Source organism: Culex quinquefasciatus, chromosome 3 (assembly GCF_015732765.1).
Source record: "Culex quinquefasciatus strain JHB chromosome 3, VPISU_Cqui_1.0_pri_paternal, whole genome shotgun sequence".
In the NCBI taxonomy this organism is placed as follows: Eukaryota; Metazoa; Arthropoda; class Insecta; order Diptera; family Culicidae; genus Culex; species Culex quinquefasciatus.
In genome coordinates this window covers 24,851,576-24,919,961 of record NC_051863.1, presented here as the reverse complement: position 1 = coordinate 24,919,961, position 68,386 = coordinate 24,851,576, and the positions used below count along the sequence as shown (strand labels likewise).

The window sequence follows — 68,386 nt, the reverse complement described above, 5'->3', positions numbered from 1 at the left end:
TTCTTTAATTCTTTAATTCTTTAATTCTTTAATTCTTTAATTCTTTAATTATTTTATTCTTTAATTCTTTAATTCTTTAATTCTTTAATTCTTTAATTCTTTGATTCTTTAATTCTTTAATTCTTTAATTCTTTAATTCTTTAATTCTTTAATTCTTTAATTCTTTAATTCTTTAATTCTTTAATTCTTTAATTCTTTAATTCTTTAATTCTTTAATTTTTTAATTCTTTAATTCTTTAATTCTTTAATTCTTTAATTCTTTAAATTCTTTTAATTCTTTAATTCTTTAATTCTTTAATTCTTTTAATTCTTTAATTCTTAAATTCTTTAATTCTTTAATTCTTTAATTCTTTAATTCTTTAAATTCTTAAATTCTTAGTTCTTAAATTCTTAAATTCTTAATTCTTAAGTTATTCAGAATTCTTAAATTCTTAAATTCTTAAGTTCTTAGTTCTTCAGATTCTTAGTTCTTTAATTCTTTAATTCTTTAATTCTTTAATTCTTTAATTCTTTAATTCTTTAATGCTTTAATTCTTTTAATTCTTTAATTCTTTAATTCTTTAATTCTTTAATTCTTTAATTCTTTAATTCTTTAATTCTTTAATTCTTTAATTCTTTAATTCTTTAATTCTAATTCTTTTAATTCTTTAATTCTTTAATTCTTTAATTCTTTAATTCTTTAATTCTTTAATTCTTTAATTTAATTCTTTAATTCTTTAATTCTTTAATTCTTTAATTCTTTAATTCTTTAATTCTTTTAATTCTTTAATTCTTTAATTCTTTAATTCTTTAATTCTTTAATTCTTTAATTCTTTAATTCTTTAATTCTTTAATTCTTTTAATTCTTTAATTCTTTTATTCTTTAATTCTTTAGTTCTTTTATTCTTAGATTCTTAAATTCTTGATTCTTCTGATTCTTAAAGTTCTTAGTTCTTAGGTTCTTGGAAATTCTTAAATTCTTAAGATTCTTTAGTTCTTCAAATTCTTAGATTCTTTAATTCTTAGATTCTTCTTGATTCTTAATTCTTAAAATTCTTAGATTCTTAAATTCTTTAAATTCTTTGATTCTTTAATTCTTTAATTCTTTCTTTCTCATTCTTTAATTCTTTAATTCTTTTAATTCTTTAAATTCTTTAATTCTTTAATTCTTTAATTCTTTAATTCTTTAATTCTTCTAATTCTTTAATTCTTTAATTCTTTAATTCTTTAATTCTTAAATTCTTAAATTCTTAAATTCTTAAATTCTTAATTCTTAAATTCTTAAATTCTTTAATTCTTTAATTCTTTAATTCTTTTCATTCTTTTGATTCTTTGATTCTTTAAATTCTTAATTATTAATTCAAGATTCTTTGATTCTTGATTCTTAAGTTGTTTCAATTCTTCAATTCTTAGATTCTTTTGGGTCATTGAAGTTCTTTGGTTCTTTGATTCTTGGATTCTTGATTCTTGATTCTTGAGTTCTTAGAGTTCTTAGGTTAAGTTCTTTGATTCTTAAATTCTTAAATTCTTAAGTTCTTAAATTCTTGGGAAGTTGCTAAATTCTTAAATTCTTAAATTCTTAGATTCTTAAATTCTTAGGTTAAATTCTTTGATTCTTTAATTAATTCTTTAATTCTTTATTCTTTTAATTCTTAGGATTCTTTATTCTTTAATTCTTTAATTCTTTAATTTCTTAATTCTTAAATTCTTTAATTCTTTAATTCTTTGAACTCTTTCAATTCTTTACATTCTTTAATTCTTTAATTCTTTAATTCTTAAATTCTTAAATTCTTAAATTCTTCAGTTCTTATTCAATTGATTCTAATTCTTAAATTCTTAGATTCTTAAATTCTTAAATTCTTAAATTCTTTAATTCTTTAATTCTTTAATTCTTTAATTCTTTAATTCTTTAATTTTTTAATTCTTTAATTCTTTAATTCTTTAATTCTTTAATTCTTTAATTCTTTAATTCTTTAATTCTTTAATTCTTTAATTCATTAATTCTTTAATTCTTTAATTCTTTAATTCTTTAATTCTTTAATTCTTTAATTCTTTAATTCTTTAATTCTTTAATTCTTTAATTCTTTAATTCTTTAATTCTTTAATTCTTAAATTCTTAAATTCTTTAATTCTTTAATTCTTTAATTCTTTAATTCTTTAATTCTTTAATTCTTTAATTCTTTAATTCTTTAATTCTTAAATTCTTAAATTCTTAAATTCTTAAATTCTTTAATTCTTAAATTCTTAAATTCTTAAATTCTTAAATTCTTTAATTCTTTAATTCTTTAATTCTTTAATTCTTTAATTCTTTAATTCTTTAATTCTTTAATTCTTTAATTCTTTAATTCTTTAATTCTTTAATTCTAATTTTTTAATTCTTTAATTCTTTAATTCTTTAATTCTTTAATTCTTTAATTCTTTAATTCTTTAATTCTTTAATTCTTTAATTCTTTAATTCTTTAATTCTTTAATTCTTTAATTCTTTAATTCTTTAATTCTTTAAATTCTTTAATTCTTTAATTCTTTAATTCTTTAATTCTTTAATTCTTTACAATTCTTTAATTCTTTAATTCTTTAATTCTTTAATTCTTTAATTCTTTAATTCTTTAATTCTTTAATTCTTTAATTCTTTAATTCTTTAATTCTTTAATTCAATTTTTAATTCTTTAATTCTTTAATTCTTTAATTCTTTAATTCTTTAATTCTTTAATTCTTTAATTCTTTAATTTTTAATTCTTTAATTCTTTAATTCTTTAATTCTTTAATTCTTTAGTTCTTTAATTCTTTAATTCTTTAATTCTTTAGTCTTTTTTTCAATTCTTTAATTCTTTAATTCTTTAATTCTTTAATTCTTAATTCTTTAATTCTTTAATTCTTTAATTCTTTAATTCTTTAATTCTTTAATTCTTTAATTCTTTAATTCTTTAATTCTTTAATTCTTTAATTCTTTAATTCTTTAATTCTTTAATTCTTTAATTCTTTAATTCTTTAATTCTTTAATTCTTTAATTCTTTAATTCTTTAATTCTTTAATTCTTTAATTCTTTTTATTCTTTAATTTTTTAATTCTTTAGTTCTTTAATTCTTTAATTCTTTAATTCTTTAATTCTTTAATTCTTTAATTCTTTAATTCTTTATTCATTAATTCTTTTAATTCTTTAATTCTTTAATTCTTTAATTCTTAAATTCTTAAATTCTTAAATTATTAAATTCTTTAATTCTTAAATTCTTAAATTCTTAAGTTCTTAAATTCTTAAATTCTTAAATTCTTTAATTCTTTAGTTCTTTAATTCTTTAATTCTTTAATTCTTTAATTCTTTAATTTTTAATTCTTTAATTCTTTAATTCTTTAATTCTTTAATTCTTTAATTCTTTAATTCTTTAATTTTAATTCTTTTTCTTTATTTTTTAATTCTTTAATTCATTAATTCTTTAATTCTTTAATTCTTTAATTCTTTGAATTCTTTAATTCTTTAATTCTTTAATTCTTTAATTCTTTAATTCTTTAATTCTTTAATTCTTTAATTCTTAAATTCTTTAATTCTTAAATTCTTAATTCTTAAATTCTTAAATTCTTTAATTCTTAAATTCTTAAGTTCTTAAGTTATTAGGTTCTTGAGTTCTTAGATTCTTGGAGTTCTTTGGTTGTGAGTTCTTGGGATTCTTAAGTTCTTAGGTTCTTTGGGTTCTTTGAGTTCTTAAATTGTTGAGTTGTTAGTTCTTGAGTTCTTAGGTTCTTGGATTCTTAGGATTCTAGGTTGTTGATTCTTAAGATTCTTGATTCTTAAATTCTTAAGTTCTTTGGAAATTCTTAAATTCTTAAATTCTTAATTCTTGTTTCTTAAATTCTTAAATTCTTAAGATTCTTAAATTCTTAGATTCTTAAATTCTTAAATTCTTAAATTCTTAAATTCTGGGTTCTTAAAATTCTTAAAGTTCTTGAATTCTTAGGTTCTTGAATTCTTAAATTCTTAATTCTAAATTCTTAAATTCTTAAATTCTTTAATTCTTTAATTCTTTGATTCTTTAATTCTTTAATTCTTTAATTCTTTAATTCTTTAAATTCTTTAATTCTTTAATTCTTTAATTCTTTAATTCTTTAATTCTTTAATTCTTTAATTCTTTAATTCTTTAATTCTTTAATTCTTTAATTCTTTAATTCTTTAATTCTTTAATTCTTTAATTCTTTAATTCTTTAATTCTTTAATTCTTTAATTCTTTAATTCTTTAATTCTTTAATTCTTTAATTCTTTAATTCTTTAATTCTTTAATTCTTTAATTCTTTAATTATTTAATTCTTTAATTCTTTAATTCTTTAATTCTTTAATTCTTTAATTCTTTAATTCTTTAATTCTTTAATTCTTTAATTCTTTAATTCTTTAATTCTTTAATTCTTTAATTCTTTAATTCTTTAATTCTTTAATTCTTTAATTCTTTAATTCTTTAATTCTTTAATTCTTTAATTCTTTAATTCTTTAATTCTTTAATTCTTTAATTCTTTAATTCTTTAATTCTTTAATTCTTTAATTCTTTAATTCTTTAATTCTTTAATTCTTTAATTCTTTAGTTCTTTAATTCTTTAATTCTTTATATTCTTTAATTCTTTAATTTTAATTCTTAAATTCTTAAATTCTTAAATTCTTGATTCTTAAATTCTTAAATTCTTAAATTGTTAAGTTATTTAATTCTTTAATTCGATTCTTAAATTCTTAAATTCTTAAATTCTTAAATTCTTAAATTCTTAAAGTTCTTTAATTCTTTAATTCTTAATTCTTAAAATTCTTTAATTCTTTAATTCTTTATTTGATTCTTTTTAAATTCTTAAATTCTTTAATTCTTTAATTCTTTAATTCTTTAATTCTTTAATTCTTTAATTCTTTAATTCTTTAATTCTTTAATTCTTTTAATTCTTTAATTCTTAAATTCTTAAATTCTTAAATTCTTAAATTCTTATTTCTTAAATTCTTAAATTCTTAAATTCTTTAATTCTTTAATTCTTTAATTCTTTAATTCTTTTGATTCTTTAATTCTTTTAATTCTTTAATTCTTCAAATTCTTAAATTCTTAAAGGTTCTTGAGTTCTTATAGATTCTTAAAGTTCTTGGGATTCTTAGGTTCTTGCTTTAGGTTTCTTCAGATTCTTTGGTTCTTAATTATTAAGTTCTTGTTTTGATTCTTGGAATTCGGTTCTTGGTTCTTGGGATTCTTAGGTTATTGAGTTCTTAATTCTTGATTCTTAGATTCTTTAATTCTTCCAATCTTGATTCTTAAATTCTTAAATTCTTTAATTCTTTAATGTTTAACTTTTATTCTTTAATTCTTTAATTCTTTAATTCAATTCTTTAATTCTTTAATTCTTTAATTCTTTAATTCTTTATTTTTTAATTCTTTAATTCTTTAATTCTTTAAATTCTTTAATTCTTTAATTCTTTAATTCTTTAATTCTTTAATTCTTTAATTCTTTAATTCTTTAATTCTTTAATTCTTTAATTCTTTAATTCTTTAATTCTTTAATTCTTTAATAAATTCTTTAATTCTTTAATTCTTTAATTCTTTAATTCTTTAATTCTTTAATTCTTTAATTCTTTAATTCTTTAATTCTTTAATTCTTTAATTCTTTTTAATTCTTTAATTCTTTAATTCTTTAATTCTTTAATTCTTTAATTCTTTAAATTCTTTAATTCTTTAATTCTTTAATTCTTTAATTCTTTAATTCTTTAATTCTTTAATTCTTTAATTCTTTAATTCTTTAATTCTTTAATTCTTTAATTCTTTAATTCTTTAATTCTTTAATTCTTTAATTCTTTAATTCTTTAATTCTTTAATTCTTTAGTTCTAATTCTTTAATTCTTTAATTCTTTAATTCTTTAATTCTTAATTCTTTAATTCTTTAATTCTTTTTAATTCTTTAATTCTTTTAATTCTTAAATTCTTAAATTCTTAAGTTATATTCTTAAGTTCTTGGTTCTTAGTTCTTAAATTCTTAAATTCTTAAATTCTTAAGTTCTTAAATTCTTAGAATTCTTGAATTCTTTAAATTAATTCTTTAATTCTTTAATTCTTTAATGCTTTAATTCTTTAATTCTTTAATTCTTTAATTCTTTAATTCTTTAATTCTTTAATTCTTTAATTCTTTAATTCTTAATTCTTTAATTCTTTAATTCTTTAATTCTTTAATTCTTTAATTCTTTAATTCTTTAATTCTTAAATTCTTTAATTCTTTAATTCTTTAATTCTTTAATTCTTTAATTTCTTTAATTCTTTAATTCTTTAATTCTTTAATTCTTTAATTCTTTAATTCTTTAATTCTTTAATTCTTTAATTCTTTAATTCTTTAATTCTTTTAATTCTTTAATTCTTTAATTCTTTAATTCTTTAATTCTTTAATTCTTTAATTCTTTAAATTCTTTAATTCTTAAATTCTTAATTCTTAAATTCTTAAATTCTTAAATTCTTAAATTCTTAAATTCTTAAATTCTTAAATTCTTAAATTCCTTAATTCTTTAATTCTTAATTTCTTAAATTCTTAAATTCTTAAAATTCTTAAATTAAATTCTTTAATTCTTTAATTCTTTAATTCTTTAATTCTTTAATTCTTTAATTCTTTAATTCTTTAATTCTTTAATTCTTAAATTCTTTAATTCTTTAATTCTTTAATTCTTTAATTCTTTAATTCTTTAATTCTTTAATTCTTTAATTCTTTAATTCTTTAATTCTTTAATTCTTAATTCTTATTCTTAAATTCTTAAAGTTCTTAAATTCTTAAATTCTTAATTCTTAGATTCTTAAATTCTTTAATTCTTTAATTCTTTAGTTATTCTTTTAATTCATTTAATTCTTTATTCTTAAATTCTTAAATTCTTGAATCAAATTCTTAAATTCTTAAATTCTTAAGATTATTAGGATTCTTCTTGATTCTTAAATTCTTAAGAACCTTGATTCTTAAATTCTTGATTATTTTGCAAATTCTTGAATTCTTCATAAATTCTTAAATTCTTAAATTCTTGAAATTCTTAAATTCTTAAATTCTTAAGTTTGTTAAATTATTAATTCTTAAATTCTTAAATTCTTAAATTCTTAAATTCTTAAATTCTTAAATTCTTAAGTTAATTATGATTCTTAAATTCTTAAGATTCTTAATTCTTTGATTCTTTGAATTTCACAGTTCTTGATTCTTGATTAGATTCTTAATTCTTATTATTCTTTAATTCTTTAATTCTTTAAATTCTTTAATTCTTTAATTCTTTTTTTAATTCTTAAATTCTAAATTCTTGAGATTCTTAATTCTTTAATTCTTTAATTCTTTAATTCTTTAATTCTTTAATTCTTTAATTCTTTAATTCTTAATTCTTAAATTCTTAATTAAATTCTTAAATTCTATTAAAATTCTTGATTCTTAAATTTTATTCTTAAATTCTTAAATTCTTAAATTCTTAAATTCTTAAATTCTAAATTCTTTTCTACTTTCTTTAATTTTTTTAAATTCTTTAATTCTTTAATTTTTAATTCTTTAATTCTTTAAATTCTTTAATTCTTTAATTCTTTAATTCTTTAATTCTTTAATCTCTTTAATTTTATTCTTTAATTCTTTAAATTCTTTAATTCTTTAATTCTTTATTCTTTAATTCTTTATTCTTTAATTTCTTTAATTCTTTAATTCTTTAATTCTTCTAATTCTTTAATTCTTTAATTCTTTAATTCTTTAATTCTTTTAATTCTTTAATTCTTTAATTCTTAAATTCTTAAATTCTAAATTCTTTAGTTATTCTTTAATTCTTTAATTCTTTAATTCTTTAATTCTTTAATTCTTTAATTCTTTGTTCTTTTTGATTCCAAATTCTTAGATTATGATTCTTAGGTTCTTTAATTCTTAAATTCTTAAATTCTTGAATTCTTAAATTCTTAAATTCTTTAATTCTTTAATTCTTTGAATTCTTTAATTCTTTAATTCTTAATTCTTTAATTCTTTAATTCTTTAATTCTTTCTTTCTTTAATTCTTTAAATTCTTTAATTCTGATTCTTTAATTCTTTAATTCTTTAATTCTTTAATTCTTTTAATTCTTTAATTCTTTAATTCTTTAATTCTTTAAATTCTTTTAATTCTTTAATTCTTTAATTCTTTAATTCTTTAATTCTTTAATTCTTTTTTTAATTAAAATTCTTTAATTCTTTAATTCTAATTCTTTAATTCTTTAATTCTTTAATTCTTAATTCTTTAATTCTTTATTCTTTAATTCTTTAATTCTTTAATTCTTTAATTTTTTAATTCTTTAATTCTTTAATTCTTTAATTCTTTAATTCTTTAATTCTTTAATTCTTTAATTCTTTAATTCTTTAATTCTTTAATTCTTTAATTCTTTTTTTATTGTTCTTTAATTCTTTAATTCTTTAATTCTTTTAATTCTTTAAATTCTTTAATTCTTTAATTCTTTAATTCTTTAATTCTTTTAATTCTTTAATTCTTTAATTCTTTAATTCTTTAATTCTTTAATTCTTTAATTCTTTAATTCTTTAATTTTATTTCTTTAATTCTTTTTTTTTTTTTTAATTCTTTAATTCTTTAATTCTTTAATTCTTTAATTCTTTAATTCTTTAATTCTTTAATTCTTTAATTATTTAATTTAATTCTTTAATTCTTTAATTCTTTAATTCTTATTCTTTAATTCTTTAATTCTTTATTTTTTAAATTCTTTAATTCTTTAATTCTTTAATTCTTTAATTCTTTAATTCTTTAATTCTTTTTAATTCATTAATTCTTTTAATTCTTTAATTCTTTAATTAATTCTTTAATTCTTTAATTCTTTAATTCTTTAATTCTTTAATTCTTTAATTCTTTAATTCTTTAATTCTTTAATTCTTTAATTCTTTTTTTTAATTCTTCTTAATTTCTAATTCTTAAATTCTTAAATTCTTTAAATTCTTAAATTCTTAAATTCTTTAAATTCTTTAATTCTTTAATTCTTTTTAAATTCTTTAATTCTTTAATTCTTTAATTCTAAAATTCTTTAATTTTTTAATTCTTTAATTTAACTTTAATTCTTCTTTAATTCTTTAATTCTTTAATTCTTAATCTTTAATTCTTTAATTCTTTAATTCATTAATTCTTATGATTCTTTAATTCTTTAATTCTTTAATTAATTCTAAATTCTTTAATTCTTTAATTCTTTTCTTTAATTTAAATTCTTTGATTATTTAATTCTTTTAATTCTTTAATTCTTTAATTCTTTAATTCTTTAATTCTTAATTCTTAATTCTTCAAATTCTTAAATTCTTAAATTCTAATTCTTAAATTCTTAGATTCTTAATTTTATTTTTAAATTCTTAAATTCTTGAAGTTCTTAATTCTTGAATTTTAAATTCTTAATTCTTAATTCTTATTCTTAATTATTGAATTCAATTCTTCAATTTTCTAGTTCTTAATTCTTAAATTTAATGAGTTCTTAAATTCTTGGTTCTTAAATTCTTAAATTTATTTATTCTTAATTCAAATTCTTGGATTCTTAATTCTTAAATTAAATTCTTTAATTCTTAAATTCTTATTTGATTCTATTCTTAATTCTTAAATTTTCTTTTAAGATTCTTGGTTTATTCTTAATTCTTAAATTTAAATTCTTAAATTCTTAAATTCTTAAGTTAATATTAAATTCTTGAATTCTTAAGTTCTTGGTTCTTAAATTAAATTCTTAAATTCTTAGATTTATTCTTAAATTCTTAAATTTTCTTAGTTCTTAAATTCTAAATTCTTGGGTTCTTAATTCTTCTTGGATTCTTAATTCTTCTTTTGAATTCTTAATTCTTAAATTCTTATTCTTAAATTCTTAAATTCTTAAATTCTTAAATTCTTAAATTCTTAAATTCTTAAATTCTTAAATTCTTAAATTCTCAAATTCTCAAATTCTTAAATTTTTAAATTCTTAAATTCTTAAATTCTTAAATTCTTAAATTCTTAAATTCTAAGTGCGACAAAGGGCAAAGGGATTTCAGATCAGAACGCGTTTTATGCACGCACACAGGGGGTAGCGAAGAAGCCGCCATCTTGGAAGTTCAGATAACAAACACTCAGAATCAGTATTATTTATATTACTTTGGTAACACGAAGTGTGTTATCCTGGTTAAACTCAAAAATCCCATGCAAATGTGTGAAACCAAACTGAAAAAATTGTATTGCCGATTCACAGTGTACAGGCGCACTGTTTGATCGACCAAAAGAAAAAAAGGAAAAAAAAGATAAACAGAAAAATCACTTTTTTCGATATAAATTTTTAGCCAATATTGGGATGGAATCCCCAAGGATATGATAGAATTTGGCATCAGCAACACAATTCACGTGTTTTTTTCAGGTATTTATCGTTTGAATTGCGGGAAATTTGAAAATCAAAATCCCAATGACAATGATTTGTTATGGGCTACCATTTGACAGCTAGTGCTTTTGTTGTGGGCTCTCATTTGACAACCGTGCTAATGTCGATTGTTGTCAGTTTGCTTTGGTCGGAATAGGGTTTCCATCCCCCCGCACGTACAAGTTAGACTACCATAAGCATTTGTAATTATAAATCGGGACTCCTGCAACCAAATTCAAACGAACTTCGGGACAATGTACAGAATGTTCAGTCAAACAAAACGTGTTTGTTATTGTTTACATTGCGTGCTTTCGTTTTTGTTTATTCAAGGTCAAACATTAAAACGCGTTTTTCTCGGAACGTCGAAATGGCGGGTGCGACAAGATAGCACGTACGACGACGTCGAGCTGTGCTCAATTGCTGAAAAATGATAAGAACTGCTTGATATCATTTCAGAGTGTTGTTATTTTACGCATTATGTTGGTCCATATATGAGAAACCCAAAACAGACTTCAAAACGACGCATCAAATGGGTACAATTTTGCATACATTCTGTCTTCTGTCATCCCCTTTTCTCTCTCTTCTCCCTTCATTCGCCGAACCAGAGCTGTCAAACACTCTATTTTCCTCCCTCGCGCAAAAATAAGAAAAACAGCTTCAAAGTTCTTGCGCTCGACTTGCTGGTGGCCGTCGGTTCTGCGTGTTTTTCAGTCACATATTTTTTCCCCGGGACAGGGCTTCTTCCTAGATCGTTTTCCGCACACAGTGGTTGAAAACAGCAGACAGCTCAGATGGCTCTCCGATTGTTCCGTGCCGTCGGCCAGGACGTGGTCGCCCCGATGATCTTCAAGCGGGTAAGAAGTTTTCCTCGGTCGGTGGGGGGGAAATTATGTAACTTTTCTCCCGTTAACTGTGGTTTGTTTCGCAGGGTTGCGCCGTGTCCGCGTACGAGCTGCAGCACAAGGTTCCGGTCCAGCGCAAGGTGGAGCAGATTCCAAAGGCGCAGTATGGAGGTAGACATACGGTGACGATGCTGCCGGGCGGTGGAATCGGTCCGGAGCTGATGAGCTACGTGAAGGAGGTGTTCCGGTTTGCGGGGGTTCCGGTAGACTTTGAGATTGTGGACATTGACCCGGCTAGCGAGGGCAACGATGACTTGGAGTACGCGTTGACTACGATCAAGCGGAATGGAGTGGCGTTGAAGGGTAACATCGAGACCAAGTCGGAGGCGACGGGAGTGTTGTCCCGTAACGTGGCCATCCGTAACGAGCTGGATCTGTATGTGAACGTGCTGCACTGCAAGTCGTACAACGCAATTCCGGCGCACCACCAGAACGTGGACGTGGTCATTGTGCGGCAGAACACCGAGGGAGAGTACGCGATGTTGGAGCACGAGAGTGTCCGCGGGGTGGTCGAGAGCATGAAGGTCATTACGGTGGAGCACGCGGCTCGTGTTGCCCGGTATGCGTTCGAGTTTGCGCGCAACAACAACCGCAAGAAGGTGACCACCATCCACAAGGCCAACATCATGAAGCTGGCCGACGGGCTGTTCCTGAAGGTGGCCAGGGATGTCGCCAAGGAGTACCCGGACATCCAGCACAACGACATGATCATCGACAACTGCTGCATGCAGCTGGTCTCGAACCCGCACCAGTTTGACGTGATGAACACCACGAACCTGTACGGCAGTATTACTTCCAACGTGCTGTGCGGCCTCATCGGGGGCGCCGGTCTGTTTTCGGGCCGAAACTACGGCGATCACGTGAGTGCAAACCAAACCCATTTGGCGATCACCTTCTAATTCAACAACATCTTGCTTCCAGTACGCCGTGTTCGAGCCCGGTACCCGCAACACCGGCACGGCCATCGCCGGCAAGAACGTGGCGAACCCGGTGGCGATGCTGCAGGCCGCCGTCGATATGCTGTACCATCTGGGGCATCGCTACCACGCCGATTGCATCTCGGACGCGATCCACAAGACGATCGAGTTTGACGGCATTCATACGCCAGGTGGGTTGAACTTTGCGTAACCAATGTATTGCCTTAAGAAGATCCCCGTAAAAATCGTCAATACAATGTGCCGCTATAAAAAAACGGAACTGCAATAAAAAAAATCCAAATAGGGGAACAGCATCTAATTCCAGCGTGCCTCTAATGTTGGCAGGTCAGAACTTTGACATTCAATTAAAGCTAATTCAACTGAAATCGAGTGATAAATAGCTCAATAAGAAGTAAGCAAGCAAGTTTCTAGCAAAAATTTTGCTAAATTAGTTGTTTAAATAGTGAAAATCAGACAATTGGATGGAGTTAGGAGCGAGTGCTTAACCTGCCAGACATACGAGAATTTCCCCTATTTTTGAAAAGTTCTAAGCCTTTATAAGCCAATCTTTCTCGAAAATAACATTTGAGAAGGGCGTAAGTTATTTAAATATTTTTGCATTTTGCAATTTAAAAATTACTGTATCTCGAAGCCGTTGCATCGTTTAAAAAGTGGTCAAAGACAAACTTGTAGGAAATTGGACGGGCTTTCTGAAAAAAAAAAATACACTGAAATAAAAATACACGCCATTTCTATGAGATTTTTTGATTTTTAAGTTTAAAATCAAATTTTGAGGTGAAGTAACGATTTTTTTTCGTTCATAATTTTTGAGGAAATAGGCTAAAATACAAAAAAAAAAAAGACTGACAAAAAATGCAGGATGGTATGTTTCTTCAAAAAAAAAAGTACAAAAATCATTTACTGAAACTGTTTTTTTTTTCAAAAGTGCTCTAAACATCAAAATTTTCAAAACCCAAACACCAGAGTCGATTCTCCAGACAATTTTACATAAAAGTCTCCATATTGACCATTGTCCTAAGTCCAATCCTTGTGAAGTTACAGCGGTTTAAAAAATAAAAAGGTCGGAAAAATAGGTTTTTTGGTGGTTTTTGGTAATTTCTATATGACAGACTTGCTCGTCCAATTTCCCATAAGTTTGCCTTTGACAGCTTTTTAATTTGACTCGTTTTAATATTTGCATAAGCTTATTTACTTTTCAGGTTTCTACCACAACCACAAATATTCTATTTTCAGTTATGAGCAATACATTTAAGCTTATTTCTGTTTGCCCATACATCCAATTTGCTTTAAAAATACTTTGCATTTGAATTTCAAAAATAATTTTTTTTGGTTTTGTAAAAATATCCACTCCGCACTCCTCTTTTTATACGAGACTCTCAAAAATTGCACATTGAGACCAATCAAGTCCAATCATCACATTTCAAAATTGGACAAAGTTTTGTTCGCGCGACAAGTGTGCCAACTGCGGTGGCAACTGCACAGCCAACTTGAACAGGTGTAACTTTTCTGCGCTTGTTTTCCCACTTGCGAAACAATAACTTGTTCTAAAAACTGTGGCAATTTTGACGTACTTACAATGGTTCACTTTCATCATTCTTTCTTGCAGATTTGGGCGGCCAAAACACCAGCACAGAAGTGATTCAGAACATTCTGCAGCACCTGGCGGAGAAGAGAACCTACTGGTAAGTGAGGGCGCTTCGAGTGCGCAACCATGTAGTACTAACAGTTGCGGTGCAAATTTCATCTAGAATAGTCGAAATTTGTACTAACCTCTTATTTGAATTGTTTGATTGGCAATGTTGGTTTTCTGTAGGTGTTGTAGAATTATTTGGAGAATGTTTGATTGACGCGCGTTTGGAGTGAATGAAAGTTTTGAGTGTGTCTTTGGTGATTGACATTTTAGATTTAGAAAAAAAAAACAACTAATAATCAAATAGCGATAAACATTTCACTAGACTAAAACCGTAGCAATAGTGTGTTAAACCAACGTTTCGCATTTCTTTTCTCGTTTTTTTCTTGTGTCATTTTCTCCATCTTTTTTAACATGCTAACCCAACCATACGTTTACACCGATCTTCAGGCATCACGGAGGGATGCCAAACGACCTTTAATTCCTTAATAACTGATATTAACAGAGCCCGAGATTGATAACTTCTTCGGTGTGAATAATTTCCCTTATTTTTCCTCTCTCGCTGTTTGAGAGACTGATTGTGATTCTTGTTTTCTTTATGCCATCGATTATGAAATGAAACATTGCTGTTTTAATAAATATTACAACATCGCTGAAAGGATAATATCACTACTGTTTACAACTTTCAACTCTTTTTTTCCTGTGTAAAGTTTCAAATTTCAATTGTAACTAAATTGTAATGAAAATCGGAATATCACCAGTCATTTATCGAACATTTATTTATGAACGACGTAACTCTTCTCAATAGGGTCCAAAAGGCCATTTTTCAAATAAATTGACAAGACAACAATTTACGATGGATCAACTATGGTTCCCTTGGAACGAGCTGTCAAGTAGGATGCTTTCCGCCTAGAAGGGCCGTGAAGTTAAAATTGATCAACAAAATTCAATTTCATATCATTTGCGGTCGTACAAAAGGCCTTTATACTCAGAAAAATAAGCTTTATCGTTGCAAGCAATAACATCGCGAATTTAAGCTGCTCGAGGTTCGCCCTGCCAAACTCACAGTCACAGCAAAATATTAGGTAATTCGCTGGGGGGTCGAATTGTCTTTTGCAAGCAGAACATAACCAAACTTTACGGCACCCTGCGCAAACGTCAAATCAACACAAATTGCTGCCGGATATTTTTCCGGATCTCTCTCGGAAAAGATCCGGCAGCAAATTTGAATGGTTTGACGTTTTACGGAGGGTACCAAAAAAGGGTAAACAAAACACTTCGTGCATCAGCCAATAGAGGGGCTCAAAAGCGGAATCGTTTTGACCTGTCAAAGCGGAACTATTATACTGAATTTTTTTAATTATTTTCTGAAAACTGCAAGATGAAGATGAATTTTGAGTTTTTGCTTTTTGGGTGTTTTTCAATACCCCTGACTCAAGACGGTTTTAAAAACACCCAAAAAGCAAAAACTGGAAAATTGGTTTATTGGACCTTTAAAAAAAAACTCCAGAAATGTATTCCCCTGCGTTTAGCATTATTTTAAGCACGTTTGGGTTGATTTAAAAATCTTTTGAATTTTTGAAAATTTTCGATGTTTAGTATCACAAAAAGGTTTTTTTTCGCTTAAATTTTTGTTTTCGTCAAATCTTCCATTTTTCGAAAACTAATGATTGCTAAACAACTGAACTAGTGTAAAATGCATTTGGAAACACTTTTTCATGTTATTTCAATATTTATATTTTTTTGCTTACATCGCTCGACAGGAGGTTTAGGGGAAGGAGGGACGCCTTGAGTGAAAACAAAAATGAAATAAATTAAAATAAATTTTGTTGTTAAATTATCATAAAACGAAACACACCAAAATTCAGCAGAAAAAAGCACCCAAAAGTGACAGAAAAGGTATAAAAAAGTTGTGAGTGGCTATGTTACAGACATGACCAGAATTACAAAGAACCGCTGACCTGAGCTGAACCAGCCTTCGGCTGTTAGCTCATTAATAAGATAAATAATAATAATAAGTACCGGTGTTTTTTTTTTTATTCAAAACTTTGCCAAAATCAAATCCGATTTTTTTTGTTGTTGTGAATTTTGTTAAAAGAAAATCTTTTGTTATTTTTTTTCTCAATATATTTATAGATTAAAACCACCGTTGCGTGGCTGCTCCGTACCAGTCGTCGTCGTCTTTAGCCGTTTGAGAAGCTTCCTGGTTGGCGGAAGTGTTGAAGTGCCTGTTGTTCGGTGAACTTTGTTCCGTTTTTTGGTTGTTGTTGTTGGATTGGTAAAGATCTCTTGTAATTCCACATTATGACCAATTGTTTGCCTTAAGTGCGTTGTGTCATTATTTGCCGTCTCATTCCATGAAGTATCGGCTAAATTTTCAGAATTTAATTTGTATGTCCCCTGCAGAAAGTGAAATGTTTATTTTCAAAAATGTATTTTTATTATTTTGTTTTTTTAATTAAATTTTAACTTACATATCGTAAATTTTGTGGTAGTTTTGGGCTCGAGGTTGTTTTAAGCTAGAAATCAATCAAATCAAATCAATTCAAACAGTTACAAATCCGAATTTTATTCAAACCGTGATTGAAGATTTACTGATGAATCCACATCTTATCTTTATTTTGGAATTTTCATCAAGCTTAGACATCGCAATAAATTCACCATTATCTCGGTTGTAGCACCCATAAAGTTGACCCTGGGAGAACATTTAGACTAGAAATTTATATTTAAAGACTTCAACATCGTACCATAACAGTTTGAAAAACTTGCTCAGCTTTTGCCGCCTCTACTGGTTTTTGGATGGTTAATATCATCTCATCAGCGAAGCCACAATATTTGATAAAGCTTTTCGGATCTAGTTGTGGGATAGCTCTGTAGAGTCAGTAAAAACTAGAAGGTATAAGAAGCTTACCATTTACGCGGCCAGTATTCGCATCGTAGCACAGTGCTTGTCGCGTCTGGAAGTTTATTGAATTATTTATTGATTTCTTTTTTTTTCTTTAGGAGTTCTGGGCAAACCTGAGTGGTGGATTGATTTTTTTTTGTAGTATGCAAATTTGCCTGCAAGGTGAATCCATTGTGGTGCAACTGAGATGAGGCGCAATGAGACATTATGTTTTACAAGAAAAAAAAAGTATTTTGCTTACCAACGCAAAAAATGTCACAACCGTCAAACTGTTGATCATATTTTAGACTGTTTTGAAACAACTTAATGAGATTTTACAGAATCCAGTGTGCCCCATTATTTGCACATTAAGAAATCATTAGGTACATTACTAAATAATGTTAAGCACGAATTTCCGTATATTGATTTCAAAAAAAAAAAAAAAAAAGATTAAAGGTTTCAATTTTCATGAAAAGAAGGTTGATTAATTCTGTAGCATTTCGCAATGTTTTTTCGAGATTTTTATTTAGTATTTTTTTTAAATTGGGATGAAAATTTGTCAAAAGAAACCATAAAAAAACTTGAGAAGGGATTTTCTGATCGATTTGGTGTTTTCGGTAAAGTTGTAGGTAATGTTTAGGGCTTTTCAGAAAAAAATAGGTACATGGGTTTTCCCCTCTATTTTGTATTTGTTTTTTTTTATCACTAAAAGTAGAATTAACAAAATATTTTTTTTGAATTTTTCGATATATTTTAGGACGCATCAAAAAGGCATCTTTTCCGCTAGAGTTTAGGGTGGTGCAAAATCTAGTACAGGCGTACAGGAGACATGCATTTCTACAAACATGATTTTTGGGATAAAAATTAATATATTGTCGAATAAAGTTTCAAAAATGATGTTTTGATTATTTGCACTCGACAAAGATTTAGCAATTTCGTTTTGATAAATAAAATAGGTTACACTAAAGTTTACATTTTGTTAAAAATGATCTGTTCATGTAACCGATGCATTCGCGGGTTGAAAAATGAGGGCTAATTTGGTGACACTGTAAGACCCCCCTTTTCACAAAATGCATGATTTGAGATATCTCAGCAACTAGCAGTCCGATCAACAATGTAGGGGAGTTTGGGGTAATATGGACAGGGGGGGTAATTTGGACACCCCTTTAAAAATCACGTTTTCTTCGGATATAAAGTGAAAACGGCAATTTAAGTGATAAGGCTAGTACTAGTTATGGCCTAGGAGTATGGACAAACCAAAAAAGTTGGAATAGGTTAAGTAGTTTTGGTGTAATAAGTAAAAGTTTCCAAAGGCCGGTTGGCACTGCCTTAAATTCTAATATTTGAAGGTTAGGAAATAAGGTTTTGCAGGTGTTATATGGCAAAAAAGTGGACATTTTATGTTTAAGGGGGTTGCTTGGACGATGCCTGCGATATGTACGTATAAAAATTGTGCATTTTATCCATTTTTATCATCAAAAATTGAAATTTATGATAGAATATGCTATGGGGGTAATTTGGACATGGCTTGTGGGGTAATTTGGACATACCTGAAAGTCTACCTGTCAGGCAACAAAAAAGTAACTTTCATGGTTGGATGAGTTTTTAAAGCGATTTAGATAAATTTAGAGGGATTTAATATGTCAAAACAATCAAAAAGGAATGTGAGCAATGAGAACTTTCACAAAACCCCTATTTTTTTAATTTAGATAAATTTATTCCAATATTCGAATTGATGAAAATCTGATTACTGTACATTTGGCGTTCAACAAGACTCTAAAGTTGATTGCTTTTAATTAATTTCTTTGACATTTCTAATTTCTATGCTGGTTTACAATAATATTTAAATTTAAAGGGCTGCATTATGTAAAATTAAAAAAATATATATTTTCAGGCTAATAAATTCTATATAAAGATTGATTTATATAAACATAAACGATACCTTAATCACTAAAAACTATACTTGTGCCCAATCCAGAATCAATGTTTAAATCATTTCAGTATTAATGATTAAATTATGTATACTACACTGAACTACTTATTATCTTCCTATTGAATTATAGTTCTATCACAAAATCATTATTTAAACCTTTGATGAAATATTGTGAGCAAAACAACACTTCAAAATATAAAGCAATTACAAAACCAGGTTGAAGGATAAAAAATATGCTCAAAAAATCAAATGTTAAACTTATTCTTCAACATGTGTCCAAATTACCCCTCAAAAGGTGTTCATATTACCCCACAAGGTATGTCCATATTACCCCACAAGGCATGTCCAAATTACCCCATAGGGGTGTTCATATTACCCCAACACAAAAATGTGGGGGTAATTTGGACACCTTTTAATTTTTGCGATAAAAATGGGTTTTTCATCAAAATTTATCGAAATAAATGACATTTTTCCATCAAATATGGGCTCTATTATCCTCTGGTGTCATCCACATTCCTTTAAAATATCCATACAGCCCGTGACAGAGCAATTTCCTTAGGGTGCCAGAATCGACCCAAATTGAAAAAAAAAAAATTTTTGGTCATATTTTGGGTTTAAATGATAATTTAACATGGAAAAAAAATCGGACCCAGCCACCACCTAGTTTTATGAGGGTTTTATGGTAGCACCTTGATTGCCTAATAGATTTATTTGGGGATTCTCCGCAACCAATAAGCATGAGCTAAATGATAGGTTTTAACAAGGTTTTATGCCTCGGACATAAAACCTTGTGACAATAAAAGCTAAATGGCTTTCAATAAGGTTTTATGAAAGTTTTAAGAGAGTCTTGAAAACCCAACGGCAATGTCATGCCAAATGGTTTTATCGCAAGCTTCTTTAAAACCCAGGGTGGTTTAGCTGTCAAGTGCCATTAGGCATGCGAAAAGCTTACTTGAATCCACAAGCTCCTGAAAAAGCTTTTAACGCGGCCAATTAGCAGTGCATAAATATGGCGCTAAACGCGTGTTCTAATTGAATGTGATTGACCGCCATCTTTTTTGAAAAAATAGAGAACTGAGAGATTTGGTTAAATTTGACGAAAACCCTCATTTATATGAATTTCTGATATAATTAATATTGCGATATATGATTAAAAATATTTTGAAGATTTTTTTCAATGAATTGCAACAAAATATTTTTTAACATTAAAAACTATGTTTGAGCAATTCCAGCTCAAATCAGGAATTTTTCTGATACTTTTGTGCCCGACCCTCTCCGATTTCAATAAAACTTTGTAGACATGTTATCCTAGGCCTATAAAAGCCATTTTTGTGCATATGGAGCAAATAGTACTCGAGAATAACATTTGAGAAGGGCGTAAGGTATTTAAATATTTTTGTATTCTGTAATTTAAAAATTACTGTATCTCGAAGCCGTTGCGTCGTATCAAAAAGTGGTCAAAGACAAACTTGTAGGAAATTGGACGGGCTTGTTGAAAAAAATACACTAAAACAAAAATACACGCCACATCTATGAGATTTTTTGATTTTTAAGTCTAAAACTTAAATTTGAAGGTGATGTTACGATTTTTTTTCGTTCAAAATTTTTGAGGAAATAGCCTAAAATGTTACTAAAAGACTGACGATAAATGCAGGATGGTATGTCTCTCCTGAAAAAAAAAAAAACAAAAATCATTTACTAAAAATGTTTTTTTGAAAAGTGGTCTAAACGTCAAAATTTTTAAAAACCGGTAGTGGGAATCGATTCTCCAGACAATTTTACATAAAGTCTCCGTATTGACCATTGTTCTATGTCCAATCCTTGGGAAGATACAGCGGTTTTAAAAATAAAAATGTTGAAAAAACGGGATTTTTTTGGTTTTTGACAATTTCTATATGACAGACTTGGGTTTTCAGTCTCATAAATATTTTTAACGGAAAGCTCGTCCAATTCCCCATAAGTTTGCCTTTGACAGCATTTCAATTGGATGTAAGGGCTTACAGATATAAGCTTAATTACATTGCACTGCTACACTGCTACACTGCTAACTGAAAATAGAATATTTTTTTCAGTGTGGTAGAAACCAGGATAGTAAATTTGATTACGTAAATATAAAAACGATATAAATCAAAAAGCTGTCAAAGGCAAACTTATGGGAAATTGGACGAGCTTTCCGGTAAAAATATTTACGAGACTGAAAAACCAAGTCTGTCATATAGAAAATGCCAAAAACCACCAAAAATCCCGTGTTTTCAACCTTTTTATTTTTAAAACCGCTGTATCTTCCCAAGGATTGGACATAGGGCAATGGTCAATATGGAGACTTTTATGTAAAATTATCTGGGGAATCGATTCCCACTACCAGTTTTTAAAAATTTTGACGTTTAGACCACTTAAAAAAAAACAGTTTTAGTAATCGTGACATCACCTTCAAATTTAACTTTTAAACTTAAAAATTGAAAAATGACATAAAAGTGGCGTGTATTTTTGTTTCAGTGTATTTTTATCAGAAAGCCCGTCCAATTTCCTTTCAAGTTTGTCTTTGACCACTTATTGATACGATGCAACGGCTTCGAGATACAGTAATTTTTAAATTGCAAAATACTAAAATATTTAAATACCTTACGCCCTTCTCAAATGTTATTCTCGAGTACTATTGGCTCCATTTACACAAAAATGACTTATACAGGCCTAGGATAACATGTCTACAAAGTGTCATTGAAATCGGAGAGGGTCGGGTACAAAAGTACCAGAAAAAATCCTGATTTGAGCTGGAATTGCTCGTTTACAAAATAATGATTTTTGGCTCCATCTCGCCTACATTTATCAATAAAATTTCAACCGCAGCTGGAAACTCTTGACTAGGTTTTAACAAAGGTTTTATCAAGGCTTTGAGGACGTTGTTAGGATTCAGTTGTAAAGCCTTGAACTCCTATGTAGGTTTTATAAATAGGTCGTGACAACCTTTTGCGGAGGTCCTTCTGGGTTTTAACAGAGGTTTATCGGGGTTCTGGGGAGGCTGTTACAACTTAGTGGTTTTAATGTTGTTTTTGGCTGATAGGTTTTATAGCGTTTGTGACAGCTTTGATAAAGCCTAAAATGTCACTTGGGTTACCTGCCTTAAAAAAAGTCTAATTCCAAGTAAATCTTGATTTGAGCAAACTGTGGAGATTTTCCCTTATCCTGTTGAACAAGTCGAGCATCAACAATCTGGAATCTGATTGGTTCTACTTCCAATTATTCCTATGCAACCAACGAAATCCAACGAAGCGAAGTTGGAAAGATTTTTTTTCTTAAAAAGTCTAATTTAAAGAAATTAACATGTTTATTGAAAACTGATTCATTCCACTCATCAGTTAGACATTTTCCGGCCCAACGGTGGTCGTTTTCCTGCGCTTCAGCCGACGTCTGGTGGTGAGGGCCGGATCGATGGTGGTCGTCTTGCGACGTTTCAACCGCTTCCGAGTTACTTCCTCGACGGTGGTCGCGTCCGGAACCATGGTCGGCAACGATACCGTCCAGGCCGTGTTGTTGCTCGCGCTCAGGTCGTCGTACAGTTCCGGCTCCTCTGTGGTAGTTAAATTGCCGTAATCTTCGTAGTCCTCAGTGGTAGTGCTGGTTGTTGGCGCAAATGTAATCCCGTATCCAACAATCATCGTGGAGTCGAACGAGCTGAAATTTGTCGAGGACGGCGATTTTGGTATTCCGATTAGGGTAGGCTCGGAAACCCTTTTTGTCAAATCTGCAAACTAAAGTGGGAAACTATCATAACTTTTTTTTATGAGAAACTAGAACTCAACTTACAGGACTGTTGAAAAAAAGCGCATGCAATGGCTGTTTAACAAGGTTTGGTGGAGGTTAAATGATTTGAAAAACAAATAAAAATAAACAATTTTACCTTTGGGGGTTTATCCGCTCGTGGAGTAGTATTCTTCATTTGAGCAAGCTGAAATTGTGAATTATTTGGGTTTTGTTTTTACACCCACAGTAGACGGTCATGAGTTAAAAGATCACGGCTACATTTGAGTCCGTTCATTGGTTCATTCAAAGTGGCCTGTACTGGTAAATGCCCACCACATATTCATCGAACCGATTTGGCCGATACAGCAAAGGCACAAATTCGATAAGTCAAAGGTCTCGGGATTGAATCGCGTAACCGGCACTTTTTGAACGGGGGATTTTTTGAAGAGTACCTTTTTACTCTTAGTCCGTGTTCTTTTTCCTCACGAATGGGTAAACATTTGGTTACCCTGGGTAGGTTTGATGCTCACCTTCTGCGTAGTGGTGACTGTTTTGCCCTTTGCTTTAGTAGTTTGAGTACGCTTTAAATTGCAATATGTTAAAATAACACCCTACAAATGTTTTTTTTTTCTTCAGGAAGATACTAACCTTTGGGGTTGTTTTTTGCAACTGCTGATTCTGTGGAAAAAAAAGTATACATTTTTTAAAAGGGAAGCTTAATTCAAACGGTGTTAATTGCGTTACCCTGATAGGTTTGGTGGTTTGTCCATTTCGCTTGAAAAAATGAAACATTTTTGCACAATTTTAAATTCGTTGAGGGTGACCAAACCTTACCTTGGTGGTTGTTGTAATTCTGCTACTTGCCTTTGTAGGCCACTGAATGATTGGTTGATTCTTCGAGTTTGCCTTGCAAAAAAAAAAAAAATCATGCGATTTTCTATTTCAAGTGCTTAATTTCTGGATAATTGTTACCTTCGTTGTCAATGGTTTGAGCTTCGTTCGAACTGTAGTTTTTGGCTGAAATTATGACGGTAAATTTATACAAAATGTCTTTGTTTTGTTTTATAAGAGCAAATCTCAACACACCGCTACTTGGCCAGGTAGAAAAAATCTAAAAGAGGGGGAAATTTCCGAGGAGGTGATGTTTTCCACTTGCGAAGATTCCTGGAATAAACAATAAAATTAAACAATTAAATCTCACCGATCGATGAACAGAGCATTACTAAACACACTGACATTTTCCACCAGGAAAAGTGAAATCAGCAGCGTTACCAGTGGTGCAATCCTCATGACTGTCAACAGAAAAACTGACTTACGAAAGGTGTGGATGAATGGTTTTGATACAACTAGATACAGCAATTTAAAATTCATTTGGAAAATTGCTTCCTGTTTGTCGAAGTTGGCAACTGACCTTTCAAAACAAAACAGGCTTTTTATTGTGTTTTAAAAACTCATAATTTTGATGCAAATTATGACTCAGGCCATTGCCGTTCGGCTGGAATATGGCAACCTAGGCTGGTCATTACTGAAAAATTACCATATTTTTTTTCAAGAACAATTTTGCTGGTTTTTTCCGTACAATTTTGTGGACTAGTCATACAAAATACCAATGTGAATTCTAATCTAATCTAATCTAACCCTAGCGCAGCCAGTCTTTCGAGGAATGCCTTAGGTTGATTGACGCCTAGCATCTTCTTGTCATTATCAACATTTGCAGTGCGCCATTGCATAAACATGCATTGAAACATCACAAACGTCGAAACGGCCAGGCCAACTGCGTAAAGTTTACCGCAAAGATGATTCGTTGAATTGGATTGAGTTTGAACACGAATGTTCAAATAGCAATACATTTCTGAATCTACAGGGGAGGAAGAAACGTGGGGATCCCCCGCTCACGTTCCTGTTTATTTAGGAAATTGTTCGTTGGGAGCCACCATGCTAAGAAGTTTTGGTGCTCCGGGACCCTCGAGGATGGGACATCGTATTTCCACAAATGCCCTGGACACTATTTGCCATGGTTATAGCGCCACAACTCGCTCTATACAAAATACCAATGTGAATTTTCGAAAATCTGTATCTTTAGAACGAATTTTTTAATCGTTTTTTTTGTCTTGGGCAATTTTGAAAAATCTAAATTTTGGATGATTTTTGTACACGGAACACACATTTTTTCCGATAATTAAATTACTTTTTTTCTAAACTATTCAATGCAACCCAGTTTTAAAATTTTAGATCAGTAATTATTTTTTATTATTGAAATTGGCCCATTAATTGCTGAGATATTGGCGTTGTGGAACGCTGTTTGGGTGAGACTTAGAAGATATATATTTTCCTCTTTCTTTTTCTTTTACCCACTGTATCTCAGCAACCAGAGTTTCAATATCAAATGGTTCTTAGACAAATTAATTGGAATTTTTCTGAACCTTTCTAAAACTGACAAATAAAATTTCCAGTGACTATCTCCAAAACGGTGCATTTTATCAAAATTTCTGCTAAGTACTGCTCGATTGCAAGTTTGATTTTACATTAGAGCTTTTCTTTTTTCTTATTTTTAATTTTTGTATTTTTTAATTCGACTGAAACTTTTTCGGTGCCTTCGGTGCCACCATTTTCTTATGTCGATATCTCAGCAACTAATTTTCCGATTTTCAATGTTAAAATATGAAACATTCGTAAAATTTTCTAATCTTTTCGATTTTTTTTTTAATCAAGGCTAACATTTCAAATGGGCATACTATTGAATGTTTGGCTCTTTTGGAATGTTAGTCTTGATACGAAAAATATTTTAACATTGGACATCGGACTGTTATTTGCTGAGATATCGACATAAGAAAATTGTGTTTTTTTGGGGTGAGACTGTGACTATTTTTTTTACCTAAAAATGGCAATAATTTGAAAACGGTGCACTTTATCATAATTTCACTAAAGTACTTTTTGATTGCAAATTCAATTAAAATTTTTGCGATCAGTATTTCGATTTTTTAGAAAAAAAAAAACTAAAAAAGTTTCAGCTGGATTAAAAAATACAAAAAAAAAAACCAGTGACCGAAATCTCAGAGTATTTATCACCAGGAACTAAAGCCAAAAAAAAAAAAAAAAATGAAAAATAAATGGAAATAAACAGTGAAAATATAATGATAAAAAATGGATATACAACTCGGTCGCAACGACTTTGTTCGTACTCCTCTGTGGTTCAACAGTTGCAGATTTTTGTTTCTCAATAAAATTAAAAATATTTTTTTGTAAAATAAATGTAAAAATTTACATTTTTTCCGTGTACATTTATTTTTCTAAATAGTTCCCATCAATATTAAAATTTTGCCGAATAAAAAATACAAATGTTGAAATTTCACGAAATCGGCTGAATTCGTAGAGAATTGCTCACCTGCAAGAATGTTTGAAAAATTGTTGACTTGGTTGATTGGACTGCTGGTTGTTGAGATACAGCGTCTTAAAGTTCGAATTATGTGAAACATAAGATATTTTCAGTGTCACCTAAGTAGTCTTTTTTTCAAATCGTGATATCTTGGAAACTTTTATTTCCATTTTAGTTTTAATTTTAACTTTTATTTTTTTTATTAAACTTTTAGTATATTTCTGTTATTTTTGATTGAGCAACTCTCCTCCAAAATCGGAAATGGATTTTATTTATATTTTTTGATTTTGCTCATACCTTGTGGGGTCCTTCCCTATGACCAAAGAAGCCATTTTGTGTCATTGGTTCACCTATACAAGGCTACATAAATATTCGTAACAAATGTAACTTTTGAGGGAATTTTCTGATCGATTTGGTGTCTTCGGCAAAGTTGTAAGATTGATGAGGACTATTCAAAAATAGAATTAGGTACAGTAGTTGTTCGGTAACTGGGCTGAGAACGCAGCCCAGTCACCAAATGTTGCTCGTTAACTGGGCTAAACAAAAAAATAACGAAGGGACCACCGATGCATAACATTTTCCAGATGAAATATAAAAATACAAGTTACTCAAATTTATTTACAATGCTTATTTTTCATATTTCTTTAATTGTAACTTGAAATTGAACAAAAGTTTGAAAAAAGTTTTTTTATTTATTGAATATGATTTTTGCATCCATTAACCCCTTGGTCATTTTGGTCTGTTTTGGTTTTTTGACGTTTGTTTGCTTTTTAAATGGGCTACGGCCCAGTTATCGAGCGCCCAGTTAGAAAGCAGCCCAGTTAAACAACGCCCAGTTACCGAACAACTACTGTACACGAAAAAAATGTTGCCGGTTTATTAAGGCCGATGATGCAAATATTTTTAAAAGTTTTTGTCCCACGGCTCTGGCCGGAGTCAAGGGGGGGGGGGGGGGTGGCAAAAAAATAAAAAATATAAATATTAAAATAACATGCCATAGTTTAAACATTTGCATGGAAAAAGTGTTTTAAAATTTATTTTACACTAGTTCAGTTGTTTTGCAAAAAAAAGTTTTCAAAAAATTTGACGAAAACAAAAATTTTAGCGAAAAAAAAAAATTAGCGATAGTCGAAAATTTTCAAAAATTCAAAAGAAAAACATGCTTAAAATGATTCTAAACGCAGGGGAATTCATTTAAAATTTATTTTAACTAATTGCAGTTAAATTTTTATAAAAATATTGAGGTTTTTTTGAAAAAATATTTTTTTGCCCCCTGATTTTTCGGGCCGACATTGAAGGGGGGACAAAACTTTAAATAAAATTTGTACCAGCCTAAGTTTTTTTCAAAAAAAAAAAAAAAAAAAAACAGTTTCCCAAAAATCGAGGCTTTTATTTTTGATTTTTTTTAATGTTTTTATAAGTTTCAGACAATTTTTTTTTACTTCAGTTTTTAATTATCAATCAAATTTGCAATCGAAAAGTACTTGACAAAGTTTAATTTAATTGACAAATTCACGATTTTCGATTAATTTAAACAGTGTTCATCATTATTCATTATCAATTCCTAAAAATATTTTTTCTCCAAAAAGTTATGAAAATTTTCAATAAAATTGCCTGAGACACATTGAAAATTGAACCTCTGGTTGCTGAAATATAGCGAAGAAAGGAAATAAGAAAATTTAAGTTTTTTAAGTCTAATCCAAAAATTTCCACATTTTCTAATGACAATATCTCAGCAAATAAAATAAAACATTTCGACGCTGTCGTGCCAACTTGTCGCACGTCGCATTTTGACGTTCCGAAAAAAACGCGTATTGATGTTCGACCTTGAAAAAACAAACAAACGAGAGCTCGCATTGTAAAAAATAACAAACACGTTTTGTTTGGTTGAATTTGGCTGCAGGGGTCCCGAGTTATGATAACAAATGTTCACGGTAGTCGGGGCTTGTACGTGTGTCAAATGCGTTCTTGCTTGAAATCCCTTTGGCCAATTGTCGCACTTGAGCAGTTCTCTACGGAATCGGTCTTTTTCTTAAATTTTAATTTTTGTAATTTTTAATTCGGCTGAAACTTTTTTGGTGCCTTCGGTATGCCCAAAGAAGCCATTTTGCATCATTAGTTTGTCCATATAATTTTCCATACAAATTTGGCAGCTGTCCATACAAAAATGATATGTGAAAATTCAAAAATCTGTATCTTTTGAAGGAATTTTTTGATCGATTTGGTGTCTTCGGCAAAGTTGTAGGTATGGATATGGACTACACTGAAAAAAAATTATACACGGTAAAAAAATTTTGGTGATTGGTGATGGTAACATTTCTAATGGGCGTAATATTGAATGTTTGGCCCGTTTGAAATGTTAGTCTTGATTTAAATTTTTTGAAAATATTTTTTTCGAAAAGATCGGAAAATTTCACGAATGTTTCATGTTTTGACATTGTAAATCGGACCATTAGTTGCTGAGATATCGACATTAGAAAATGGTGGGTTGTTTGGGTGAGACTTAGAAAACATCAATTTTCCTGTTTTGATCTTTTCGAAAAAAAAAAACATTTTGAAGATTTCTTAATCAAGACTAACATTTCAAAAAGGTCAAACATAACTTGACGGCAAAACTTTTGACCATACATCTCTATGGCTCAAAAGTTGCGGGTTTTGGTCCCCAGAACCTATAAAAAATCAAAAAATAAAAAAAATGGGAAATTAAGTTTTCATGAACAAAACTTTATTTAAAATGTCGGCGAAATTCCTACAACTTTGCTAAAGACAAAAATCGATAAGATTCCTTCAAAAGATGCAGATTTTCGAATATTTACGTACTTATTTTGTATGAACAGCTTCAAAAATTGTATGGAAACCTGTATGGGTGAACCAATGCCACAAAATTGCTTTTTTGGTCATAGGAAACGTCCCCAAAAATTTTTAAGTCAAATTAAAAAAAAATACAAAAAATAAAAATGGTCGAAATCGGAATCAATACTGAAATCAAGAGTAATTTTTTAAAAGGGACAAAAATACATATTTGGGACACTTTATTTTTTCAAATAGTCGGAATCTTTTTTTTGTGATATTTTTCAAGAAAACAGAATGCAAGTATTCAGTGATGTTAATTTCGTTGAAACAATTTAAAAAAAAAACTATTCAGTGTTACAAAACCAATCATCAGCCGCAAACCCTTTTCAGGGTTTCAAACATTTTCCGGCCCAACGGTGGTCGTTCTCGTTCGCTTTAGTCGACGTCTGGTCGACGTGGTCGTGGTCGCCTTGCGACGCTTCAACCTTTTCCGAGTTACGTCCTCGACGGTGGACGCGTCCGGAACTTCGGTCGTATTCAGTGTTGTTGTACTCAGCACTACACCGTCCGCGAGGTCATCGTTGGGGGTTGGTGACACTGTCTCGTTTAAATTGTCATAATCTTCGTTCACTTCGTTCACAAGCGAAAAGACTTTTTCAGGAAGAGGGTCTTCTGGGGGAGTACCCTATGGTATGATGTGTTAATATTTTTCAAGATTGCTTTCTAGTAGATTTCGTTTGTTTCACTTACAAGACTGTACACAATATCCGGCTCCTGAAGTTTAAAATAGGAATCAACATATATTTTTTTGTAAGTAATACACAAATCTTACCGGGATACCTAGAAATTGGGGCACCGTAGTTTTCCTCAGTTGAGCCAACTAAAATTGTCGTTAAAATACTTGATTTCTAAAATCTTCGTTTTGCTCATTTGTTAAGTATTCCTACCTTCTTCGTTGTTGTGAATGTTTTGGCCTTTGATTGAATATGTTCAACAAAGATTTTCTGAAAATAGTAAATAAAATATTAAACCCATTCTAACAAGTCTCAAACGCGATACTAACTTTTGGTGTTGTTTTTTGCAATTGTTGATTCTGCAAACAAATATTTTTTTTAATACGAGGTTATTATATCGAAGTGAATTTCTTTACCTTGATTGGTTTTGTTGTTTGTCCAATTCGCTTAAAAAATGTTGAAAAAAAACAATTTTAGTTATTATTTATGGTGACAACAGTGATCGATTTACCTTGGTAGTTGTGATAGGTCTGTTGCTTGCCTTCGTAGTCAGTTTCGGTTTTGCTGGGATGGTCGTCTTTGGCTGAGTTTGTGATAAAAATGTTGTTTTGTTTTGATTTTGTTCAGTTTGTACTGTTCATAAAATCATACTTTACTTAGTTGAGATGCTCTGAACGATGGAGTAATTTCGGTGGAGTCGATGTTTTCCTCTTTCGTAGGATGAACTTGGCCCAATTGTCCCTAGAATGAGATAATTAAAGCTTGAAACCTTGGTTGATTGCCACATCAACCAACAAGTTCAAACAGGAGCGTTAGTGCAATCAAAAGCGTTGCGATTCCCATGATTGTTGCTTAACAACTAATTCCGGGGTCCGTGTTGTGTTGATGAAAACAAGGAAGTGAACCGTTTTGGTAAGCTACAGTAATTTATTTTAATTTTTAGTCAACCACTTCCTGCTCCTTTGTCAGTTCGGATGCATGATTACGTTGTGACAAACAAATTTTACTCACGAAGAACGTTTGAAAAGAGCTTTTTGGCTAAATCTTTTTTTTTTCAAGCAAAAATGCAAAATCTGGAATTGTTAAGATTTCTTTTGAGAATTGATAAAAACTTTTTTGAACACCCTTTTTATTTTCTAGTTTATCTGAGGGACAGAAAACACAAGCCCAATTTTGAAATTAGCCTTGATTTTTTTTTTTGTATTATATGAGCAATTCTTTACGAAGTCGGTATGTTTCTTAATTTTAATTTTTGTATTTTTTAACATGGCTAAAACTTTTTTGGTGCCTTCGGTATGCCCAACAAAGCCATTTTGCCTCATTAGTTTGTCCATACATATAATTTTCCATAGAAATTTGGCAGCTGCCCATACAAAAATGATGTATGAAAATTCAAAAAACGGTATCTTTTGAAGGAATTATTTGATCCATTTGGTGTCTTCGGCAAAGTTGTAGGTGGATAAGGACTACACTGAAAAAATGGTACACGGTATTTTTTTGTGATTTTTATTTTTACTATTTGTCACTAAAACTTGATTGCCAACTTTTCAGAAATTTCCAGGTTGTGCAAAAAAAACATCGAAATATCGGTCGAATAAATTTAACTTAATATTTCGATGTAAAACCGAATTTGCAATCAAAAAGTACTTTTAGTGAAATTTTGATAAAGTTCACCGTTTTCAAGTAATAGCCATTTTTATGTAACTGTTTTGAAAATAGTAACAGTTTTTCATTTTTTTAAATTAGTGCACATGTTTGCTCACTTTTGAAAAAAATATGTTTGAAAAGCTGAATTTTTTTTCTACATTTTGCTTTTTTGAACTTTGTTGATACGACCCTTAGTTGCTGATATATTGCCATGCAAAGGCTTAAAAAGCAGGAAAATTTATGTTTTCTAAGTCTCACCCTAAAAACCCACCATTTGCTATGTATCAACAAAGTTCAAAAAAGCAAAATATAGAAAATTTTCTCAGCCCTTCAAAAATATTTTTTCAAATTGGGCAAACATGTGCACTAATTTTAAAAAAAAAAAATTAACAACTGCGACTATTTTAAAATTGCTACTTAAAAATGGCTATAACTGGAAAACGGTGAACTTTATTAAAATTTCACTAAAATACTTTTTGATTGCAAATTTGATTTTGCATCGAAAACTGAAGATGAAAATCTTTTTCGACCGATACTTCGATTTTTTGAAAAAAAGGAAAGGCTATAAAATTACTCGAAAAATGAACTTCTTTATTAGACCTCGTAGACCCACATTCACGTATATCTATCGACTCAGAATCAAATTCTGTACAAATGTCTGTGCGTGTGTCTGGATGTGAGTCCGTGCACCGAAAAATATGCACACGAATATCTCTGGATTGGCTGTACCGAGAATCGATCCGTCTTGGGGTCCCACAAGACCCTAGTTAATATTATGAAATTTAGTAAAGTACTTCAAAAGTTATGCTAAAAAAAACGATTTCGAATAAAGTCCGGAAGATTGTAAAAAGGGTGTTTTTTTTTGTAAGAAAAGACCTTTCCAATGAGCCTAAAACGTTGAAGATCCGACAACCCTATCAAAAGTTATAACCACTTAAGTGTTATTTATACAATTTTTTAGGCCGAATCTCAGATATTTGATAAAAATATGTCTTATTTATACTCTTTTTTGAGGCTCTTTAGTGTAGTGTATTAACATTATGAATGTAAGGAAGGCACCAGCCACCTGAAGGTGGATTAAGCAACGTTTTTTCAGTGTAGTTCTTATCCATACCTACAACTTTGACGAAGACACCAAATGGATCAAAAAATTCCTTTAAAAGATACAGATTTGAATTTGCATGCATCATTTTTGTATGGACAGCCGCCAAATTTGTATGGAAAAGTATATGGACAAACTATTGATGCAAAATGGCTTCTTTGGGCATACCGAAGGCACCAAAACAGTTTCAGTCAGATAAAAAAAAAATACAAAAAAATCGAATGACCAAAATCTGAGAGATTTACTCATATAGCTTTTAAATATAGTTTAGAGGCTAAATGTTCAAGATTCTTTTGAATCCAAATTATGAGTGTTTCAATTTTCAAAGGATATTTCAACGAAATTTTTGTTTAAATTTCTTGTTTTTCTGAAACCGTCAACAGCTTGATTTTTTTTTATAATAAGAAAGCTTTTCAAGACGAATATAAGAAAATTAATAACTATAATTAACTCTGGCCGGCCAACATCACTTCCACAGTGACTCCTAATCTCATACCCATCCTACTAACCACTCAAGTCCCACGTGATTTTTTTTTGTCGAAGGCGCACCCGATTTAGCGGTCTCAAGTAACTCAAGACTTACCCGTGATCTTACCACTGGTCGTAGCCGGCGCTGGTATTGATCAGCATGATACCGTTGAGAGTTGCAAAGTGGGATGATTGGTTCCTACTCTTCATCTGTGGTCCACGGAGCAATTGGTCCACTAGATGGTCCTGTTTAATAACGGAGTAGCAACTACGGTTAGACACCAATGCTATGCTATGCTATGCTTGTTATTGTTTTTTTTTATCGGTACACGGAGAAAAAAGAGTTCCCAAAATCGTGAACAAGCGTTCATGGAAATGGGAGCCTCGAACAAAGTGTTCAAATCCCATGGTTCGATTTTGAAAAACGTACCATGAAATTTGAACAATTTGTTCGTGGTTCCCATTTTCATGAACGCTTGTTCACGATTTTGGGAACTCTTTTTTCTCCGTGTATTCGAAAAGACATTTCAATAAATAACAAATTGTTATTATTTTTTCTATTTATTTTTATGTTTTATTGTTCATTTTATTTATTAATTATTATTTATTACTATTGTATTTATAATACTATTATATTTTTTAAAAGTAAATTCAATGATTTTTTTTCGAATTTATCATGCGACAAATGATTGCTAAGGTGTGAGCAAGGCATCATCCACGTAGGCGAATCATATTAATTTTGGCCTTAGATACAATTCGAAAATATTCTAACGCTATTTTTTTTGTTCATTAGATAAAAATTAATTGGTGGTTCGAAATGTTGCAAGCGCTCTGTTGAGCTTCTGTGGCAGTAGCCGTTAAGCATTCTCTGGCTCAACTGTGGTCGTTCTCGTTCGCTTTAGTCGACGTCTGGTCGACGTGGTCGGATCGTTTGTGGTCGTCTTGCGACGCTTCAACCTCTTCCGCGTTACGGCCTCGACGGTGGAAGCGTTCGGAACTTCGGTCGTTGTGAGGTCATCGTAGAGTTCTGGCAAGGCCTTCGTAGTCAAATTGCCGTAATCTTCGTAGTCTTCTGTTGGCTTTGTGACATTAGCTGGGGAGGTGTCTTCTGGAGGGGAAATTTCTCTTAAGATATTCGGTGGCATAGCATATGCCCTATTCAGCTGTAAAGATTTACTTTCAGTGGTTGTTGTTTTTGATATTTAGTTGTTGTTAGTTTGCACTTACCGGACTGTACAACACAATGCGTGGGATTGTCTGGTTAAGAAAAGTTTTGGAATCAACTTTTTTATACTTAAAAGAACCAATCACAAATCTTACCGTTTGAGGTTGAATAATGATGGACTGAGTTTTGGCCTTCGAACCAATGTTTACAGAAACAACTTTCTAAAAGTGAAAATCAATAACAACTACATCAAGCTGAATCAGCCTTACTTGAGATACTAACCTTTGGTGTTGTTTTCTTCAATTGTTGATTCTACAAACAAAATGAAATTTTTATACGAAAATAAAGGTTAATTATTCGTAGTGAGTTTCTTTACCTTGATTGGTTTGGTGGTTGGTCCGATTCGCTTAAAACACACAAATTCTCAGATTCAGTTGCTCGCAGATCGATGGTGATCAAACTTACCTTGGTGGTTGTGATGGGTCTGCTGCTTGCCTTCGTAGTCAGTCTCGATTTGGCTGCGATGGTCGTCTTTGGCTGATTTCGTGGCACGTATAGAATGATCAAAAATGTTTTTTTTTTTCAATATTCGTCAGTTTGTTCAATTCAATTCACTGTTTGAACTTACTTTGTTGAGTTGATATGCTCTGAACGAAGGAGTAATTAAGGTGAAGGTATTGTTTTCTCCTTCAGAAGGATGCATTTGACCCGATATTCCCTGGAATGAGATAATCAATGTTAAACACCTCACTTGTTGAACAAAAATACAATTTCAACCAACATGTTCAAATATAACCATTAATGCAATTAAGAGCGTTGCCACAAATGGTGTGACTTCCATAATTGTAACCGACTAACTGACTCCGAGATGATGTGTTGGTGAAAATGTAAAAGTGAACGATTTTGAATAGGTAAAGTAATTTGTGAGTATTTTGAGGTCGCTACTTCCTGTTTTTCCGTTGTAATATGACAAACAAATTTCATTCCTAGAGCAGTGTTTAAAATTGCCTTAGACTAAATAATAGTTTGGAATGTTTTTTTCAAGATCCTTTGTATAACATAACCTTGAATAACCATTTCAATGACGGCTTTATGATGTATTCGGACATAAATTTAACTGATGTCCGATATGACTAGGGGAAAGTGGGGCAAGTGTAGCTAAGGAAATGCTTGTTATAACCCATTAAAAACGTTAAAAAATCTGTCGGATTTTTTAGAATCATCTTATTCCAGGTCTTGACCGAGACTTTGATAAAACAAATTTTTAAAAAAATTCTGTTTTTTCATGTAAAAAAATGATTTTAAAATTTTTGATTTTTCGTACGTTCTACTCAACTAGTGGGGCAAGACGAACAACCCGTTGGGGCAAGAGGAACAATGCATGAAAAATCATGCTAATTTACTAACAATTGAACTATTATCATTTAGATACATCAGATTAGGATATATTTAAAACGTTTCTTTCATTTTTAGATTAAAAAATAATATTTTACTATAAATTTGACCGTTTGTACGAAAAAAAAACTACTTAGATGATAAATAGTAAATTTTCATGATATAATTATATCGTGTATGGACAAGTTTTTAAACAATTGTTTATCAGTTTTAAGAACTTTAATGTATGTTTTCACAATTAAATATGTTGCTGCAGCAATTCGTATTTTTTCCATACTAAAAATTTATATGGTACACTTGCCCCACCTAAACAAAATTTCCTAAAAGCTCTCTACATAAATAACCAAAACATAAATCATACTTTATAATACGTGCAAGTCATTGGTAGGGACACTACTGATCTAGAAAAAAAGCATTTTGATAAAATGAGCCTTAAAACAAACCCTAAGCCTTATTTTGTACTTTCGAAATATTATAAGAAAACGAAGGTTTTGAAAAAAAACTTAATTGAATCCTATTCCTCGTGGCGTTTACGTCGTTTTGGCGGTTTTGTGGTGGACGAATCAGCTAATAGCATTGCTAGCAACAATTCCTGTTCCTGGAAATAATCAAAATTGTAAAAATTACGGCCTTACGAGCGATCGTTTCTCTTGCCCCATATGGTCGTCTTGCCCCACCTTCCCCTATATTGCTTTAAATAAAAAAAGTGGCTTGAGACCTTGAGAGAGGAATATTTTTCATGACCTTACTTTTATTGAACCCCTTTCGGGTGCTGGGAGCAGATAGGGCAACCAGATTTTAACATTGAATGACCAGATCTGCTATCTTTGCGTTTCATTGGAAAACAAAATTCCAAAACAAAAAAAAAAAAAACAAAATTCCGTAAATTCCAAATTTCTGAGAAGTTATTGCCAGAAATCCCATTTTAGACTTTTCCACAACCTCAAATTATTAGCATTTCTTATCCAAACAAATATTTTATATCACAACAATTTTATGAATTAGTAACCAGTATCAATCATTAAACAAAATTTCTGAATAAACCTTGAAAAAAAAATGAACTTTTTTCAAAATACAGGGTTGTTACGGACGGCGCGGATGGCGCGGATGGCGCGAGTCGCGCGGATCTGGCGTGGATTTGCTGGCTAATTTTGCTCAGGCGCGGATTTCGCGCGGATAGCAGTTTTGATAAACAAAATAATTGCGAACGATAGAATTTCTTTCAATTCACAAAGGAAAATATAATAAGGAATTAAATAATTTCAATCTTTTTCATTGTGTGCAAAAACATCAATTTCTAAAAAGTTTTTAATAAAGAAAATTTTCTTCTGAAAATTATTGATTTTATTTGTTAATACGAAACATCGAAATAATCTTCAAGGAGCGATTTTTTAAAATGTATTGAGATTTGTTTTATAAATTTAACATAACATTACATCTCATTATTTTTAAAACATCTGCTGAATAATTCAGATTAATAACAATTTTATTAAAATCAAAATAACAAAATTCGAAAAATACAGAATTTCAAAAATTTGAAGCTATGAAACTTTTAGATTTTCTAAGTTTTATAAAAAAATTCTGTTGCCACCCTGATTCAGGTAGAATTTATTCTACTCCCAATTATCACAACATGACGAAATTCACTTAGCAATCTGATAAAATCTCCGTCAAAAAGCGAAATGTAACGTCAACATAAAAAAATAAGAAATCTGGAATTCAACAATTTGAAATTTCAGAATTTACATATTCAAATAATAAAAAAATAGAATTCATAATTTGAAAAAACGTAAAAAATACGAATTATTTAATTGAAAAATTACGAAAATTAAGGGCCTCGTGGCGCGGTGGTTAGCGGCTTCGGCTGCCGATCCCTAAGTTGCTATGGGGCTGCGGGTTCGATTCCCGCCTTATCCTTCTGTAGCTTTTCGTTCAATGTTTGTCTCATTTAATATTAGTGTTCAGTCTGCAAAGACGGTGTGATTGTCTTTAAATTATTAAATAATTAAATAATTAAATAATTAAATAATTAAATAATTAAATAATTAAATAATTAAATAATTAAATAATTAAATAATCAAATAATTAAATAATTAAATAATTAAATAATTAAATAATTAAATAATTAAAAATAATAATTAAATAATTAAATAATTAAATAATTAAATAATTAAATAATTAAATAATTAAATAATTAAATAATTAAATAATTAAATAATTAAATAATTAAATAATTAAATAATTAAATAATTAAATAATTAAATAATTAAATAATTAAATAATTAAATAATTAAATAATTAAATAATTAAATAATTAAATAATTAAATAATTAAATAATTAAATAATTAAATAATTAAATAATTAAATAATTAAATAATTAAATAATTAAATAATTAAATAATTAAATAATTAAATAATTAAATAATTAAATAATTAAATAATTAAATAATTAAATAATTAAATAATTAAATAATTAAATAATTAAATAATTAAATAATTAAATAATTAAATAATTAAATAATTAAATAATTAAATAATTAAATAATTAAATAATTAAATAATTAAATAATTAAATAATTAAATAATTAAATAATTAAATAATTAAATAATTAAATAATTAAATAATTAAATAATTAAATAATTAAATAATTAAATAATTAAATAATTAAATAATTAAATAATTAAATAATTAAATAATTAAATAATTAAATAATTAAATAATTAAATAATTAAATAATTAAATATTTAATTAAATAATTAAATAATTAAATAATTAAATAATTAAATAATTAAATAATTAAATAATTAAATAATTAAATAATTAAATAATTAAATAATTAAATAATTAAATAATTAAATAATTAAATAATTAAATAATTAAATAATTAAATAATTAAATAATTAAATAATTAAATAATTAAATAATTAAATAATTAAATAATTAAATAATTAAATAATTAAATAATTAAATAATTAAATAATTAAATAATTAAATAATTAAATAATTTAATAATTTAATAATTAATAATTAAATAATTAAATAATTAAATAATTAAATAATTAAATAATTAAATAATTAAAAAATTAAATAATTAAATAATTAAATAATTAAATGATTAAATAATTAAATAATTAAATAATTAAATAATTAAATAATTAAATAATTAAATAATTTAATAATTAAATTATTAAATTATTAAATTATTAAATTATTAAATTATTAAATTATTAAATTATTAAATTATTAAATTATTAAATTATTAAATTATTAAATTATTAAATTATTAAATTATTAAATTATTAAATTATTAAATTATTAAATTATTAAATTATTAAATTATTAAATTATTAAATTATTAAATTATTAAATTATTAAATTATTAAATTATTAAATTATTAAATTATTAAATTATTAAATTATTAAATTATCAAATTATTAAATTATTAAATTATTAAATTATTAAATTATTAAATTATTAAATTATTAAATTATTAAATTATTAAATTATTAAATTATTAAATTATTAAATTATTAAATTATTAAATTATTAAATTATTAAATTATTAAATTATTAAATTATTAAATTATTAAATTATTAAATTATTAAATTATTAAATTATTAAATTATTAAATTATTAAATTATTAAATTATTAAATTATTAAATTATTAAATTATTAAATTATTAAATTATTAAATTATTAAATTATTAAATTATTAAATTATTAAATTATTAAATTATTAAATTATTAAATTATTAAATAATTAAATTATTAAATTATTAAATTATTAAATTATTAAATTATTAAATTATTAAATTATTAAATTATTAAATTATTAAATTATTAAATTATTAAATTATCAATTATTAAATTATTAAATTATTAAATTATGAAATTATTAAATTATTAAGTTATTAAATTATTAAATTATTAAATTATTAAATTATTAAATAATTAAATTATTAAATTATTAAATTATTAAATTATTAAATTATTAAATTATTAAATTATTAAATTATTAAATTATTAAATTATTAAATTTTTAAATTATTAAATTATTAAATTTTTAAATTTTTAAATTATAAAATTATTAAATGATTAAATTATTAAATTATTAAATTATTAAATTTTTAAATTATTAAATTATTAAATTATTAAATTATTAAATTATGAAATTATGAAATTATGAAATTATGAAATTATGAAATTATTAAATTGATAAATTATTAAATTATTAAATTATTAAATTATTAAATTATTAAATTATTAAATTATTAAATTATTAAATTATTAAATTATTAAATTATTAAATTATTAAATTATTAAATTATTAAATTATTAAATTATTAAATTATTAAATTATTAAATTATTAAATTATTAAATTATTAAATTATTAAATTATTAAATTATTAAATTATTAAATTATTTAATTATTAAATTATTAAATTATTAAATTATTAAATTATTAAATTATTTAATTATTAATTTATTAAATTATTTAATTATTTAATTATTTAATTATTTAATTATTTAATTATTTAATTATTTAATTATTTAATTATTTAATTATTTAATTATTTAATTATTTAATTATTTAATTATTTAATTATTTAATTATTTAATTATTTAATTATTTGATTATTTAATTATTTAATTTTTTAATTATTTAATAATTTAATTATTTTTTTATTTTATTATTTAATAAATTATTACATTATTTAGTTATTAAATTGTGAAATTATTAAATTATAAATTTAATCAATTATAAAATTATTGAATTTTATTTTTTTGCCATTTTCTTAGTTCGGATTATTTTCAGAGTCATATTTTAGTTTGGAGAAATTTAGAGAAGAAAATAATAGTAATTTTGTGTTTCATTTTTCAAGATTAAAATTTTGCCGAGAATTATCAAGTACAAAATTGCTAGATTTTATAATTTGGTGATTTATTTTATCGTTTTAAATTTTTGATTTTTTTTTCTCAAATTTGTTTTCAAGGCAACGATATTTTAAATGCTACAAAAAATGCTAATATTGTTTCAGAAATGCCAAAAAAGGTTCAACTTGGTGCACTGGTGCAGGTGGGATATGAATCCACATCTGATCAACGGTACTGATCCAAATGCTTTCTGTATTATTCTTTTTTCGTTTGAAATTTCATTCATTATATTACTCTCTTCTATGTTTGTCACGATTTTTTTTATATGGCGCGGATTTCGCGCGGATTGGGTTTTGGGGTCGGCGTGGATCTGTCGCGGATTTTTTTTCGACTTTTCCGTAACAACCCTGAAATAAGAAACTTAACAAAATATTTTTTTGAAACATACTTCACAAATGGAAGTGCTTATTACTTCGATTCAGACAAACAGTAATAAAAAGTTTTTGAAAGTAGTTAAAAGCATTATAATACATGGTTAACATTACCAAACAAAATGCATTCGGTTATAATTGAGCAATTCTCTGAGATTTCGGTTATTCGATTTCTTTTGTATTTTTTAATCCGGCTGAAATTTTTTTGATGCCCAAAGAAATTGCATCATTAGTTTGTTCATGTATTATTCCATACACATTTGGCAGCTGTCCATACAACAATGATTCAAAATTATGTATCTTTTGAAGGAATTTTTTGATCGATTTGATGTCTTCGGCAAATTAGTAGGTATGGATAAGGACTACGCTGAAAAAAATGTGATATAAAGTAAAAAAATTGGTGATTTTTATTTCACTTTTCGTCACTAAAATTTTATTTGCAAAAAACACTATTTTAATTTTGTTTTCATTTTCTGATGTGCTTTAGGGGACATCAAATGCCAACTTCTCAGAAATTTCCAGAATGTGTTATAAATTTTTGAACCAAATCTGATTTTTGTCAATTATCGAAATATTGGTCGCAAAATTTTTTCGAATTTCAATCAAAAAGTACTTTAGTGAAATTTTGATTAAGAACATAGTTTTTAATTTATAGCCATTTTTAGGTTACTTTTTTGAAAATAGTTGCAGTTATTCATTTTTTAAAATAAGTGCTCATGTTTGCCCACTTTTGAAAAAAAAAAAAATATTTGTGAAAAGCTGATAAATTCTCTATATTTTGCTTTTTTGAACATTGTAGATACCACGGTTGATACGACCTTTAGTTTCTGAGATATTGCCATGCAAAGATTTAAAAACAGGAAAATTGATGTTTTCTAAAGGAGCTACAACACTACGGCAAACAAACAAACAAACTCGCACTTTTTGACAGTTTGCCAGTTTTCCTGCTTTGTTGGTTTGCGTGGATGTGTTTGTACAAACGTCGGCCTGCATACATTTTGTCTTGTTTGCGAGTTTGCCACAAACTGACAAACACGAAAAAGTGCGAGTTTGTTTGGCGGTAGTGTAATGGCTCCTTAAGTCTCACCCAAACAACCCACCTTTTTTCTAATGTATCGATATCTCAGCCACTAATGGTTTTTTCATGATACCCAGCTATACAAGAGAATCATAGCAACGTCCAGCAATCAAGCACAAACAAGTGTCAAACATTCGTCTATTCTCTGTTTCGCAAAGAAAAAATGTATATGCAGGCCATGAGAAAAAGACAACATTGACAAATGGAATCCAAAGCACTAGCGTGCCCAGGGTGGGGCAACATGGGGCAGTTGCCCCACCATCCTCGGAAATTTGTTCTAAAATTGGGCAGGGGGTGTCCATAAACGACGAAATTTTCAAAACTCTAATATTTTTGCCCCACCTTCCTTGAGGACCTGGGCACGCTAGTGATCCAAAGAACCATCGAGGCAGAGAGATTCTTCGCTAGAGCTAGAGAGGACATCGAGGAAGGAAGGCAGAGACCTTTGTTTTTTTGCATTGTTCTAATTGTTTAGACATTTTTGAAAGGGAGGGTGACTTAAAGTTTGACACATATCTGCAACAGATTTTTCTTCTATGAAGAAAAAAAAGATTTTTGAAAAGTATTGAAAATTTACTTATTTTGTTTCAGTCGAAAGGTCTTAACAAAATATTTCCAATTGCCTTCCCGTGAACATAACTGATTGTTTTGTGATTTTCCGATCTGTCCTCAAACTAAATCTGTCACTTGGTGGTCGTTCTCGTTCGCTTCAGCCGACGTCTGGTGGTCGTCTTGCGACGCTTCAACCGTTTCCGAGTTACGTCCTCGACGGTGAACGCGTCCGGAACTTCGGTCACACTCAGTGTTGTTCTAGTTGAGGTGAGGTCATCGTACAGGTCTGGCACCTCCGCCGTAGTCAAATTGCCATAATCTTCGTTGTCTTCAGCAGTGGCATTTCGTATGGAAGCGGAAGCGGACACTGGGCCCCAATAAGAGTTTGTTGGTAATTGCCTATGTTCCGGAACTAACTGCCCAAGGAAATTCAAATTTTACCCGTTGTGCTTGAATGGTTCAGTGAATGTTGCTCAATAGTAAAGGAATGATGCCTACCTCCTTCGTTTGGGAAAAGAAACGGGTTAAAAATTTGACATGCTGAATCTGGCGGAAATGAGATACTAACCTTTGTAGTTGTTTTTCGCAATTGTTGATTCTAGAAACAAAATTAAGTTTTTATTTGGAAATAAATAGTTACGATGTGAGTTTCTTTACCTTAATTGATTTGGTGGTTTGTCCGATTCGCTTGAAAACAATATACAAAATACCACATTTAGTTACTCTTTATGGTGTAAACAGAGATCGAACATACCTTGGTGGTTGTGATAGGTCTGTTGCTCGCCTTCGAAGTCAGTTTCGATTTTGCTGGGATGGTCGTCTTTGGCTGTGTTTGTGTTCATTATTTTTAAATGATACTATTCAGTTTGTACTGTTCATTAAATCATACTTTACTAAGCTGCAAGGCTCTGAACGATGGAGTGGTTTCGGAAGAGCTGACGTTGTCTTCTTGAAAAGGATTAACTTGACCTGATAATCCCTAGAATGAGATAATCAATGTTAGTAGCCTTATGTGTTGAACCAAAAAACGACTTCAAACTAACATGTTCAAAAAGGAGTGTTAGTGCAACCAAAAGCGTTGCCAATGGTGCGATTTCCATGATTATAACCGACTGGACAGATTTTTCAGTGGTTGTGTTGATACAATTGTAATCGTTAATCACTTTGCTCAATTACAGTATTTTTTTGAACTTAGTGATTACTTCCTGTTATTTTGTGTGATTTCAATCTGTCTGATAAATTGAACAAAATTTGTTTTTAATCAGCGGACGTAATATTTAATGTATAGCCTTCTAGAAATGTTAGTCTTGATTTAGAAAAAAACTGTTTTTGAAAAGATCGCCAAATTTCATTATTGATACAGGAATCTTTTTCTTTAAGCCGCTGTATCTTAGTAACCAGAGGTCCAATCTCCAATGTCTCTTAGACAATTTTATAGCAAATTTTCTGAACATAAAAAAATATTTTCCGAAATGGTCACTCATGGTCACCATTTTTAAAAATTGTAAAACTGCAAATATTTCGCTGAAATCAAATTTTCATTTCGATTGCAAATTTGATTGGTCATTAACACTTGTAGCACCAAGGCGTCATCCATAAAGTATGTCACGCTCTAGGGGGAGGGGGGGTCTGAGAAAGTGTGACATTGCGTTATATAAGTATAGGGAAAGCGTGACAAAGGGGAGGACGGGGGGGGGGGTAAATTTTGGCTGATTTTAGCGTGACGTACTTTATGGATGAAGCCCAACGGGGTCAAAACCTACTCGAAGCACCAAGGGGGTCAAAAAAGTTGGAAATGAAACTTCATCCGGCTATATCTCGGCGAAAACTCAACCGATTTGGATTATTCTTATTGCATTCGATCCGGAAGGATGTCAAGAATCACCTACAACAAGGTAGATCCAACACAGATGCGTCTACCCTAAGTGACAATAAAAATGGCATTTCCAACTTTTTTTCCAAGGTTTCAAAGAGCCGGTGTATTTGCATTTCCAACTTTGTTGACCCCGTTGGGGCTACAAGTGTTAAAAATTAGGTCTAAATGTTTTTTTTTGCATAAAATTTGATTTTTTTTTCCAAAAATCCCTATTTTTCCAAAATTTATAACTCGGCGGCAGAATTTTGGATCATATCTCCTGGCTCAAAAATACGTATTTTTGGAAACTTAGTTTTTGTGAAAAATCGTGTTTTTTCCGTGTATCGTTTTTTTTCTGGATATTCCTCAACAATACCTTCAACTTTGCCGAAGACACCAAAATGATCAGAAAATTCATTCAAAGGTTACTAATTTTCGAATAGTTACGTACCATTTTTGTATGAACAGCTGCCAAAATTGTATGGAGACTTGTATGGGTGAACCAATGACACAAAATAACTTCCTTGGTCATAGAGAAGGCCCCCACAAAGTTCGAGCCAAACAAAAAAAAAATAAAAAAATAAAAAAAAAATAAAAATCGTAGAAACTGGCCGATTTGTATCGAATTGGTCTCTTGAAAAAAAAAATTGTACAATTTTTAAAACAATTTCACAAACAATTGCTTTAACTTTTGGTGTTAGAGATACTTTTAGAAGGCTGATATCGATTTATTTTTTGAAACAGGTTTTAATTTTCAGTTACTCTTCTTTCTTTTCTGGTTCTGCAAAAGTTATAAATTCAAAATTGAATTTGGGTGGTTACCCTAGTTTTAAACTTTTCAAATATTCAGACACGGATTTTCTGATAGATTTGGTTTTTTAGCAAAGCTGCAGAAATTTCTTATTGCTTTTTTTAAATGAAAGATACACTCTAAAAAATGATTATTTCACAGAAAAAAATATGTCAAAAAAACTCAAGAAATTCCCTTTTTCAAAGTTCAAAATTCATTCAACAATGTTTTCGAAAATTCTGGATAAATTGAAATAAATAATTTATTATTTCGTTTTTAGATAAGTACTTTGCAGAAACTTTACTGGTTGAACTAGTTTTTTATATGACAAAGTCCAGTCTGAAGTTCACTGAAATCCCCTCTTTTAAGCGAACTCACACAGCAGTTGCCCCGACCCCTCTTCGATTTGCGTGAAAGTTTGTCCTAAGGGGTAACTTTTGTCCCTCATCACGAATCAGAGGTCCATTTTTAATATCTCGTGACGGAGGGGCGGTACCTTCCATTTTTGAACATGCGATAAAAGATGTGTTTTTCAATAATTTGCAGCCTGAAACGATGATGAGATAGAAATTTTGTGTCAAAGGGACAATTTGATTGCGTACTCAGAATTCCGAAAAAAAAACGTGTTTTTCATCGAAAAAAACAATAAAAAAGTTTTAAAAATTCTCCCATTTTCTGTTACTCCGTACAGAAGGGTCATTTTTTCATCTAGAACAAAAGTTTTCAGTTATCGCGATTTTACGAATTTTTTTTTTGAAAAAGTTACTTTTTGCGTTTCTTTTTGTTTCGTCGTCCGTGTCTGTCACGGGTGACGGTGAACGGCCATGATCAACGACGACCAACTTTTTCAAAGCTTTTTTTTCGTAAAATTGCGATAACTCGTGATGTTTATAAGCAAACTCCTTATTTTTTCAAAATTGTTGTAATTGTCTGCTCTACAACTTTGTTGAACATTGCTACACTCTAAGTTATAAAAAAACACGAACAATTTTGTTCCAAATGAAAATATGACCCTTCTGGGACAAAGTTGATTCGAAAAGTACTTTAAATTTCCCTTAAAATGACATGGTCCAAATTTTTTTACAGTCGAGTAATGGAAAATGGGAGAATTTTTAAAACTTTTTTAGCGTTTTTTTTTCAATGAAAAATACGTTTTTATCGGAATTCTGTACGCTGTTAAATCGTGCGTTTAATTTTACATAAAAGACCCTTTGACACCAACTTTCTATTTCATCACCGTTTTAGGCTGCAAAATATTGAAAACGCCTCTTTTTTCGCATGTTCAAAATGGAAGGGGTCGTACTGCCTCTCCGTAACGAGATATAAAAACACGGACCTCGGATTCGTGATCAGGGACAAAAGTTACCCCTTAAGACAAAGTTTCACGCAAATCGAAGAGGGGTCAGGGCAGCTGCTGTGTGAGTTGGCGGAGAATTATCCACATACATTTTTTTTTATATGACGAAGTCCAGTCCGCAATTCGCTGACATTACCTCTTTTAAGCGAAATTATGGGAACAAAAGTAAATATTGGGGAAAAAATTAAACATATTATTTTTTTTTTTATTTCATGATATTTAATGCATTTTCATTGATTTCAAGCAAATTTTGCTCGAGTTTTACAAATCCGTAGTTTCTTCGTCAGTAGCCTTTGCAGTGGTCCGCCTGCGTTTGAGCCTTTTCCGGGTCGTCATGGCTTGGGTGGTAGTCTTGCGTCGTTTCAACAGTTTCCTAGAGGTCAATATAAAATTAGCCCCAATGGTCGACGAATGATCCAAATCCATGGGTGCCGTCGGCTCGAATTTCTCATACACGTCCGTGGTGGCATCGGTTCCGTTGAGCGTTTGTTGATCCTTTTCCGGTGGTTTGACCAGTTCAAGAAATTCCGTCGTCATGGTTTCGTTATCATCGTACGATGGAAAGTTTACAATACTGTCAAGAGCAGCTTCTAAAACTATATCGCCATATTTCTATGAAATGTACAGTCATTATTTTAAGGTAGAAATAAAGTTTATTTGTACTCACCTCGACCCAGCTAAGTTTGTCTTTTACAGGATCTATCGCCGTCACAAACTTTTTCTGGTCAAATAATCAACATTAAACAGAATTTATGCATCCTAACACAATCTGAAAATATCTTACCTTGGTTGTTGTTTTCTTTGGTAGATGATGCTTAAAAAAATAATTTTATTTTTAAATTACTAGATTCCAAAAATGTACTTCACATACCGTTGTAGTTGTCTTCTTTAATGACTGATACTAATAAATAGAAATAAACATTCTTCTTAGACTAAAAAGTTTAATTTAATACTTTTACAAATTACCGATATGCTTTTGGTGGTTCGGATAGTACTAGCTCTCACCGTTGTTTTCTGCTTAAGTGGTTGGTTCTGAAATAAATACATGATTTTTGAAAATTTCGAAGCTTTACAAAATGTTTCTAACAATACCATGATTCGTTTTGTAGTTTGAAAAGGGGTTTTCTGAAAAAAAGAAGCGAAAAAACAATTCCGTTAATGCTTGTTATCAGTTTTACTTACTTTCGTCGTCAATGGTTTAAAAGTGGCTCGAGTTGTGGTCCTTGTCTGAAATTATGACGAAAAAAATTATCAATAGTCCTACACTTTACTTTTACCAAGTTACCGGATTTTTTGCAAGTTGAGATGCTCTAAAATGTGGAAAATTTTGCATCGTTGAAATGTTTTCTACTTGAGATGGTAGGCGTTGCCCGGAAGAACCCTGGAATCGATGTTATCAAATATTAACGTCACATTAACTCAGAAAAAAAAACAAATCATACTGAGCAGTTCTCTAGGATTTCGGTCATTCGATTTTTTTTGTATTTTTTAATCCGACTGAAACTTTTTTGGTGCCTTCGGTATGCCCAAAGAAGCCATTTTGCATCATTAGTTTGTCCATATAATTTTCCATATTTGGCAGCTGTCCATACAAATGATGTATGAAAATCTGTATTTGCGAGTCTTCATATGGATACGGACTTCACTGGAAAAATAATACACGGTAAAAAAATTTGGTGAACTTTATTTAACTTTTATCACTAAAACTTGATTTAAAACACTATTTTAATTTTTTTATTTTTTGATATAGCGAAGAAATGCCATTGACCGAGTTATGATTTAATCAATACTGATTTTTCGCGGGTTTTTCAACTTCATTTTTCGATGTAAAATTTTGCAAAAAAAGTACTTTACTGAAATTGATTCGTTGCCATATTTAAGTGACTTTTTGAAAATAGTCGCAGTTTTCAGTGCACATTGCCTGTTTTGAAAAGCTGAGAAAATTTCTGTTATTCGACTTTGTTGCTGAGATAGCAATGCAAAGCAGCGAAAACAGATTTATGTTTTCTAAGCCACTAAACACCATTTTCTATCTTCAATATCTCAGCAACTAATGGTCCGATTTTCAATGTTAATATATGAAATTTTCCGATCTTTTAAAAAATATTTTGAATTTTCAAATCAAGACTAACATTTCAAAAAGGCCAAACATTCAATATTATGCCCTTTTAAAATGTTAGTCTTGATTTGAAAATTCCGAAAATATTTTTTTCGAAAAGATCGGAAAATTTCACAATTGTTTCATATATTAACATTGAAAATCGGACCATTAATTGCTGAGATATTGAAGATAGAAAATGGTGGGTTGTTTGGGTGAAACTTAGAAAACATAAATTTTCCTGTTTTTAAACCTTTGCATTGCAATATCTCAGCAACTAAAGGTCGTATCAACAAAGTCCGAATAAGCAAAATATAGAGAATTTTCTCAGCTTTTCAAAAATATTTTTTTCAAAACAGGGCAAACATGTGCACCAATTTAAAAAAAATGAAAAACTGCGACTATTTTCAAAAAAGTCACTTAAATATGGCTTTAACTTGAAAACGGTGCACTTTATCAAAATTTCAGTACAGTACTTTTTTATTGCAAATTTGATTTTACATCGAAAAATGAAGTTGAAAAATTTTTACGACCAAAATTTCGATTTTTTGAAAAAATCAGTATTGATTAAAAATTCATAACTCGGTCAATGATTTTTTGCACAACCTGGAAATTTCTGAAAAGTTGGCATTTTATGTCTTCTAAAACATATCAAAAAATAAAAAAAATTAAAAATAGTGTTTTTTTGTAAATCAAGTTTTAGTGATAAAAAGTTAAATAAAAAGTTCACCAAATTTTTTTTACCGTGTATTATTTTTTTCCAGTGAAGTCCGTATCCATACCTACAACTTTGCCGAAGACACCAAATCGATCAAAAAATTCTTTCAAAAGATACAGATTTTTGAATTTTCATACATCATTTTTGTATGGACAGCTGCCAAATTTGTATGGAAAATTATATGGACAAACTAATGATGCAAAATGGCTTCTTTGGGCATATCGAAGGCACCAAAAAAGTTTCAGTCGGATTAAAAAATACAAAAATTAAAATTGAAGAAAAAAGACCGATTTCGTAGAGAATTGCTCTACTTACATTTTCAACAAGGATAAATGCAATCAGCAGCGTAGCTAGTGGTGCTAATTCCATGGCTGTAACCGACACTCTAGTATACGATAGAAATTGATGAAATAGGTGCAATGACAGGAATGAGTAATTTTGACTGTCTACACAGTAAAAACAAAAGTTTTTGACAGTTTCTGTTAAATTTATTTTTTTACACATAAATTTAGGTAAAATTTCACTATATCGTATACGTATATACATCGTAAATGTACCGTATATGCAGTAAATACATTATACAATGTACGAAACACATAGAGGTACATTGGCTTTGATCATACTGTTTACACAGCGGTGAGTTGGCCGTGCGGGTTAGGGCGCGGATTAAGTAAGCTAGATATAACTATCGCTGGTTTGATATTTTTGTAGGATTACAGATATTTTTTCCTAGCGTCTGCCAGATGTAAATTTACACATTATAAGTGGTAAAATAAAGCTTTTTTCTGACATAAAAGATGTACCACTTTTTAGATGTAATTTTACCATGACTTTTTTAATGTAAATTTGGAAGGTGTAATTGTAGAAGGTTGAATATTACCTCTTTTAAGATGTAATTTTTCCTCAATTTAGGCTGAAAATGCAACATTACACCAGAATAGTGGTAAAATTACTCATTTTCAGTGGTAAAATTACACATTTTTCTGACATAAAAATGTACCCCTTTACAGATGTACCTTGATTTTTTTTCTGTGTGACTTTTGACCACTCCTTGGGCCTCAGATACTTTTTATTTTTTTTGTTTTGACGGATGAACTTTTTTTTGCAAATGAATCTCGAGGGAATAATTCTCTCGCTCATCTCGAGCAGTGTTCTCTGTGTCCTTAAATGGTACAATTATTCTCTCGGCTCGAGGCCCAGTTTTGGACGTATGTGTGATTTTACTCTGGGTGCAGAATAGTGGTCCGCAAAGCGGCCTCAATTTAGAACTGTCAAAGCGGAACCAATATACCTGTTTGAAAAATGATGCCACGAATTGGCAATATTGCAATCGATCTACAATTTATTTTGTCAGGAATAAAAAAGTCGAGGGCGTTGAGCTTTTGAGGAATCCAAAGTCAACAAATCTTAAGAAAAATGATGAAATCGAGTCAAAATTCGTCGCTAACATTTCAATAAGCGCTATGTCTCACTCAAAACCTATGTTTACGAATTGTTTACGACGAATTGTCAGTAACTGTTTATGGCACCTGCCAAATAACATTGAATAATCTTACTCCTGTATTATCACTGCGCTTCAAAGATACATAATCTCGTAACTTTCATCCGGTTGCTCTTCTGATTCATAAAATTCCCCCACTTCTGACGCAATTTTTCATCACGTTGAAAACAAAGAAGGACTCTTTTGGCCGCCCATCGTTTAGTCTACGAACAAAAAAAAGCAGCGAAAACTTTAAAATCATCAAATCCAAAACGTTTCAAAACGAGTCACTTCAGCAGCAAAAAATATGTCACGCTTGAGCTTGAGCAAAGCCTTCTACCTTTTTTTATGTTTACATCTGCAGTGCAGTTGTATTAGTGAGGAGCAGTGGGGATCATTCGGAAATCACGTTACGCATTCTGTCTTTTCAGCACCCAGGTTTTAAATATTAAATAAAAACTTTCAAAATTATTTTTTTTCTGTGTTGGTTAAGGTGAAATTTAGGTAACCCTCTAATTCCCATTTTTTTCGAATATTTTTATTTTTATTTAAAATTACATCCAAAAAGAGATGAAATTGAACCATAACATTTTCCAACCATCCATAATTCAATTGTTTTTTTTTGTGCATAATATATTCAAGCGATTTGGTGAAACCACTGACTGGCCACAGACAAATAGGCGTAAATCATTGGACATTTTAATCGAACAATTAGCAATCATTTCTGACGGGTGACACCTTGTAGTGAGTGCGTGCCTCTTCTGCATTGTTACAATTTTGACATGTGGACCTACCGTGCAGATATTTTTGTTTCGTCTTGCCAAAGTCACGAAAACAAAAAATCGGATTGGTTCGTTTTGTTTTGCAAAAGCGATTTGTACCTCTTGATATTTGAGCGGATGTACTTCCTGCTTTCCTACGGTAATTTTGGTGATGTGAATTTAATGTGTTAATCAATTTATTTTAAATTAAAACGGCCTTGAATTTGTCTGAGCGGATAATGGTACACGTGAGAGGATAATGGCCTCGTTTTCGTTCATTGAAACAGTATCGACAGAGTTTGGTAAATCAGATTTTGACATCTTTCAGCAAATCGAGCGATGGTGGCCGATACTGTAAGGGCAACGTGGTGATAAGTCAAAGGTTTTGGGATCAAATCATGCCATCGATACTTTTTTTTATGGGAGATTTTTTTTAGAATGAATCCAACATCATAGTTTTAAGTTTGTTCCAAGGATTGTCGACTTTCTCCGGCACAATTAAACTTTATTGATTCAAATTCATTAATTTTCATCATATTGGTACTCTTCAAAAGCGCCGGAAGGCGCCACCGTCGTGGTGCGTTTACGCTTGAGCCGCTTGCGTGTGGTCAAGTCTGCGCCGACAGTCGTCTTCTTGCGCTTAAGGCGCTTCCTGGTGGTGGTGGTGGTCGTTAAGGTGGAATCTTGGGTGGAGTTCGTCTCGGGCTCCACAGTAATCCCGTAGTGGGTGCCTTCTTCCAGTGACAACGAAAATCCCGCCCCTGTGACATTACCCTGCTCGAACACGGTGACGTTTCCGTATCCCTCTGTGTTTTCAAACATGACTGCCGTTATGGTTATGTTTCCGTCCTTCTTTGATGTGCCGGCTGGTTCGCCGAATGGATTTCCGTAATCTTCGGAAACTCCGGAGAAAAATGGCTCTGAAAACATCAGCTCGGGAATGTAGGGTTGCGCCGGTTCGTAGGTGCTTCCTCTCTTTGAAAATACATATTTGATATAAATATTATTTTATAAAGTTTTATCTTCAACTACCTTAGAAGTGGGATATGGCTTTATGTCTGGTCCCACCAATGTCTGAAAAAAAAGAAGAGTGACAAACATTTGTGCCAAAAATCATGCCAGCTTCAAACTTACCCCAAATGGTGTTTTTATGGTTGACTTTATAGATGTTCCGCTCGGTTTTGTAGTACGCCGAGTATCCTTCAGATTTGCGAACTAAAAGTTGAAATTTGAATTTGTGTATTTCCCGACTATCGAGTTAAGCCCTACCTTTTTGGTAGTCGTCTTTCCAGCAGTCAATCCGTCCCATTTCTGTCAAAAAAATAATTTTAGAAGTCTACCACAGACAAACTAACGAAGCTCTCTTTTTTTAATCCAGAAATATTAATGACCGTTTAGCTGGCGAAACTCACCACGGCAATTTTAAATTCACCACAGCTCATTTACGTGCGTTTCACGGTATCAACGCACACTACCACACAGTTCGAGTAGTAGTCGCGTTCGCCACTAGATGGCTCTAGTGGGGAGTGATTGATGGTTCTTTTTTTCTTAAGTCTAGTTGTCTGTGAAGTTACCTCTTTTCGGTGAAACGTTGTAAATTTAAAATTTACCTTTTGAGTTGTTGTTTTCAACGTGGTTGTCTAGTAAAACAGAAATATTTTTATAATTGTTAAATGTAAATCCCGATTTGCTTACCATTTTTCCAGCGGTCCCTTTCGAAACGATGGCAGCATATTTTTTTGTCTCCAATCGAACAAATTTTCAGGTTAATATTTTGAGCAACAAAAATTTCTTAACTTACAGTTAAACCGGAACGTTTCGCAGGTGTCGTAGTTAGGCTTACTGTTTTGCCAAATTTGGCAGTGCTGGTTGCCACTAGCTTGGCGGAGCTGGTGTTCGAGGTTCCGGAACGATTCGTTGGGGCGCCCAAGAGCAGCTGAAAATTTTGACACGATTTAATAGGACCAATTAGTAAACTTAAAAATTAGTTTTTGTACAGCAGACATGCAAGCATTTACATTTTCGCTTAGAACGAGCAATCCACGTTTTTATTAATGGAGGAATCGATAATGCAGCAAACACTGGCTGCGTCCTGCTGACCGGCGGAGTTGTCAAAGTCTGGTTTGACAGCTCAAGAAAACCATTTTGATCGATCTGTCAAAAATTTTCACAAGTATGGCGACGACTCGACCCGCGTGATCGTAAAAGTTTATGCGCATAGCTGTTTTTTCTATCTTTTTCTTTTTAATTCGCACAAGCTGGATAAACATTTCGCAGGCCCTCTAGACAACACGCCCGAGCCGAACAATCGGCGAAGAACCTCCACCGGACGCAGAAAAGTGTTAAAACTGATCAGCAGGCTCTCTCGGAACACGTCCGAGTTGACCACGCCTCCAAGAACCTCGGCCGGACGAAAACAAAGTGCAAAAGCTGTCCAGCAGGCCCTCGTGGCATCTCGCCGGAGTTGGCCATTCCCTGGCGAACCTCCACCGGACAAAACAAGTGTCCCGCAGGTCCTCTCTGAACACGCCCGCGTTGACCACTCCTCGACGAACCAGAACCGGACAAAAAAGTGTAAAAGCTGATCCGCAGGCCCTCTCGGAACACGCCCGAGTTGACCACTCCTCGAAGAACCTCGGCCGGACGAAACAAGTGATAAAGTTGTCCCGCAGGCTCTCCCAGGCGAAGCTCGACCTGAAGTTTATTTAAATTATTTGCGAAAATGCCCCGAAAATGTGCTGTTATAAAATGTGGAGCAATGGAAAGAAAAACCGACACTGGATTTTACAAAATTCCTAAGGGGGACCTTGCCAGAGAAGTTCTAAGGCGAAAATTGTGGATTAGTGCGGTCAATCTGAAAGTAGAACACAAAGAGGACTTTGTTTGTGGCCAACATTTCCATTCAGGTAAAAAATATAATAAATCTAATTGGATATATTGACCAATATTTATTTTAAAAACAGGAAAGCCTGCTCCTCCTAACGATATATCAAATATCGATTGGGTTCCTTCAATAAATCTAAATCCTGTGGATACTTCTCTAGATTCTTCTCCAGGTAACACATAAAAATGATAATTAATTTAAGATTCATTAAATCGGTCAACCTTTTAATTTTAGATTGGGCCTCGGACAAGTGCGATGAAGAATGGCTCGAAGAGCACACTTCACAAGATGCTCCTCAAAATGTGCCCGACTCGGAATACCTTTTCTATGATGATGGACCTAATGAAGACACCAACAACAATAACATTACGAACCCTTCCGAGCTTGATCAAACAAACATCAGTTTGATCCACGATGAACAGCTAGATGATGTTAATCCGGAGGACATGCATGGAGAATTTGACGAAGCTGTTCCGGAGGACATGAACGTTGACGACCAAGAAAACGAGGAAAACATTTCCAGGGAAAATGTCTTGGGGTTACTCCGACAGATACAACAGTACAAGGAAGAACTTGAGAAAAAAGACGCTGAAATTTGCTCGCTGAAGAAAACGGTAGAGAAGCAGAACAAAATTCTAGAGTGCTTTCGGTGGGATCTTCATTCATTTCAAGATAACGACCGCAAGGTTACACATTTGACAGGATTACCGAGTTATATTACCTTAGCAGCAGTGGTTGATTTTGTAAGGCCAGGAATTATGGTGTTTTCTGATGTTTTGAGCAAGAAGCAAGTTATAATTATGGTACTTATGTACATTAGGCTAGGTCTATGCTTTAGTACATTGTCAGTTTTGTTTCGGGTCTGTACTGCCACGGTAACCCGCTACTTCTATTCCGGTTTATACTCTATGTACATGCAACTTAAAGGTTTAGTTAAGTGGCCTTCGCCTGATCTGATAGCATCGAACACCCCCGCTAAGTTTCATAAACTTTATAATGCACCCATAGCTGTTATACTCGACTGTTTTGAGGTGTTTACCGAGAAACCAGGAGTTAAAGATGCAATTGTAAAGATGTACAGTACGTACAAACATCATCACACAGTTAAGGAGCTGATAGGGATAACATCTTTTGGGTCCATTTCTTTTATTTCAAAACCCTACTCAGGTAGAACATCTGATAAGTATTTAACTGAAACCTGTGGTTTTTTGGAAAACCTACACAAGGACGACATTGTTTTAGCTGATAGGGGCTTCACCATAAGGAAGGCTGTTCAGGACAAAGGAGCTATTCTCAAGGTACCCGACTCATCAAGTAAGAAAAAGCAACTTAGCTCGACAGCAATCGAAAGAACTCGTGCTCTAGCATCCATTCGAAATGAAGTAGAACGTAGCATAGGATCATTACGACAAAAATCTGGGATTTTAAGCACACGTCTTCCAATCACATTGTTAAACCACGAGCACAACGGAGTTAATGTTTTGCACATGATTGTCACTCTTGCTTGTGCACTTTTTAACCTGTGTCCGTCAATAATTTCATCAACCGAAATGTCAGCTAGATGTTAGAAACGGAAATAATAAAACAAAAGTCTTTACTTTACCTCATAAACCAATATCTTTGCTACATTCCAAAAGCATTTTTGAATTAGCAATTCAGCTTAAAACACAAAAGTTAGGTTTATAACGGGATATGTTTTAATATCGGAGTACAAAGTTTAGTCAAAATGATCAGGCAAATTTGGTCCACTTAAATTGTTTTGCTTGAATTATTATGCGCAAATCTTTATCTTAAACGTGTTACTCAAAAATAAGTACAACAGCGTGAGTACTCAATTATGACTCATATACCCTAACAGTGTAAATCACATGAGCCATGACTTTGGTGCCAGCTGAGTTTTTATTTTGAACGCACTTGTCAACAAAAAAAAAGTTTTTTAATCTATCTTGTATGGAAATCAGTTTTAATTAGATGAGCCTTGAAGTTAAGTGTACTCGAATATTTTTTGTAAATATTGAGCAATAACCATAACAAAGGTAAGTTTTTTTGTACAAACCGTCGAGTGGATCACAAAATAAAAACAAATTTAACTTTTTAGTTTGTATACCCACGTTAGATGCTTTCTTAGATTGTACAAGACGACCTTTATTTCAACGATGTCCTTATCCAGATCAGTCTCTTCGGACGAATTCGAGTGAGCGTGGTTTACAGTATTGCGATAGAGGTCCAGTTGGGCTTGATTCAGCATGGTAAATATCCAATTATCAAGTTTTTCAGTAATTTTCTTGACTAAATAACACACAGGATTGGTTAATGTTAGAATTTATTTATAAATAATGCAATGAATTAAGGTTAAATCATTCTTTCAAAATCTGGTTCAAAATCTCGGTGAGTAAAAATGTCCGATTATCTCCGGTCCTAGAACATTTTCGAAAAACTCTTCTGCCTTTTTGGAATTTTTTTCCCAAAACTCATTATTACGATGAACTTTCAAGAACAATTGAAATTTAGATGCATATATGACGAAAAATCCATAGTTGGCATTCGTGAGGAAAATTTGCATCTGCACTTGGAAATAGTAACTATGGTCGCGGTTCATAACCAATGCACCAGTATCATTACGCACGATGTATGCTTGTTTTTGATTCAATAATAAGTTAATGCCTTCTTCTCGATTTAGATTTTCAAACTTAAAAGGACACTTCACTTCGACCGTTATTTTTCCGCAGCAATCACACGTAATGATTTGATCCGGCGATGCTGCAAAATAGGGAAAATTGGGAGAAATTACCAATCCACTGTCAGTGTGACGAACGTTCCGGTGCTTTTGAATCTGGAAGCACTTAATCGCTGCAGCAACACCGTTGGCTTCGTTGAGTTTCCCGTGGAGACAAGCTGGTATACTTTGATTTTGATTTTCCGTGAAGATTGATCGAAGGAGCGACATTGATGGGTTTGAAGAACTCGTTCTGACACACCGTTTGAAAACCGAAGCTGTTACTCTACCTATGCGCATCTTAAACCAGAGAGGGTCACCCGATTGCTGTCTCGTCATCTCCTCGACAAGGTCACAACTTTCTTGCTGAATACTCCAGTCCATAAATTTAACCGCCGCTCGAAGTTCTTCTATGGGTAGATGCTCAAAGCAATCGTCGTACAGGGCAAGCATCGACAGATTTTCTATTTTCTGCCTATTTCGGACAAGTTCTTCGTCCTCGTCCGTACCGTTGGGCAATCGCAGTGTGCAGAAATGATCGTTCCAGTTTCATGCTCATCAGTATCCTCGTCTTGAACCAGAAGCCAACATTCTGCTGGTGGTTCGTTCACGCTCATACTGTGAAGTACCTATTAAGTGTTTAAAATGTATAAATTATAATGATACGATTTTTTTTTGGGAAAGTACCTTTCCAAAAACAACGTACAAATCCTTTTGCTGACAACCTTTCACTTCCTTAACAAAACCCGTCTGGAAGGCTTTGTACGCTTCCAAGGACTTCATGTTGTGGTGCGGCTGTCCGGTCCGAAAGGAGTTTTTGGTTATCAAGTGTGTGAATATCTTGTCATAATCCACTGTTAGCGGTAGGTTGCCAGAATCAAACTCCATGTTATACGGGTCAATTCCATCTATGACCCGTATCTTTTCATGGTACCTGGCAATATCCTCCGGTTGAAGTTTTTGTGCTTTCGCCGACAGATTGTTCGCCATCTCTATCTGGTCGATTTTCAAACGAGGTTTGCCGGCAAGTCTCCAACTCCGGTGTGTTGCCGGACAACTTCAACACTTTTCTTCGTCCGGTCGAGGTTCGCCGACAAGTCGAGGAGTGGACAATTCGGGCGTGTTTCGAGAGGGCCTGCGAATCAGCTTTTAAACTTTTTTTTGTCCGGTCGTGGTTCGTCGAGGAGTGGTCAACGCGGGCGTGTTCCGATAGGGCCTGTGGGACAGCTTTAACACTTGTTTCGTCCGGTGGAGGTTCGCCAGGGAATGGTAATCTCCGGCGTGATGCCGCGAGGGCCTGCTGGACAGCTTTTGCACTTTGTTTTCGTCCGGCCGAGGTTCTTGGAGGAGTGGTCAACTCGGGCGTGTTCCGAGAGAGCCTGCTGATCAGTTTTAACACCTTTCTGCGTCCGGGAGGTTCTTCGCCGATTGTTCGGCTCGGGCGTGTTGTCTAGAGGGCCTGCGAAATGTTTATCCAGCTTGTGCGAATTAAAAGAAAAAGATAGAAAAAACAGCTACGCGCATAAACTTTTACGATCACGCGGGTCGAGTCGTCGCCATACTTGTGAAAATTTTTGACAGATCGATCAAAATGTTTTTCTTGAGCTGTCAAACCAGACTTTGACAACTCCGGCGGTCAGCAGGACGCAGCCAGTGTTTGCTGCATTATCGATTCCTCCATTAATAAAAACGTGGATACAAAAGCGACTGGTAATATTCCGATTTTCATTTTAACTCATTGGTTACAAACTTTTCGAAAGTCAACGGGAAACTGACAGATTTTGGTTGAAATCAATTTTAAATAACATCAAAAAAGGGGAAGCAATTTATAAACAATCAACGCAAATTATATTATCACTTACTTTCTATTCAAAACAATTTTAGTAGGTACAAAATATCATTATTAAATGTTGATTTAGGGTAAATGCTTCTATTTCTGGTTACTTTGCCTGTTTAAAATTCTTTAACTAAGATTTTCTAACATCAATTTTTAAACTGATCAAAATTCTGCTTCTTTCCAAATATTTCTAGTAGTTTCCAACCTATTTCTTTCCTATTACTAATCTTCTACCTTGTCGGGCTCTCCTTTCCTCGCGACAAACTATCTTCAATTTCAGGTCTACCCTTCGAGATTACTAACATACTTCACCAAATCGAGCTTTTGCCTACTAAAAAAAAGCATCTCCAAACAAGCAAAAGTTTTCCACACACCAAAAAAAAAATCGCCGCATCTGACACCCAAAAAAAAGCAAACTAGCAGCACTGATTTCGGCCCACAACACAGCGCACAAAATTGGCAAAATTTACACAGTCCAAAACATCACACCGCAAAACTGGCAACCCTGGCGCAGCGGAAGGCTTTTGCTTGCAATGTAAAAAAATAGCTAAACCAAAAAAAAAACTCAAAATTTCGGTGATGGAACCAACCTCCGCACACCAACACTGACTCGTTTCGGCCAGTTGATTAATCAAAATTTGGACGTTTCATCCCTCGACAGGCAACCCTCTAGTTGGTGATAGGTCCTCGTGCGGCGTAACACATTTTGTCCTATTTCCGAACTGGCAGCTCTTGCAGCGAGCGCTAGCACGAACACACTAATATACCATCCCACCCGATATACTAATACCACTGCGTGTTGCGCGTGTTCAATCCCAGCAAGCTGTTGTGCAAGCGTTAAACTATGTTAACGTTAGCGTTGTCGTCGTCGTCGGAGAGAAACCGAAGCCATTAACAATAACATGAAAACAATAAATTATTGAGATCGTCAAAGTGAGTGAAATGTTTCGGACCTAAATTGGACGTACCAAATATCACAATGTTTCCAACTGTCAAAATTGACCCAAAATTCAAAGCTCACTTGTCTTCTCAACGTGTAAGTCAATAATAAAAAAAACTGTAATAAGTGTGTGTTTTGATTTATACTTTCTTTCTTTTCTGTTAAATATTTACCCATAATAACTTTACTTCTTTCCTATTTTCCTATCATTTCATCTCAATTTATCTGGTTGCGAACCAGATTGCGTCCACAGAGAGAAGAAGAGTGTCAAAACTGCGGCTTGTATACTTTTAATTTCGAGCTTTATTTATTCGACGGTTCTAGTTTTACTTTTTAACAAATCAAACGTTTTTTCCATCCATCTCGGCTTTGGTTGTGGTCATACTTCAGAGTTAATTCGGAGAAATGTTTAAAACGATTCGCAAATCCTCAGGTCCTAGGTGCCGAAAAGTTACAGCGAAAAAATGGAAAATTTACCTTATCATGGAGTTAAAGCTTGACTCCAAAGCGCCATCTGGAAGGAACATCATCACATCTGTCGAACATGTGGTTTGCAAAATATGGTTTCGGAAAAAAGTCATAAGTGTTTTAAATTTTGAAGTTCTTATTTATTTATTTTAAAATCGTTAAATTGAATCGGAAATAAAAATAAAAATAAAAGTGAAAAGTTTACAATATCACAGATTAATTTTATCAAATTGAGAAAGTCCTTGCCCAAAATTACCCCTTAGTGTAAGAGAGCCTATACGGGGAGACGAAATGTTACTAACGTCATGATTCGAATTCCCGGACGCTTCGAAACCCGGACACTTCATCTTGTTTTATTAATTATTTGAATTTAAGTTTTCAAAATAATTGTCAAAACTGTGTGTTTTTGATAAATTATAATATCAACACAGCAAAAAATCCGATGGTAAAATCGCATGCAAAAGCTGCACATCACCTTCGTCAAAATAAACACTTAATATTACACACTGCATGTACAATTTTTGCAAACACAAAAAAAAGTTGCAGCCGACGGGATTCAAACCCAGCACCAACAGTAAGGACTGGCGCCTTAGCCCACTCGGCCATCAGATCGATGAAAAGCTAAAAGGACAAACGCATATATGAGCTTGACATTTCGGTCAAGTAGATTTCCCATACTGATGGGCTACATAGGGGAAATCTACCCTTTCCAATCAAACACCTATCTTCGTCATATGGAGAGTTTGATGCTCGATTAAAGCTCCAAAAATACTATTTGGGCTATAAACTTACCAGCAACAGCACCGCCTCGAGTAAGCACGCAAATGTATGCCACTTACTGGCCAAAAAGATCACATTTAATGCACTTTTGATCATAATTTGTATTTTGCGAGACCACTTCTCATCATTTTGTTGGCACACACAGTGACACACACGAGAATCCCTCAAACGCTTAATGAATATCGCCAAAATAAACTTTTCACTTTTGCTTACTTTTTCACGGCGCTTAAGATATGAAATTGCTTCCAACTACCGGCAACTTGTTCTTTTGATCATTAGTAAGGCACTCACTTGAAGAATAATCCCAAAAAATGTAATAAATTAGCAAGCGCCATCAAAAAAACAAACGCGCCAAGTCGTTTGACGTTTCAATTTTCACTTTGCATTCCAATCGAAGGCTGAAGAAAACCGAGCGAGAGACGAAGGCAAAAGAACAAAGGCTGGCCGTCAACACCACCAGCAGCACAGCCAGCGATGCCAGGAAACTTTCCCTATAAATGCCACTTTTCGTGAGTGTTCGTTTGAACTGTCAGCGCAAATGGCAACACTCGACAGAGTGTTGGAAGAAAAAGAACTAAGCCGATATTAGAAAAATGGGCGTGGCCCAATGCATTCGCCTCGATTAGAATATCCTTGGGATTTTTTTTTGTTAAATGCTTGGTAAAGAAATAGAATAACTTTTAGTGAAAGTGAAAATAAACAGAAATGTTCACAAAAACTTGCTCTACTCGTTGGTGTACTTGGTTTTAGTAAAATTCAAGGGAGACTCTAGATTATCCAGCATCATTCAAACACGACCGCTTATTAGGATTAAAATGGGTAGATTTCCCCTATTTCAGGGTGTAAAATAACATAAAATTGCATAAACTAATGCAATATTTATTTTACACCCAGGCCTTTTACACGCAGCTGGATTACTACTTTTTTAGCTGTGTACTTTCATTTCAAATTGATTTGGACGCTGTAGTCAATGCCAAAACAATTTAATAGAAAGGCATGTTAACCAAAAATGAGAAACATTTCACTGAAATATTTCAGAGGCGTGCGAAGCACCGGGAAGGCAAAGCAGAAAATTATGATTCTGATTATTTTTAAATTCTAGTAAAATTCTATACAAAGTTTTGATTGTTTTGAAGTTAACAGCTTATTTGAGACCTAAATAATGCCATTCATTAAAATTTCAATCCAAATTTGTGCGATTCGTAAGAAAAAAGGAGTGTCTGGAATTCGAAGCAAAAGAGTCCGGATTTCGAATCAGCTTCTTTCTGTGTCCGGGATTCGGAGCACATCAATTAATTTTTATTTTAAAATTCTGAAAAATTGTTACAAAATACATATTTTGCATAATTTCTCTTAAAATTTAAGAAATTTGCAATCAAAAAGTACCTTCCTTTTTTTGATAAAATAAATTCTTTTCATTCTAGAAAAAATCTTTTTTACGGATTAAATCCCATTTAAAATTTAAATGCAATGCGCCAGCTCCTGTTACGTCCAATCAAGCTCATATTTGGGATTTGGGCTCAGTATGCCCACCGGAACAAACCCTTGAATGCCCGCCAAAAAGTCAATTTTGTTACACTCTAATACACAGAAAAAAATCATGGTAATATTACATCTGGGAAGGGGTACATCTTTTATGTCAGAAAAAGGTGTATTTTTACCTCTGAAATGTGTAATTTTACCACTTTTCTGGTGTAATGTCACTTTTTCAGTCTAAATTGAGGTAAAATTACATCATAAAAGAGGTAATATTCAACCTTCCAAAATTAAAGCTTCCAAATTTACATTATTTTTTTCTGTGTAGTTACTCTTAGGTCTACATTTTCGATTTCCTTTCGTTTTTTTTTGCATTTCAAAAATATTTCTTAAAAGAAAAGCACCCCTAAAAAAAGATGCATAATTACTTGGAGCCCTAAGAGTAAACATTGTTGATCGACTTTGTGCCTTCGGCAAAGCAGCAGGTTTTGATCAGGACTTTTCAGAAAAAAATGGCTTGTGATTTTTGTTTCTCTTTTATCACTAAACGTATAATACTTTTATTCGACTTTTTTTTTTGCTTAGGTGCAAAATCTGATTTCCGTTATCAGGGGGTCATTGGGTCATACACATTTCAGCATTGTTGTACACAGAAAAAAATAATGTAAATTTGGAAGCTGTAATTTTGGAAGGTTGAATATTACCTCTTTTATGATGTAATTTTACCTCAATTTAGACTGAAAAAGTGACATTACACCAGAAAAGTGGTAAAATTACACATTTTCAGAGGTAAAATTACACCTTTTTTCTGACATAAAAGATGTACCCCTTCCCAGATGTAATATTACCATGATTTTTTTTTCTGTGTAGGACCTCATCTCATCCCCAGATCCAATGTGTACTTTTTTATTTTTGACTTTTTATGTTTTTTGCCCTTCTTATTAAAGAAAGGTATAAGATTTTCTTATTGTATCTGGTACCAATTTTAGGAAAAGTATTGTTTACTTGTTTGGCGTCATCCATAAAGTATGTCACGCTCTAGGGGGGGAGGGGGGGTCTATGTAAGTGTGACATTGCATGTTGTAAGTATAGGAAAAGCGTGACAAAGGGGGGGGAGGCGGGGTAAATTTTGGCTGATTTTAGCGTGACTTACTTTATGGATGAAGCCTTTGCAAAAAATGTTTTCGAATTATTTCCTAAAATTTGTATTAAACAATAAACTCAGAAACTATTGGATCGATTATTAGTGTTAAAAAAGAAAAGTATTCTGAAATTTTGATTTAGCACCATCCAATCGCCAACCACCCTTCTAATGTGTCTACGTGGTTTATGGGTGGCCCCTTTTCAAAAACCATTTTTCAAATATCATGGCCATGATACTATTCTGAACAAAACTGATTCGCCAAAACGTGTACAGAAATATAGGAAATAAAAAAAAGGGGAGAGCGATAAAAGTAGAATAAGAAAATTTTGGTTTTTTAAGTGTACCACTTTTTTGGTATCATATCCTCAAACTTTGCCGGCGACACCAAATCGATCAGAAAAGCTCTTATTATGATACAGATTTTCTAATATTTACATGTCCATTTTGCATGGCTAGCCCTCCAAATTGTGTGGAGATTTGTATGGAATGTCAATAATGCAAAATGGATTCTATTGACATTGGAAATAAACGTTTTGCCCAAGTCAAAAATAATAAAAAAATTAAAAAAATGCGCAATTGTGGAGAATTATTTCATTGAAAATTGGTCGTATGTTATTCGATACATATTTTTCAGATCTAATAATCACCACCCCACAATATTGTGGATTTATCAGAACGAACGGGGTCACTTTTTAGTTTGACACCCCTTTTACACGGAGTTCACACACATTAATGTACGTTTGTTTTGATAGTGTGCGTGAGCGCCGTGTAAAAAGTGACAGTTCGTCACTTTTTAGTTTGACTTTGACCAACCAACGGGGTACAAACTAAAAAAGTGTCAAACGAAAAAGTGACCAACCACCGGGGGTTGAGCGTAGATTTTTTTTTATTTTTCATGTGAGTAGGGGAAATATACCCATTTTAAGCCTAATTAGCTGTTGTGTTTGAATGATGCTGTATAATCTGGAGTGTTCCTTTAAATTTACTATAACCAAGAACACCAACGAGTAGAGCAATTTTTTGTGAACATTTCTGTTTATTTTCACTTTTATTAAAAGTTATTTCCCAGATGCATTCTAATCAGTCGAGTGCATTGGGCCACGCCCATTTTTCTGTTTTCAGCTTAGTTTTTTTTTCTTCCAGCACTCTTTTGGGTCTGCTTAGTGCTGCCAAAATTGATGATATTTTAAGTGAACACTCACGAAAAGTAGCATTTATAGAGAAAGTTTCCTGGCATCACTGGATCACTCCAACAGGCGCTGCTGATGGTATTGGTGGCCACCCTGTGTTCTTGATTTGCCTTCGCTTCTCGCTTCGTTTTTCTATAGCCTTCGATTGGAATGGGTCGTCAAAATTCAATCGTCAAACGATTGACAACGTCAAACATGTTGCCGGTAGTTGGAAGCAATTTCATATCTTAAGCGCTTTGAAAACGTTAGCGCAAATGAAAATTGATATTGATGGCGACTTTCCTTAAGCAGTTAAGTTCTCATCTTGCGTGTGGATGTGTGTGCTACCAAAATGATGAGAAATGGTCTCGCAAAATAGAAATTATGATCAAAAGTGCATTAAATTTGATCTTTTTGGCCAGTAAATGGCATAAATTTGTGTGCTTACTTGAGGCGGTGCTGTTGTTGGTAAGTTTATAGCCTAAATAGTTTTTTTAGGTTTAATCGAGCATCAAACTCTTCATATGACGAAGATAGGTGTTTGATTAGAAATGGTAGACGGCTGATAATAATTTTCTTCTGACGGTTTTTAATTAGCTGATTTTTAAAACTAGCTGTAAAGAAAGGCCGCGAAGTTATTTTTTCAAAACTGATTAAACTTTAAACATCCATGTCGTACAAAGTGTCATTGTGCTGATAAAAATAAGCTTAATAATACCAGAAATTTAAGCTTCATTTTAGGACCCAATTCTAAAATTTTTGCCTCAATGTTTAATTGCATTAACTTGTAGCACCCGCCGTGGAAGACCCCCATTTTTTACCCCCTTCTTCTCTGACATTTCGCACCTGTCAACCTGTCTTTCTTTTTGTTTTGATCCCACCTTCGCCACACGTTCGTGAGGTGGATTGTGATAAAACTCACACACAAGCAAAGAGCCCGCTGTGTTGTGTTGGTAAAATCGTACCGAATGAACCCGACCCGAGTTCACGCTCTCGCGACGCATGCTCAAGCCATCACATGGCGAGTGAAGCGACGATGAGCAAAACCTGCACACAGTCAAATGCGGGGCCACCTCGTGGACCTTTCGGGTTATTCTGTCAACACGGCAGCCTTGGGTTGTTCTTGAGCTTGGAGCCGCGTGATTGGGGTGGACCTTGGATGATTTTTGTTGGGTTTTTACAAAAGTACACCCAAAATGGCAGTTTTTCTTCTTACGAATGAGCATTTTGCAATTTTTTAAGGTTGCACAACGGTAACTGTTACTGCTGTTCAACATAACCTTATCTTTTTGCAACATCGACCGCGCTCTCTGCGAGAGCAGTCCGATAACAGAAGACTAACCCAGTCAGCAGATCTCCACCTGTGTGGTCGTAAACCGCGTGGCTACTTGAGCCCCGTGCGTGTGTGGGTGGTGTTCACCCGCACACTGCGATCCGGCGCAAACATGCGCCGTGACGTTGTTTTGATCTTCTTCAGTGCATCGTCTCGCCTGCTGGGTCTCCCGGATAAACGAGTCGGCGGGTTGCTATGGTGGTGTGGGACACGACGAAGGCGATGAAGGCGAGTTTGACGTTCAGGAGCTGTATCCAACGCATGAACCGATTTTAATATCAGTATGTTACTTGAAATGCGTCGACTCGGTTCGGCGGTTCGGTCGTTGTTTCTTTCTCCGTAGGGAAGAGAACCCTTGTGTACTGTTACAGAGTTTGTTCAGCAGAAGTTTGGATCTATCTTGTCTGATTGTCTTCTCGCGGGCGGGTATTGTTGCCTGCTAAGTTGACAGATAGGTCGGAATTGGAAATCAAAGATCGCAATTCGCAATACATTGAGAGTCGATTTCGCGTTTTTGGTTGTATCGAAGTTTCGATAGTTGAAGACCTGAGGGTGGGGTGTGTGTTTTCTAATTGTCGTAAAAAGGTGGTGTGATTTTGGCTCGGGGAAGTATTGCGCTTATGTGGTGAAATTTTGCGAAGAGGAAAAAGTCGCATTTCCTTGTACAAAATTTTAGCAATATCCCCCGCCGCACACATGTATGCACGTTTGTGCGTGTGTTAGTGTAGTTTATCGGCGATATTGGCACCTCGCGGTATCGAAAAAAGGCCGTAAAGTGATTCGATCTGTTTGCGTGTATGTGTGCAGCAGAGGTAGATTTTCCGCGAGTGTTGGTGTAAATTGCAAGTATATCGGGTGGTAGTGTTTTGTACACCTTTCGGGTAACCCCGGGGACCGATCCGACCCGCTGTCTCCGACGTCGTCGGGTGTTCATTCCGTCGCAAGTTTTTCGCACATTTTGGGGCCTGAGGAAAAGATAAAAATTTGACGTAACCTCTTTAGTGCTGCGGTACGTCGTGCGTACGTGAGCCTCTGGGCCCTTACAATTGGTGTTCGGTACGGTGCCCAGTTTGGTTTGGCCAAGTGTCACTCGTGGTCCGTGCAAAAGCAAAACAAAGTAGCCCGGTGTGTATCGCGCGTGTGGTTATAATCATGTGCAATCAGTGAGTGAATCCCTCAAAGTTCGTGTTTTCTCTCTATCCGAGTCTGCTGTGTCAAGTGTATCTGTTTGAGTGTGTGTTTACATCTGGTAGAGTGGTTGCCCACTGTGTCGAAGACCATGACCCTGTCACTGCGTTTGGTAGTGCTGGGTGCGCTATGGCTCGCCTACTGCGGTGGAGCAAGCAAACTGGCCGCCAAAGCAGGCCTGGATGATGAGGCCGCGGTGGCTGCCGCCGCCTTCAAGGAGGACACCCTGGCCAGCAACATGCTGCCCGAGCAGGAACCGCCGCATGTTACCAAGGGACCCGGCAAGCCGGCAAAACCAACCAAGCCACCGGCGGCTAAGAATGCGCCAACGGCCGCGAAAGGACCCCGAAATGAATGTAAGTTCGCGATACTCTACAAAATTGATCATTTCAGGTTTCTCAAAAATCTAGTAGAAATCAGACTCGCGAAAATAATTTTACAGATCAATCTGGCATTCATTTATGCTGTTAACTTTACGCAGTTGACCTGGCCTTGAAAACTGTCAAGCGCTGTGCCCGGTAAGAAATCTTGCCACTTAAAAAGGGTTACCGGGTCGAGTTTATTTAATCGACTTCAGCGACTAACTGTGCCTACTGCTCCTGGAGACTACACCGACTCTGACTGCAAGTCCAACAAAAACTACAAAATAAATTTATTGAAAACTTGGTGACTCCGAATCTTCTGAAGTTTTCGCGACTCCGACTCCTGCTTCTTAGCCGATGTCGGGTCCTCAAAAAGAACCCAACTCAATCGGCTCTAACTGCAAAGTCCTGAGCAAAACAATGCATCAGGGATGTAAACAAACAGTGTATCCCACTTGCCCACTTGATTTCGCTCTATTGAAAATTTACTACGACTTTACGCCGGTTTTACGCTGTGACGTCGTTTGACAGCTCACGTGCACGGTTTACACGTCCGAATTTACACGGTCTTCGTCGTTTTTTGATGATTCGAACTGCGTGCCAAGTCCATGTAAACAGTGCACACCTTTCTAACCTCCAAATCGAGTCGGCGTAAAACCTGATGAAATGTTATCTCCAGCCCGGGAATTTGCAAAACAATTCCACCTGTCAAAACGCTCCTCTTTCCCCTTTACTCGTGTTTTTATTCAGATTTGTTTTGTTCTTGACCGTTTTCGTTCCGAAAACTGTGCCAACCCATTTTTTTTTGGAAATGACTTTGTTGCCGCTGGCACCGCCGCCGCCAACTACGATCAATTGACGTTTGACCCCCCCGCCGTCGCCGTCGGTGTCGTACTACGGCAACCTTAAGAATTAAGATCCAGTTTCATCAATTGATGTTGTTGTTTTTTTTTCGGTGGCACTATTTGCCGTCGGCAAATGTCACAATAATTAAATTAGCGTTTGCTGGGAATTTTTGTGGTTTTGGGACGAAATTCAATTAAGGTCCGCTAACGGTGATT

General features: G+C 31.9%; 5 protein-coding genes across 13 annotated transcripts in view; 3 read left to right on the top strand and 2 right to left on the bottom strand.

Moving 5' to 3' along the window:
• The first annotated feature begins 10,923 nt into the window (after nucleotides 1-10,923).
• Nucleotides 10,924-60,082, top strand: LOC6041928 (isocitrate dehydrogenase [NAD] subunit gamma, mitochondrial). Of its 5 annotated transcripts, none has more exons than XM_038259843.1 (5): nucleotides 10,924-11,173; nucleotides 11,248-12,081; nucleotides 12,143-12,329; nucleotides 13,766-13,841; nucleotides 58,746-59,018. In XM_038259843.1, exons 1-5 carry the CDS (start codon nucleotides 11,111-11,113, stop codon nucleotides 58,765-58,767), a joined length of 1,182 nt encoding a protein of 393 aa, XP_038115771.1. In that variant the 5' UTR covers nucleotides 10,924-11,110; the 3' UTR covers nucleotides 58,768-59,018. The 5 variants fall into 5 exon arrangements, with proteins under 5 accessions (XP_038115771.1, XP_038115774.1, XP_038115773.1 ...); XM_038259846.1 differs by lacking the exon at nucleotides 58,746-59,018 and adding an exon at nucleotides 59,646-60,082 and having other exon boundaries at nucleotides 10,925-11,173; XM_038259845.1 differs by lacking the exon at nucleotides 58,746-59,018 and adding an exon at nucleotides 59,839-59,981 and having other exon boundaries at nucleotides 10,925-11,173.
• LOC119768769 (probable serine/threonine-protein kinase DDB_G0277071) lies at nucleotides 21,861-23,725 on the bottom strand. 2 transcript variants are annotated; one of them, XM_038259848.1, is made up of 10 exons: nucleotides 23,571-23,725; nucleotides 23,434-23,511; nucleotides 23,320-23,364; nucleotides 23,182-23,253; nucleotides 23,092-23,121; nucleotides 22,996-23,025; nucleotides 22,878-22,928; nucleotides 22,505-22,552; nucleotides 22,411-22,440; nucleotides 21,861-22,355 (listed from the first exon to the last, which is right to left on the bottom strand). In XM_038259848.1, the coding sequence occupies exons 1-10, from the start codon at nucleotides 23,583-23,585 to the stop codon at nucleotides 21,963-21,965; spliced, it is 792 nt and encodes a 263-aa protein (XP_038115776.1). In that variant the 5' UTR covers nucleotides 23,586-23,725; the 3' UTR covers nucleotides 21,861-21,962. The 2 variants fall into 2 exon arrangements, with proteins under 2 accessions (XP_038115776.1, XP_038115775.1); XM_038259847.1 differs by having other exon boundaries at nucleotides 23,584-23,725.
• LOC119768768 lies at nucleotides 53,471-57,077 on the top strand. The gene is made up of 2 exons (XM_038259840.1): nucleotides 53,471-56,300; nucleotides 56,642-57,077. The coding sequence occupies exon 1, from the start codon at nucleotides 54,098-54,100 to the stop codon at nucleotides 55,478-55,480; it is 1,383 nt and encodes a 460-aa protein (XP_038115768.1). The 5' UTR covers nucleotides 53,471-54,097; the 3' UTR covers nucleotides 55,481-56,300; nucleotides 56,642-57,077.
• On the bottom strand, nucleotides 57,010-57,647 carry LOC119768770. Its single transcript, XM_038259849.1, has 2 exons — nucleotides 57,316-57,647; nucleotides 57,010-57,257 (listed from the first exon to the last, which is right to left on the bottom strand). Exons 1-2 carry the CDS (start codon nucleotides 57,616-57,618, stop codon nucleotides 57,093-57,095), a joined length of 468 nt encoding a protein of 155 aa, XP_038115777.1. The 5' UTR covers nucleotides 57,619-57,647; the 3' UTR covers nucleotides 57,010-57,092.
• Nucleotides 60,083-66,045: 5,963 nt separating the features above from the next.
• LOC6052432 (very low-density lipoprotein receptor) overlaps nucleotides 66,046-68,386 on the top strand; it is a 550,801-nt gene continuing 548,460 nt past the window's right edge. For 2 of the 4 annotated variants that reach the window (XR_005278328.1, XM_038261675.1), the window contains exon 1: nucleotides 66,046-67,319. Coding sequence is in view for 3 of the 4 variants with exons in the window: in XM_038261675.1 (XP_038117603.1) it covers nucleotides 67,055-67,319 (265 nt within the window). In the remaining variant the exon portion in view is untranslated. The remainder of the gene's footprint in view (nucleotides 67,320-68,386) is intronic. The other 2 variants (XM_038261678.1, XM_038261676.1) reach the window with 1 other exon arrangement.

Bases quoted from the DNA above. Each gene is read 5' to 3' on its own strand.
- LOC6041928 (XM_038259842.1), top strand. From the start codon at position 11,111: ATGGCTCTCCGATTGTTCCGTGCCGTCGGCCAGGACGTGGTCGCCCCG. The intron at 11,174-11,247 runs GTAAGAAGTTTT...TTTGTTTCGCAG, and splicing joins CCCCGATGATCTTCAAGCGG to GGTTGCGCCGTGTCCGCGTA. The intron at 12,082-12,142 runs GTGAGTGCAAAC...TCTTGCTTCCAG, and splicing joins GCCGAAACTACGGCGATCAC to TACGCCGTGTTCGAGCCCGG.
- LOC119768769 (XM_038259847.1), bottom strand. From the start codon at position 23,718: ATGAATTTTAAATTGCTGTATCTAGTTGTATCAAAACCATTCATCCAC. The intron at 23,026-23,091 runs GTAACGCAATTA...TTTTTTCCACAG, and splicing joins AAACCACCAAACCTATCAGG to AATCAGCAGTTGCAAAAAAC. The intron at 22,929-22,995 runs GTTAGTATCTTC...TGCAATTTAAAG, and splicing joins TGCAAAAAACAACCCCAAAG to CGTACTCAAACTACTAAAGC.
- LOC119768768 (XM_038259840.1), top strand. From the start codon at position 54,098: ATGATAATTAATTTAAGATTCATTAAATCGGTCAACCTTTTAATTTTA.
- LOC119768770 (XM_038259849.1), bottom strand. From the start codon at position 57,618: ATGGCGAACAATCTGTCGGCGAAAGCACAAAAACTTCAACCGGAGGAT. The intron at 57,258-57,315 runs GTACTTTCCCAA...AACACTTAATAG, and splicing joins TGTACGTTGTTTTTGGAAAG to GTACTTCACAGTATGAGCGT.